Here is a 60,948-nt window from a genome sequence, read left to right on the forward strand (position 1 = left end):
GGCATTATTAGGTTAAAAAACTGAGTTTTACAAACTTATGGTTACCAAAGGGGAAAGGGTCTGGGGCATAAATTAGGAGTATGGGATTAACAGATCCACGCTACTATATACTAAAATAGAATAGATAAACAATGAAGATTTACTGTAGAGCACAGGGAACTATATTCAATAACTTGTAATAACTTATAATGGAAAAGAATCTGAAAAAATATATGTTTATATAACTGAATCACTTTGCGGTACACTTGAAATGAACACAAAATTGTAAATCAGCTATGCTTAAATTTTAAAAGAACTCAGAACAAAACTGAGTTTTAGCCAGAGTAAGTAAGCTGCCTGAGATCGTACCACAAGCAGAGCTGAGATCTGAGCCCAGATCTGTCCATCTCTAGGTTCTCTGCCTTTAACCCCACACGAAAATGCCCCACAAAACTTTCCCGTCTCTTGTCACCAAGGCAGATGGACTGTCCTCTCCTTGGGTGCCTCTGGGCCAAAAACTTCCTTAAAGGCACCTGTAAGGTTTTCATCGTGATGATCTGTTTATATGTCTGTCTTCTGTGGCTTTGAACTCTAGCCCTTGACTGGGGCTCCACAAAGCTTTGAGTGACTGCGTGGGTCTTGCCCCCCCTGACCCAACCCCTGGCTGGGCTACCCTCTGGAAACTCAGCCTGAGACTGGTTTTACCTTCTTGTTAGGTCAGCGGGCACCCCCTGGCTGCAGGAGCCCGGAGAGGAGGGCCGGGCGCACTGCATCCCGCCAGAGGTAACTGTGTCTCTCGGCCGAGAGCCGGACCTCTGCTCCTTGCCAACCATTCACGGGGGAGAAATGATGGAAAAGCTGGAGACACTGACTCGTGAGGAAATAAGAAAAACGCGCAACAGTCCCCAACTGTGTTTAGCTTGGCTCGCACACAAAGCGGGAATGTGATAAGGGCTCCAAGTCACAGGGCGGCTACATGGGAGAATCGGGAGAGTGTGGCTGGGAGGGACCCCATGTGGGGGGCGGGAAGAGGGACAGAGGGGACCAAGCTCGGGATCCGAGCTCCAGGGGACCAGAGCCTAAGGCTCCCACACGCCCCTCCATGCTTCCTGCACGGGGGTTCTGGCCAGGAGAGTAAGCATCTTCCCCCCAGCAAACTCTCCAGTGCCCACCCTGGACCCGGCACCCCCACCAGGCTGGAGGGGCAGCCGGTGAGGAAGCCAGGGCCCGCTCTCAGGCAGCTTCTAGTCCACCAGCAAGAAGTGGTTCCTGAGGCCTCTGTGCTGGCGGTTCCCTCTTTCTAGAATGTTCTTCCCCAGACATCCAGATGGTCAACTCACCACCGTCGTGTTGGGATGACACCGACTTTATAACCGACCCCCTTTTTAACGTGGTCAACCGCACAAAGTCCCCCCTGACCACGGCCCCCCAAATCCCACTCCTCCGTTCTGCCCATGGGCTCTGCGCTCCGGAGCGCTTGGCACTTTCTAACTCACGTGTAGTTACTTGTTTATTTTGTCTATTGTGTGTTTCCTGACTCGTCCCCCTGGGAAGGACCGGGACCCTCTCACTGTCCCCTGAGGCTGGGGGTCTGTGGAGCCCTCAAGCCGACAGAACCACACAGACCAAGGCTGGGTTCGTCCTCTGGCTCGGGGGCCCCTCTGGGGGTCCAAACACCCCTTCGCATCTCTTCCATCCTGAGTCATCTCCTCTGAGCCTCCTTTCCTCCAGCTGCCCGTCAGGCGGGCTGGGTTGCCCACAACTGTAAAGAAAGAATTAGAAATCATCCGGCTACTGGGGCTGAGATGACTGCGGGGACTCCCCGCCACGTGACCAGCCGCCCACACTGAGTTATCGTGGGAATGACACAAACACCAGTCTCTCCTCCGAGCAGGAATACGTGTCCGTCGTGTAATAGCTGCTGCAAATGCCCCGTCGGGGGTTTCACACTCTACCAAGAGCAGAGGGGGCCCAAGAGGCTCAGGCTTCACCCGGAGTGAGTGGTGTTTTAAAAAGGAGCAATAAGGGCTTCCCTGGTGGCGCAGTGGTTGAGAGTCCGCCTGCCGATGCAGGGGACACGGGTTCGTGCCCCGGTCCGGGAAGATCCCACATGCCGCGGAGCGGCTGGGCCCATGAGCCATGGCCACTGAGGCTGTGTGTCCGGAGCCTGTGCTCCACAGCGGGAGAGGCCACAGCAGCGAGAGGCCCGTGTACCGCAAAAAAAAAGAAAAAAAAAAAAATGGAGCAATGAAACCAATTAAATAAGCCCGAATCACCAGCAGGGGGTCAGTGTGAGTTCTAGGGGCAAAAACTCAGGAGGCCAAATCCCAACAGCCTCTCAGTTCTCTGTGACCTCAGCTGAGTTGTTTAAAGACGCTGAGGCTCCATTTTCTCATCTGAAAATGGGTTCATGACAGGACCGTCCTCACTGGCCAGCGTGAAGCTCAGAAACGAGTGTCAAGTGCTGAGCACAAAGCAGGAGTTGGGAGCGCGGTTGCACGGAGCGTCATGAAGAAGAGGAAGGTGGGAACGACAGGCCCGGCTGCCGGGGCTCAGTGAGTGGTTGGGAAGACGAGGCAGGGCCCAGGGGCTTCGGGGGATGCTGCCCCCCGCGCCAGGGTACCCACGTCCTGATTTGGTCTTTGAGTCAGCCAGGGCCTTCTCCAGCCCACTGAGAAGAGTCCCCCCACCTCCTCCCTGCTTCACCGCATCTAGACCGCCTTTCTCTTCCTCTGGGGCAGGGACCTCATCTTATTCACGTCCTCCAGATCCTGATCCAAAACCAGCGCTGTGCCCAACAAGCATCCAGTGCGTGTTTGTTAATGTAAAATGAGACCCGTGTAGAGAGCTCATACGTACCACCTAAGCTGAGTGCTTCGTTATAGCCGGAGGTCAGCTGAGGCCCCTGCAGGTTAAGGGCCCAGCCCAGGCCCACCCACCCATTCGTCAGCAGAGCCAGCCTTGGCATGAGCCCCCAGACGCCTGGCTGCCGCTTCACCCACCAGCGTTTGAGGTCCCCACTGGAAGGGTTCTGCTGGCCGTATGCCCCGGCACCCAGAAACCCAAGAATGGTGGGTTGTCAGGAGGATGGAAGGATGGGGTTTACTGTGAAGGAGACAAGGGCTCAGTGGGAAAAGATCTACTGTCCTCTGAGCAAGAGAAACAGAAGAGAGAATTCGAGAGAACCCAGAAGTTCAGAACAAGAATGAAACGTTCGAATCTTGGTAAATGCTACGTGTCGCCATCCGGGCCAGGACTTTTGAGGCCTCAGGGGTTTTCCAGGGGCAGGTTGGGGGGGAGGGGGGACAGGAGTGTGTGTGAAGGAGGGGGTCCCGGCAGGGAGGCCTCCAGGCTCCCTCCACCCCTGCGCTAGCTTTAATCTGAGGGCTCTGCCTTTATCGGTTTTATTTGTGTATATTTCTGGGTACAATTTCCTTTGAACAAAGGGATCTGTGACTCAAAGAATGTTTGAAAACCACTTACTATTTCCAGTACAAGATCAAGGCAAAGAGCAATCGGGAATGGCTGGGAAGGACGGGGCAGGCTTCCAGGAGGGAGAACTGGAATTCGGACAAGGAGAGGGGCCCTGGGTCAGGCTGATGACGATAGGATGGGGTGTGGGGACCAGCCAGGTGACCGTGGGATAGCCAGGGGTCTTCTCGGGTAAGAGCAAGAGTCGTGTTGATAAACGGTGAAGTGGGGAGAGTTAGAAGGGCTGGGGTGAGGGCTGCCCCGCTCTCTCTTTTCTTAGGTTCCCCGAGTAGCAGGCCCAAGTTTTAAGGTTTAGGACAGCAATTCCCGAAACCTGGTTCTAGAATGTTCTAGGCATCTCCCACCATCTTCATGAAGTCTACAGCACATGGTGTCATTCGAGATGTTCCAGCAGAGCCCAGTGCTCAGAAATACCCTCCCTCTCCTGCTGTGTCTGACCCCCTTGCTCCTGGGTTTCACAGCCTCTGGTTTCAAAGGTGTTGATCCATGTTCACATACAAACATCCAACCCAGCAGCGGTACCCTTGGGTATTCAACCCAGAGATGTCAGACTCATGTTCACCCAAAAACCTGCACCCAGAAGTCCCTAGCAGATGTGTTTGTAACAATGCAAAACTGGAAACCACCCAAATGTCCTTCAGTGGGTGAGCTGTGGTACATCCATCCCCTGGAATACAACTCGGTGATAAAAAGGAATGAATAATTGACGTGCAAACATCTTGGATGGATCTCTCGGGAATTATGCTGAATAGAAAACCTCCAGTTTTGGGCTTCCCTGGTGGCGCAGTGGTTGAGAGTCCGCTTGCCGATGCAGGGGACACGGGTTCGTGCCCCGGTCCGGGAAGATCCCACATGCCGCGGAGAGACTAGACTAGGCCCGTGAGCCATGGCCGCTGAGCCTGCGCGTCCGGAGCCTGTGCTCTGCAACGGGAGAAGCCACAACAGTGAGAGGCCCGCGTACCGCAAAAAAAAAAAAAAAGAAAAAAAAAGAAAACCCCCAGTTTTAATAGGTTACATACTGTGATTCCATTTACATGGCAATCTTGATATAACAAAGTTACAGAGATGGGGAACAGATCACTGGTTGACAGGAGTTAGGTATGGGGAAGAGGGTGAGCCTGGCTATAAAGGGGTCGGGGGAACACCAGAAAGCCTTGTGCTCCAACAGGAGCAGTCCTGTGTCTTGATGGAGCTGGTGGCTATACCAACCTACACATGTGATAAAAGTACATAGAACTACACATGCACAGAATGACTGCATGTAAAACTGGCAAAATCTGAATAAGCTTTATGAATTGTACCAACGTCACTTTTCTCATTTTGATATTGCACTATAGTTATCCAAGATGTGGTTATTGGGGAAAACTGGGTGAAGGGTACATAGGACCTCCTGTGGATTCCTTTCTTTCTTTCCCTTTCTTTCTTTCTTCTTTCTTTCTTTCTTTCTTTTTGCAAGTTCTTCTGGATCTGTAATTATTTCAAAGTAGAAAGTTAAATAAACAAAAACCCAAAATACCACTGGGAGGGGTAACTCTTGAGCTTCAGTTAAGCTGTTGGAAATCGGTCAAATCTTTGACAGCAGAGGAGGTGGCAGGGATGGGAGGGCCGCTGAACCTCAGCCAGCATCTCAACTGTTTGCCCTGGCTCCAAAGCAAGTGTCATGTTGCAAAATTAAAGCCAAACAGAACAACACCAACAGGATGTATTCTTGAAAAGGAAAGGTCCAGTGGTGTGCTGGGGCAGTCTGGTTGTACTTCTCCTCAATTTCATGTTCCTTGAGTCATGTTGTGGCTTAAAATCAGCCATGGTAGGAGTATTTACACCACAGAAATTGGCAAACACTGCAAATCAGGTTTGTTTTGCTTTCAATGAAGAAAGCCAGTTGTTAAATATTCACCAGCACCCCACTGAGAATACCTGGCCAGAACTGTCTTAGACATGAAAGGACACTTATCAGCATCTACAGAGAGGCCCTAAGGCAGGGTGTCCTGGACTGGTTAGTGTGGTAAGCTGAATAACGGCCCTCTGAATATACTTCCATGTGTGAATGTCGTAGTCATGTGAGCCATGTGAACTGGCACTGGACGCTTAATCCTCTGAGCCCCCGTTTCCCTTTCTGGAAATAGGTATATGGTGCTGATGCTGGCTGCCCTGCCTACTGGTGGCTTACGGGAATGAGATAAGAGGTGCAGGAATGAAAGGGTTTTGTGAACAGGCAGCCTCTGCTGCAAAATAGGCCATCCGTACCCGATGCTCTGCTGGTCCCACGCAGCTGGTGTGTTTACAAGCGTGTCCCTGGGGATTGAGCGCAGGGGCAGATACTTCCCTCTGATGTTAAAAGCCACCCTCTAGAGATCCTAGGTATAAACTCAACAAAGAGGCCATAATGCAGGTGTAATCTATTTGATCTACATGATGCTGGAAAATCGTTTCCTGTCTCCAGACTCAGTTTCCCCACGTGACAAATAAAGGCGCTCGTTGGCTGATGTACTTCTCGGCTCTGGCTTCTGTGAATACTGAGAGACACAAACCATGACGTCTACACTCACAACCCCGTCTGTCTGAGCACCACTGAATTGTCCTGGCGAGCACTGTGCTCTGCCCTTTACCTGCTTCAACTCCAGTGTCCTCACAACAACCCATTTCACAGGTGAGGAATGAGAGGCTCAGAGAAGTTAATGTTCCCAAGGCTGCGGGTCATAGACCACTGGGCCAGGACTTGAACTTGGGCCTACGTGCTCTGACACCTATGTGACTCCCACTTTCCAAACTTGCCATGAGATATTTTCATGTTGTTTTGTAGGGAAACCAGATATATTTTCAAAACACTTGAGAGGGTCAAGACTATGGTCATATAACAGGGTGAAGGGTGAATCCCCCCCGACAAACAACACCCTGTGCATAAACTGCATCTACAGTCCAGGCCTTTCCAGGTGGAGGAGGAGGGGCCTCGGGGGGGACGGACAGACACCCAGTGGCGCCTGCCAGGCCAGTGAAAGACAGAGAGGTGGAAGAAGGAAGAGTAGGAAAGAGGTTTCTTCCCCCCTCAAGTTAGAAATTGGGGAGACAGAGTCAGAGCTCGAAAACCACAGAAAGGTCCCTCCTGTCAACCTCTCCCCGTCTTAATTAAGCAGCCAGTGCACACACCCCACCCTCAAAACTGCTTTGCACTCAGCACGAGCCGCTGCCCAGCAGGCCCCAGCTAAGCCTTCAAAGTCCAACTGCCTCAGGAAATGCCAGCAGCCCACAAGTGTGGACAGGGGGGCCCTTCCCGCCCTCCTGCACCAGGCAGAACAGCCGCGAGGTGGCCCGAGAAGCTGCGAGAACATTCCCCAGACCTTCCGCCACGGGCTGGGACCCCCAACAGCATCCCACCGACTGTGACCACCCCCAGGGGGAAATGCATTGTCCAGGGAAGCCCAGCCTACACCTGCGAGCACCCACATGGGTAAAACTCAAACAAAACTTCCTATACTTAGCACCATGATGTGCAACGCACGCGTGTTTTCTACCCTCTTTTTTTTTTTTTTTTTTGGCGGTACGCGGGCCTCTCACTGTTGTGGCCTCTCCCGTTGTGGAGCACAGGGTCCGGACACGCAGGCTCAGCAGCCATGGCTCACGGGCCCAGCCGCTCCACAGCACGTGGGATCTTCCCAGACCGGGGCACGAACCCGTGTCCCCTGCATCGGCAGGCGGACTCCCAACCACTGCGCCACCAGGGAAGCCCTACCCTCTTTTTTTAATGCCGGTGGCAGCCTTCGACATTCATTTTACTGCTCATGGATGGCTTTTGAGTTTCTTTTTTTTTTTTTTTTTTTTTTTTGGCTGCATTGGGTCTTCCTTGCAGCACACGGGCTTTCTCTAGTTGAGGTGAGCGGGGGCTACTCTTCGATGTGGTGCGCAGGCTTCTCACTGCGGTGGCTTCTCTTGTTGCGGAGCATGGGCTCTAGGCACGTGGGCTTCAGTAGTTGTGTTGCACGGGCTTAGTTGCTCTGCGACATGTGGGATCTTCCCAGACCAGGGCTCGAACCCATGTCCCCTGCATTGGCAGGCGGATTCTTAACCACTGCACCACCAGGGAAGCCCCTTGAGTCTCATTTTTGAAAACCCAGCCCACTGGATGGAGGTACCAAGTCCTTTCTTTCTTCTCTTTTTTTTTTTTTTTTTTTTTTGGTTAAATATAATTTTTATTTTTATTTTTAAAAAATTCAACAGCTATATTTATTTTTAAATTGCACCTAAGTTTGAGTCTAAAAAAATGTTTCAGTTATGTGTACTTCCTTTTAACAAGTCAATCTGTAACTTTTTTTAAAAAACTTACGTATACATTCTTTTTTTTTTTGCGGTACGTGGGCGTCTCACTGTTGTGGCCTCTCCCGTTGCGGAGCACAGGCTCCAGACGCACAGGCTCAGCGGCCATGGCTCATGGGCCCAGCCGCTCCGCGGCATGTAGGATCTTCCCGGACCAGGGCACAAACCCGTGTCCCCTGCATCAGCAGGCGGACTCTCAACCACTGCGCCACCAGGGAAGCCTTACATTCTTTTTTATGCATCCTTTTCCGTTATGGTTCATCCCAGGATATTGAATATAGTTCCCTGTGCTCTACAGTAGGACTTGCTGTTTCTCCATCCTGTATCTTATAGTTTGCATCTGCTCATCCCACCCTCCCACTCCATCCCTCCCCCACCCCCTCCCCCTTGGCAACCACCAGTCTGTTCTCTGTGTCTATAAGTCTGTTTCTGCTTCATAGACAGGTTCACTTGTGCCATATTTAAGGTTCCACATATAGGAGGTGCCCAGTCCTTTCAAGGAGGCCTGGTCCGGTCCCCAGCCTCACCACTCCATTCCGGGGACCCCGTGTTCCTGCAAACCCTGGCGGTTCCTGAATGTCTCCAATCCTTCCACACGTCCGGGCCTTTGCCCATGCTCGTTGCTGAGCCTGGATGCCCGTCCTTCTGTCTGCTGATGTGTCCTACAGTTGCGACCACCTTGAAGAAGCCTTTCCTGAAGTCCTCATTTGTGCCACGGGCCGTGTGCAAGCGCCTCTGTTCTCCACTGACCACACAAGGTGTGGTCATCCTATGGGGACCAGGCGTGGGCCCTCTGGGACCTGTTCCTCCTGCCTGGCCAGAGTCCCACAGATCAGAGTTTCTCCATTAACATTTGTGAATGAGAGAGAGCAGCGGGCTGGAGAGGGAGGGCCGGAGGGGTAGGATTCGGACCTCCTCCAACGGCAGATCGAGCTCCTAAGGAAGGAGAGCAGCATTTATGGGTTTCATCTCTGTGTCACGGACGGCACCCACCTCTGCCTCCAGGTGGGGGCATGAGTCATCCTGCAGGTAAAATGTTTAAGAAAACCCTTAGAGATGCTCTGACAAACCTTCTTAGAAGAGAAAAGCACAACCCCTTGACTTAATCCAGAAAGGCAGGAATGAGGTAGAGATAGGGAGGTTTGGGGGCAGGGGGGAGTGGGAGAGAGGAGAGAGGGGGCCCCATTTCTAGAGCAGGGATGCCTGACCTTGAACTTAGAGCCCCTCCCCCATGCCCACCCCGCCGACAGCCCCAGCCCTTAGTGTCAGTGGTCCTTCAGGGGACAGAAGGGAGATGGAAGGGAGACCTTCCCCACTGGCACATGATGATAATAATAGGACCTGTCTCACAGGGTTTTGTGAGGACCCACGCGTTAATAGAAATAAAGCCCTCAGAAAATGGCCTAGCATGGAAAAAGTGTTCCGTTCATTGTATTTCGTCATCACATCAACCCTTCAAAGTGAATATTATTATCCCCAGTTTATAGAGAAGGAAACTAAGGCAGGGAAGGTCTCCAGGAGAATCAGCTCAAGGAGAAATACATCACAGAATCAGCTCAGTGAAGAGTATTTCGTGAGCATCTCTCACCTGAAGGGCCCTGGGAGAGATCCAGGAAGCTAAAGGTCCTCCCTGCCCTGAAGGGCAGAGAAAACCTTGCGGGAGGAAGGGGCTTGTGGCTGTCAGGGAGAGCTTGGCAGGAGAAACCACACCTGGAAAGTTCTAATCAGGGTGTGTGATTAGGTGGAGAGAAAAAACCATCAACAGCTCAGAGGCGGGGAGATGCTTTAGTTGGATTTACCTCCTCCACCCTCCAGCCCTGCAGGAGAAGGTGCTGATTACAGAAAATAAAATTGCTCTGGGTAAGAGCAGGTCAAAGGACCCATTTATCATGGGCCTCAAAGTAGGCTTCTGATCTCCAAGTGAGGATGCGTACCCCACCTCACTCCACCAGGGTGGAAAAAAGTATCCACCCTCCATCCTCACCATTAAAGGTAAAGCCCTTCAACCTTGGGGGCACATTAGAATCCCCTGGGGGAGTCCCACCTCCCACCTCAATTAAGTCTGAATCCCCGGGGGTGGTGCCCAGGTATCAGCAGGTTTTAAAGCTCCCCATGGCTGCTCCAAAAGCAAGTTTGCAGCTCTGTTTCTTCGGCTTATTATTATTATTAATTATTATTTTTAATGGAAGTGGCCAGAGCCTCTTTCCAGGCGAAGAACAGAAAGCAGGGAAGAACTGGCTTCTCCTTGTGACCTGGGTCCAAACCTCTTTTTCTCTTGCTGAGGGATTCTTCCCAGCAACCTCCAAGCAACCGGCCGAGAGATGCTGCCCTGTGTTTTCGGTCCTCAGCTATAGCACGAAGAACCCTTAGAGGTTTAATCAGAGGCTGCTCAGCACTCTGGCCCCTGGGCTAGTAAGATCTAGAGTGAGAATCCGGGTGGCCCCTTCTAGGACAGAGCAAGCCTCAGGACAGGGCTGGAGGACTGCGAAGGCGGCAGCATCTCTGCCACTACCTGCTGCCCACCTGTCCCAACCTGCAAGGGAAGCCTCAGCAAAACACGGAGCTGCAGGACACAACAGCCTGCAGCTCACGCCTGAGGGAGGGGTGCGCGGTGTTAGGCCCTCAGGCAGCGGGCCACACCCCGAACCCCATCCCTTCCTCCTCTTGAAGGAAACCCACTTGAATTCGACTGCTTGGTGGGAATCTCTGTCAACGGACTATCTCCCAAGCCCCCTGCTCCCCGAGCTTTGTTCCCTGGGGATGTGACTTCAAGCTCGTCTGAAGTGGTCCTGACCCCCCTCGTGCTGGGGGTGGGAGGATAGGCAGTGAGCACTGAAAAGGACTTGGGTCACGTGAAGGAGGCGAGGGGTGGAGGGGACCTTGCGCCCACCTTTTCACTCTCTCCAGGAGATGCTGCGTGGCAGTCAGGACAAAGTGGACCTCTCTGAGCCCCAGCATGGGACCTGCCACTCACGCCTTCTCACCCCTGCGGTTTCCACAGTTCACTCTTACCTGGGTCCTCTGCATTTACCTTTGTGCACGTTCGTGTCTCTCCAGGGTCATCCTGCCGGAACCCACGTCTCCTGCCACCTCCCTTGCTCTTTCGGGGTCTTCACCTCCGGCTCCTGCCCAGTCCTTCTGCTGGACTGTCCTGTCGGACGACTTCCCAGACCTAGTCCACTCCTTTTGCCCAATGTGTCATGGCCTTGGGTATTGCTGACCTCACAATGCAGCTGTGGTGGTAGGGTGAAAATGACGACCTTGAAAGATGGGTGGACAGATAGACAGATAGATAGATAATTGATAGATAAATAGATGGTAGATAGATAGGTAAATAGATAATAGATGGATAGACAGGTGATAAATAGGCAGATAGATAATTGATAGATGGATGGAGAGAGAGATGGTAGATAGATAATAGATGGATAGATAGATAATCGATAGATGGTAGATAGATGATAAATAAATGATAGATAATAGATGGATGGATAGATAGATATAGGTAGATAGAAAGATAGCTAGCTAGATAGATAGATAATAAACAGTAGATAGATGATAGATAGATGATAAATGATTGATAGATAATAGATGGATGGATGGATAGATAGATATAGGTAGATAGAAAGACAGCTAGCTAGCTAGCTAGCTAGATAATAGATAGATGGTAGATAGATGATAGATAGATGATAAATAAATGATAGATAGATAATAGATGGATAGATATAGGTAGATAGAAAGATAGATGGTAGATAGATGATAAATAAATGCTTGATTGATAGATAATAGATGGATGGATAGATAGATATAGGTAGATAGATAGACGATAAATGATAGATAGATGATAAATAAATGATTGGTAGAAAGATAGATAATGGATGGATAGATAGATATAGGTAGATAGAAAGATAGATGATAGATAGATATAGGTAGATAGATAATAGATGGATGGATAAATAGGTATAGGTAGATAGAAAGATAGATGATAGATATAGATAGATAGATAGATAGATATAGATGGATATAGATATCACCTAGTGCTTAAAGCATGTTTGCTCTTTTTCTGCTATTTCTGCCTCCCCTCTTGAGGGTTTATGGTGCTGAGTTTACCTAGGGGGCTGGTGCTGTGTGGGTCAGCAGTGGCTGGAGGGGGCTACAGGGAGGAAGGTGTCCAGAGACGACAAATCACTGGTCTGAGGCCCCATGGAAGTGACCATCCCCAGCCTTCTGGGGCCGCCATCCCTAAGGTGGAGAGAGTTAGCGAGATGGTCCCTGCCTCACCTTCCCATAGAAGCAGCACGACCAGGAGGTGGGACACTCTTGCGATGGAAGTGGCTACAGCCCCGGCTTCTCCCCTGGCTGTATAAATAAGGAGGCAATCTTTCTTTTCCTCTGTCCTTTGAAGATTTGGGTCTAATTTGCAAGGGAGCTGCTAGCCTGATTGTTCCATTTTAAGGACGTGTAGCCCTGGAGGAAAACACCAACTAAGAAAACTGATTATCTTAAAGAGGCAGACAAAGGAAAGAGAAGAAATAGCGAAATTTATAATTTTTTAAAATTTGGTAAGAGAAACAGGAAAAATATTAGTGAATAGTTATGAGGTCAGGTAGGAAAGCATTTCTAAGCACACACATATTAAGAACATATAGGACTTCCCTGGTGGCACAGTGGTTAAGAATCCGTCTGCCAATGCAGGGGCACAGGTTCGAGCTCTGGTCCAGGAAGATCCCACATGCCACGGAGCAGCTAAGCCCGTGTGCCCCAACTACTGAGCCTGCACTCTAGAGCCCATGAGCCACAACTACTGAGCCCGTGAGCCACAACTACTGAAGCCCGCATGCCTAGAGCCCGTGCTCCGCAACAAGAGAAGCCACCACAATGAGAAGCCCATGCACCACAACGAAGAGTAGCCCCCGCTCGCTGCAGCTAGAGAAAGCCTGTGTGCAGCAACGAAGACCCAACGCAGCCAAAAATAAAATAAATAAATAAATAAATAAATATACATATTAAAAAAAAGAACATATAATGGAAGGAGTGAAAGATTTGAATACTTTTTTTAAATGTACAATTTCTCTATGTGAAACAGAACAATTTCTATAAGTAAAAAGAAAAATGTGTACAATTATAAATTATATAGGTTAACAAACAAAATATTAGAACATATATGACAAAGTAAATGCCCTTCGTATATAAAGAGCTCTTAAAAGTGAATAAGAAAAAAAATGGAAAATTCCAGTTAAAGAAAAGTTCAATGAACATGTAATTTACAAATGAAGACATACAAGAATACAAAGTATATTCTGTCTAGTAATAAAATAAATACAAACTAAAATAACAGTGAAATTCTATTTTTTTCACTTAAATAAATACTCAGTATTGCTAAGAGTATGGGAAACAGGAATTCTGATTCAAAGTTACCAAAAATATAAATACATTTCTGGGGGCAGTTTGCTAATATGAATTAAACTCTTCACATCCCTTCGCTTAGTCACTCTCACTTTTAGGAGTGTTTCTTAAGAAAATAAATATGAAGATTTGCATATGAAGATGTTAATCACCGAGTTCTTCATGATGATTTTATTTATTTTTTAAAATTTTATATTGGAGTACAGTTGATTTACAATGTTGTGTTGGTTTCAGGTGTACAGCAAAGTCAATCAGTTATACTTATATGTCCACTCTTTTTTAGATTCTTTTCCCATATAGGCCATTACAGAGTATTGGGTAGAGTTCCCTGTGCTCTACAGTAGGTCCATGAAGATCTTAAAATTAAGAACAACCTAAATGTCTGAAAATAGGAAATTGATTTAATATAGTTTAGCATAAATATATTGGATAAAATACAATACAGCCAACAAAACCCTATTTTCAAAGAATATTTAGGGATACACAAAAATGCTCACAATATAATATTAAATTTTTAAAAAGGCAGGCTACATTGACTTCCCTGGTGTTCCAGTGGTTAAGACTTCACCTTCCAATGCAAGGCGTGAGGGTTTGATCCTTGGTCGGGGAGCTAAGATCCCACATGCCTCGCAGCCAAAAAACTAAAACATAAAACGAAGCAGTATTGTAACAAATTCAATAAAGGCTTTAAAAATGGTCCACATCAAAAAAATCTTTAAAAAAAACTCAGTTATTATCTATAGACTATCAAAGAACAATTGGAAAGTAACATTTTAAAATGCCATTTATAGGGCTTCCCTGGTGGTGCAGTGGTTGAGAGTCCGCCTGCCGATGCAGGGGACACGGGTTCGTGCACCGGTCCGGGAGGATCCCACGTGCCGTGGAGCAGCTGGGCCCATGAGCCATGGCCACTGAGCCTGTGCGTCCGGAACCTGTGCTCCGCAACGGGAGAGGCCACAACAGTGAGAGGCCCGCATACCGCAAAAAAAAAAAAAAAGAGCCATTTATAGTAGCATTTAAAAAAAACCCAAGAAATACCTAGGAGTATATTTAACAACATATATCCAAAATATGAAATATGAATGTTTTGAAAACAACAAAACATTACTGAGAAAAATTAAAGATGTAAACAAATAGTAAATTATGCTGTGTTCATGGGTTGGAAGACTCAGAGTTGTTAAGATGTTAGTTTTCCCCAAACTGATCTATGGATTCAACTCAGTCCCAATCAAAATCCCAGAGTCTGGTCAGAAATTGACAAGCTGATTATAAAATGTGTATAGAAATGTAAAGGACCTAAACTAGTCAAAAATATTTGAAAGAAGAATAAATTGGGAAGACATACCATCTGATTCCAAGACATTATAAAGCTACAGTAACCAAGACAGTGTGGGACTGGCATTAAAGAAAGACAAATTGGGCCTCCCTGGTGGCGCAGTGGTTAAGAGTCCGCCTGCCGATGCAGGGGATACGGGTTCGTGCCCCGGTCTGGGAGGATCCCATATGCCGCGGAGCGGCTGGGCCCGTGAGCCATGGCCGCTGGGCCTGCGCATCCGGAGCCTGTGCTCCGCAACGGGAGAGGCCACAACAGTGAGAGGCCCGCATACCGCAAAAAGAAAAAAAAAAAAAAAAAAAAAAAAAAAAAAAAGAGAAAAAAAAAAAAAGAAAGACAAATTTATCAATAGAACAGACTAGAGAATCCAAAAATACACCCACAAATCTATGGTCAGTTGATTTTTTTTTTTTTTTTTTTTGCGGTATGTGGGCCTCTCACTGCTGTGGCCTCTCCCGTTACGGAGCACAGGCTCCGGATGTGCAGGCTCAGCGGCCATGGCTCACGGGCCCAGCCGCTCCGCAGCATGTGGGATCTTCCCAGACCGGGGCACGAACCCGCGTCCCCTGCATCGGCAGGCGGACTCTCAACCACTGCGCCACCAGGGAAGCCCGGTCAGTTGATTTTTTAATGAGTATGCTGGAAAAAAGTCAATGGGAAAAGGATAGCTTTGGAAAAACTGGGTATCCACATGAGAAAAAAAAAGAAATGAAACGTAAATCTAAACTTACACCATAGACAAAAATTAACCCAACATCAATCAGAGAGCTAAACTTTATAAAAGCGAAACCATAAAAATTTTTGGAGGAAAAAGTCTTTTTGACTTTGGCGTAGGCAAAGATTTTTTTAGAAAGAACACAAAAAGCACTATCAAAAAAGAATAAATGGATGTTTGACTTCATCAAAGTAAATACCTGGTTTTCAAAGATATTTCTTATTTTTCATTAAAGAATTGAAAAAGAAAGCCACAGACTGGTAGAAAATATTTGAAATACAAACATCTGGCAAAGGACTTGTATCCAGAATATACGAAGAACTCTTTTAACTCAATAATAAGAAAACAAATGACCTAATTTTAAAAATAGATAAAAGATGCTATCAGATATTTCCCCAAAGAAGATGTATTAATAACCAATAAGCAGACTAAAAGGTAATTAATGTCACTAGTTGTCAGAGAAATACAAAGGGATCTACTATACAGGCACTAGAAGACTGAGAATTAAAAAGCTTAGTCATTCCAAATGGTAGAGAGGACATGGAACTCTCACATTTTCATACATTGTTAGTAGAAATATAAAATGACAAGACCACTTTGGAAAACAGTTTGGCCTTTTCTTATATGGTTAAAAACATACTTATATAAACTAACACAACATTTTAAATCAACTATACTCCAATATAAAATAAAATTTTTTAAAAAGGGAAATTTAAAAAAACATATACAACTCAATGATTTCACTCCTTACTTAAGTGAAAACATATGTTCACACAACTTATCAATGGATATTGAAAGGAGACTTATGCATAATGTCCTCACACTGAAAACAACTCAAATGTCCATCAACAAGTGAATGGACACACAAGTTATGGTACATCCATACAATAGACTAAGACTCAGCAATAAAAAGGAACGAACTAGACACATAACAGGGATAAATCCTCAAAACTACCATGAGCAAAATAAGCAGACACAAAAGAGTACTTACTGGGTGATTCATTTATCTGAAATTCTGGAATTGTCAACTGTGGATGACTTTGCGCTCCCAGGGGACATTTAGAAATATCTGGAAACATTTTTGGTCTGTCACAGGTTGGTGTATGCTACTGGCATCTGGTGAGTAGAGGCTAGGGTGTGCTAAACATCTTAAAATGCAAAGAATTATCTGACCCCAAGTGCCCAAAGAAACCCGGGCAATGGGCTTCCCTGGTGGCGCAGTGGTTGAGAGTCCGCCTGCCGATGCAGCGGACACGGGTTCGTGCCCCGGTCCGGGAGGATCCCACATGCCGCGGAGCGGCTGGGCCCCTGAGCCATGGCCGCTGAGCCTGCGCATCCGGAGCCTGTGCTCCGCAGCGGGAGAGGCCACAGCAGTGAGAGGCCCGCGTACCACAAAAAAAAAAAAAAAAAAAAAAAAAAAAAAAAAAAGATACCCGGGCAAAACCAACCTATAGTGACAGAAAGTGGATTGCTGATTGCTCCTGGCTGGGCAGTGGGAGAGTGAAGATTGACTACAAAGAGTAAAGAGAATGTTTTACATCTTGACTGCAGTAAACAGAAGCATTTCATTTTATGCAAATTATACCTCAATAAAACTGATTTAAAAAAACGACCCTGAACACTACCTTGAAATACTTTTCTGTTGTTCTCATGCACCAGGTCACTAAAAATGCATGGTTCTAAGTGTAAAGTACCCTGAGCAATCTCTTAGTTCTGAAGTTACCCCTCCCATCCTACAAAACCGAACCTATGTTTCCTAACTAGAATTTGAGGAGGGTGAAACCGGGAGGAGAGCAAGAACAAAGAAGTCTGCAGTCAATCGATAGTATTATAATATTCGAGTATTACACACACACTTATATAAATGTGGATATGGACACATACACACATCCATTTCCACAAGTGTCGTTTGCAGGGTGCCTGACATCAGGAAAACATATAATGTGTTAATAACCTTTGCTGCACCCCCACATTCTTGATGCTTTGATCTCTCCATCCATGGATGTTTTCATAAAGCCAAAAGACGCTTTAACCTTTTGGTGAGGGTGCAGGCTTTGGGAACGGAGGCAGGTGAGGAGAAAGCAGTTCTGTGATGATCATCTCAGAAACGATCATTTTGGAGCCCTTTTCCGTGGTGCCCTGGGACCAGCTCACACAGGCTTGTGAAAGCTGACCTCAGGTTTCAGTCTCAAAGCAACCGTGGTGGGAGCATTTACACCATGGAAACCGGTAGATGCTACAAATCAGGGTTTACTCCCCGGAGAGCTGGTTGTTATGCGTCTGCCAGCACGCTACTGCCTCTCACTCAGAGAGAAATGAAATTCATACCAAAAAGAGGATGCCCACGGGGTGTGAACGTGGACATTGCGGTTTGGGATTTTTTGCCTCTTAGGTCATAAAGACAGTTGCAACTGCGCTGAAGATACATCTTCCTGTAAGACAGAGGGTGGGAGTGGGAGGTAGGGAGGAGCCTGGACCACATTCCACGCAGAGGTTTAAGTGAAAATTGTACTTGGTAGCATGGGGGGCTTCGGGTTAAGCAGAACACCGTGTTCATTTTAAAAACCTGTTTTTTGTACTGCACTAAAGCTGGATGCAGCACAGAGTGGGGTGGGATCTTGGCCGTGACCTCAACGCGAGGGCAGAGAAGCCCTCATTTAGGGAGGGTCCCACCGCAGGCTCTGCTCACTGTGTTTTCCGATGTTTCACGATCCTGCAATGAGCCCGAGGAGACAGGACTGCTCGAGGGGCCGCACAGTGAGCCCCAGGCAGAGCTGAGGCATCCTGCGGGGCTTCTGGGGCCTGACTCACTGTCCGCTTTTCCACGCGAGTAAGGCCCGGAAGGAGAGGGCATCCATCCCCAGGGAGCAGCTTCTGGGGAGCTGTGGCTCTGCCCCGTGCTGCCTCTGGCTTTCTGGGTGCCAGCCTGGCCCACGCGGAGAAGTTCATTTCTTCCTGGTGCGGGGAGCAGCGAGATGACCAGACGAGATCCCAAGTCCGTGCAGTCAGTGGCAGCAGAATGGAGGCCTTGGGGGCGGGATCCATGCAGTCCTGTGGCTTGAGGGCCCTCCTAGCATGTATTTAAATCACCTCGAAAACGTGACCTCTATTTTTTTCTCATCAAGGAGCAGTTTGAGGTCCCGGCAAGATATTGGCCCATGTCCCTGGGCCCGGAAATCAGACCTGGAAAGCTGAAGACCTTCCTGCCCTTCTGAGGGCAGATGCCAGTGCCAGGTCCCCTCCGTCATGCTGCGACACAAGGAGGAGCGGAGGGGGGCGGAGACACCCACCACCAGCAGCCCCGCTGGGCCACCAGAGCTGGGCACAGAGTCTAGGCTGCTCCCCGGCCTCCTAAAGGACCCTCGGCTACTTGGGCTCCCGTGGGACCTGGGATGGGGGTGGGGAGTCTTCAGCTCCGTCCCCACCCTCCCAGCAGAACAGGACGGCAGGGCAACTTGCTCTCCTGGGTGAAACTGTGGGAGGAAACCCCCCAACCTCTCTGCCCCTGTCTGCCTCTGATACCGGGATCTTAAAAACTTGATAAAAAAAAGAAAAGAAAAGAAAAGAAAGCAAGAATAAAGGATTGCAGGGGGCCAGGGGAGGCAGTTTGAGGAGTGGGGAGACCCTAGGTAGAAATCAATGAAGCCCTGAAATCTTCTGCACTGAAAAAGCCTGCACTTCTCTGTTGTCTTTGGGAAGCCGCGGAATGGCTGGGAAACTGTTTTTAATAAACAAGAGTTCAAACGCTGAGGCTCCATCACCAACAGTCACGTCTTAAACTCTAAACTTTACATGAAAACTCTCGCAGTCCCTTTGAACTGGCCTCCCCTCTCCGGCAAGCATTCCAGTGTTTATGCATTTTTCGAGATTGCTGGCAGGATCTCGGGCGCTTTGAATACTTTCTCTCTCTTTAGCAATCGCCTGCTTTCAGAACCCATTAACGCTCCACTCAGCAACATCAAGGTATTGCTTTGAAGTCCCTTCTGGCTACAGGCCTCTCACACTCTTTGGTTACTGTGCAATCAAATAATTAAATGGATTCTCAGGGAAAAAAAAAAAATCATTCTTTTCCTTGGTAATTAAACACTCCGGGTTGGACAGGAGTGCCGGCTTGCCAAGGAAGTGAGGCTCTGTAAAGACTCGGAGCCCAGCAGTCTTTTCTCGTGGTCCCTGGGGAGAAAAATAATCACAAGCACTCAGCTCGGTTCTCACTTCCCTTCTGCACAAGCAGCTTCCCTGGGCTCCGGGCTCTCGGTCTCAGGACCTCCCTTCCAGGGTTGGGGGCGAGGGGATCCCCGCCGGGAGGGTCCCTTTGGGGGTGGGGGATGGCCGGGGTTGTGGGAGGGGCATCTAGAGGCCAAAATGGGCCTGTGAGAGATGGTAGGTGCAGGAGGGCAGGGACGGGGCTGCCCCAAACCCCCTGTGAGTACTGGGAGGGGGAGACAGAAAGAGGAAGGGGAGAGGGGATGGGGGAGGGGGAGGGGAGAGGGGAGGGAGAGGGGAGGCAGGAGAGGGGAGGGGTGGGGGAGGGGAGGGGAGAGAAGGGGGAGGGGAAGCAGGGCACAGGGGCAGAAGAAAGCTGCTGCCACTGGTTCTGTGTCTCCATCTTCCGTGTCTCCATCTTCTGTCTCCATCACCTGTCTTCCAGCCTCCACCAGGGTTAGCTTCTCTCATCGACCCCCCACCTTTGATGGGGGTAGAGCCCCAACCTGGAAGACCCCAAGGTCCCCTTCATCACCTGCTCCACCTCTAGACCCTCCATTCTCACTTCTGTCCCACCTGGCCTTGGCCAAAGTGGTCCCCTCTCCCATGACCACCCTTCCACTCTTTTTTTTTTTTTTTTTTTTTGCTGTATGTGGGCCTCTCACTGTTGTGGCCTCTCCCGTTGCGGAGCACAGGCTCCGGACGCGCAGGCTCAGCGGCCATGGCTCACGGGCCCAGCCACTCCACGGCATGTGGGATCTTCCCAGACCGGGGCACGAACCTGTGTCCCCTGCATCGGCAGGCGGACTCTCAACCACTGTGCCACCAGGGAAGCCCCACCCTCCCACTCTTTTCCTGATCAATTCCTAAGCCCCAGTAAGTCTCAGCCCCAAAGTGACCTTCCTCTGGGGAGGCCAAGCCAAGGTGCCCTCCACTGCGTCTCCAGACAAGCTTCGTTCAGGCGACACCTCACCCTGAATTACATCAGAACCAGGCCCTCCTCTAGGGCAGGGACCATGTCTTCACTGTCTGTGTTCCCCCACCCCAGTACATGCACAGAGTGGTTCTCATTAGGTGCTGGTGATGCTGGCGATGAGGAGATCCAGCAGAGAAGAGCCAGAGTGGGCTTAGGTCCCAAGAGTCACTTTATAAAAAGGCCATTACATACCCTAAGCCTCTGGTTGCAAGCATCTAAACGTGGCATCCTCTAGAACTTGAACTTGAGATATCTCTTCGTCACTCCATCCTGTTTCTCAAAGTGGCAAGTGTCCCCCCCTCCAACCTCTCTCTCCCCATTTCAGACCATGTGGTGTGTGTTCTCGGTCTTGAGAACACATCCGCCCACTCCAGGGACAGGAGCTGTACTATTAGTCAGGAGTCTTCTGGTTGAGTAAAACAAAACCCAAGTCAAATTGAGTTAAGACAGAAAAGGGATGACAGGATTTATTGGCTCACAAGGCCAAGTTTTGGGGCCGTTGAATCTGAGGATCCAAGTGATATCATGGAAGTTGGTCAGTCTTTCTCTCTGCCCCCCATCCCTTCCTCTGTGGCTCTGAGTTCTTCTTTGTTGGTTTCAACCCTGGGGTTGGGGTTGGGTCACTCTGCACACTGTGGTCTCCAGGAGCTCAAGGATTCTGTGCCCATTGCAGAAGCCCCAGCAGAAGGAGAGCATTCTCTGAATTCCTGGCACGAGCCCCGTGGCTGACTCTCACTGGATCCACATTAGTCACGTGTCCGTCCTCGAACCCGTCATGATAGCCAGAGGGACAGAATGTATTAATTGGCCAGATCCTGTGCCGTTTATATAGCTGAGGGGTGTTCCCCAGAGGAAAAACCGAGGTACTATTATCAGGAGACAAAAACATGGACGCAGAGCCAGCTAAAATAACAGCGGGGACAAATGCAAGAAAAACATCTCACCGGTGTCATTTATGGAGATTCTCGCAAGGAAGTGGGGCCCAGAGGGTGGAAATCAGCCGGCATCAGAAACAGACGTCATCAGATGTGGTACAAAGTGGGAGATGCAGAGCAGTGGAACCAGGCAAGCGGCCAACGAATCAAGCAGGTGTGATCCAGAAGAAGGACCTCCCAACAGGTAAGGGGTGAGGCGAGTCAGGCAGGAACCGCAAGCCATTCCTTCCCCATCCAAAAGTGAATTCCACAATTCCTGGGGAGTCAGGAGCCTCTGCTGGGCTTAGCCTGCCGCCTGCCTCCGAGCAGGAGAGGCTGTGCGATGGGCTCTCGTTGGAAGAGGAGGTACAGGAGGCTGGTCTTCAGAGTGACCAGGGCGGTCCGCAGAATGGCCACAAAGTTTGCTTGCAACAATACAAGACTTCACACATGTAGGCATTTATCCTCAAAAACTGGGAGATGCTCAGAATACTGAGTAAGAGAGTATGCCATATATTGGAAGGAAATGCACCAAAATATTATCAATTGGTATCTATGGGTAGTGGGATTATAGATGGATTTGGAGGGTCTTTTTTTGTCATTCTATGTATTTTTCAAAATTTCTACCTTGACTATTTATTTCTGTGGTTAGCAAAAAAAAAAAAAAAAAAAAAAAATTTAAAGGAAAAATCTCTAAGTAACTCATATCAAATATTCTATCAGACTTTTACTATCATAATCTACTCTCCCATTTAATGCATTTTCTCACCATCTCTCTGTCCCTTGCCCTGGGACCAGCTATCCCTCAGTCTGGATAATTAGCCTCTGGCTGACAGGGAAGCAGGTGGCCCAAGCAGCCTTGCTCCCTAAAGCAAGGCTGGGAGGCGTCTGTGCTTCTCCAGGTGGCCTGGCGCTGCCGAGGGGACAGGGCTCAGATGCACAGCAGCTGTGCCCCTCCCCCAGCTCACATCCCTCCCCATTCTCTCACCCCCTGGGCGTTTTCAGGCGGTAGGAATGGACAGCTAAGGCCTGCAGCCGTCTCATGTCTGCCAAGCAGTGGGTGTCATCTGGTGGCCCTTCCGCCCAAACCTTTTATGTTGACAAACCGTGTCCATCAGAGGACTAATTGCTCCTTGCTGTCTCCAGCCCGGCCAAGTGCTCCACGATGATTCACAAACCATCTACACAACTGATGATCGCAAAAGACTTCACCTCCGTGGAAACAGATGCCCGAGCACCCACTGCCTGGTTGAGGATGGGAGCTGAGGCTCGTTTTACCGATGCAGGTCCCTGCCAGGACAGAAACCTTCCCCTAAAAGTCAGTAAGACTCCCCTGCCAACAGCTCTACCTACCCCCATCCCTCCCAGCTGCCCCCCAGCAACCAGGGAGCCGACCGTTTCCCTTGGGAAAAATACAGTCACCCAGGCCTGTGCCAAACTCAGAATCCCAGGGAGGAAGAGACTTGGAAATTCCATCTAGTCTAGGGCGCAGCCTTCGGGCCTAAAGATGACCATTGACTTCGTCTTCTCAACCTGGCAATCTGTGGAGACAGAAATTCCGTAATTTCTCCCAAGGGTTTTATATCCTGGTAGCCAAGATGTTTTTTTGGAAAGATGGTGGCATCCTGCTTTTCATCCTGTTGTGCCTTCCAGGAGAACAGAGGGAAAACGCCCAGATCCTGGCTTCATTTTCAGACGGTCAAAGATTCAGACAACCTGGATTTTCCAGCTTGACCCAGGCTGAGTGGAGATGAAAATCAGAGGTGTGTGTAGTAGTTGGGATAGAGCGTGTGGAAGAAAAGCCGGCAGAGTCTACTGGGGTCTGTGAGAGCAGGCAGGCTGGGAAGATGCAGTTACCGAGTTGATGGGTGGGCGGGGCGAGTGTGGAGGTCTTTCACGCGGTCAGAGGAAGTTTCTCCTTAAGATGATGCTTCAAGTTTTTCTCTTTGAAAGATTTGTGCTTTTCTTTTTCTGTTAGGACAAAATGGTAGGTGTCCCCATTCTATTGGTCAGGAGACAGCCATCACTCTAGGTATTTGTTATGGGTTGAAGTGTGTCCCCCCTACAAAAGTTACAGGGAAGTCCTAATATGCGGTACCTCAGGCTGGCACCTCATTTGGAAATAGGGTCTTTGCAAATGCAGTCAGGTTAAGATTCAGTGATGAAGGTGGGCCCTAACCTAAAATGACTGGTGTCCTTATAAAAAGGGGACATTTGGGCTTAGTCACAGACAAATACAGAGGAAGGGCTGTGTGAAAAGACACAGGGAGATCGCCATGTGAAGACTGGGGTCATGCAACCACCGGTCAGGAGCACCTGGGGCCACCAGAAGCTGGGAGAGGCAATGAAGTCCACTTCCCTCCAGGTTTCAAGGGGAGTCTGGTGCTGCTGTGACCTTGATTTGGGGCTTCCAGCCTCCAGAACTGTGAGAGGATACATTCTGTTGTTCTCCACCACCCAGTTTGTGGTATTTTGTTACTGCACCCCAGACTAATGTAGCGTTTTAACATAAAGTAAACTGATACAGGGTAGGAGATACTTAGAAATTTGGTGAAGAAGTCAGCAACAGGCCAGGCTGAGCCTGTGGTCATGACTTCCAAAACTCCGCAGAGCTCACCTGCCCAGGCAGCGTTCCTGGGTCCACTGCTACGATCCTACACATCCTACACGTACCACACACCCGTGAGCTGGTGGCCGGGTGCCACCAAGGGGAGTCGGGCATCTCTCCCAGCTCCAAGCCCCTCAGGGACCAGGGAGCCGAGAACGGGCACCCACGAGGCTGCAACAAACCCTGTGTCTCCACCACTTGGAAGTCAGTCGACGAGCCAGAGGGAAGATACCTCTGCCTCCTACTGAGAGAAACGAAGTGGTGGAGCCCACTTCACATCCAGACACAGAGGGGTTGGGAGAATGCGGTGCTCAGCTTTCCAGCCTCTGCCGTACAAGAGAGCACGTTAGCAGCAAAATGGGAGGAAGGCCAGGTGAGAAATTCACAGCACCCATCACAACTGGACTTTCCAGGTTAAATGCCCGACGCCCTGTTACCTTTGAATTTCAGATAAGTTTTTAGTATAAGCATATCCCGACTGTTGTGTGAGATATACTTACACCAAAAAATTATTCATTATTTATCTGAGATTTAACTGGCGTCCTCTACTTTTATTTGCTAAATCTGGCAACCCCGAACACAACACCGTAGGGAGCTGGCCCCCGGCTTCCTCTTTTTGGTAGGATCGCTTGGAGAGGGTAGGAGAGAAAGCCAACCCTCAACCTCCAGACCATCGGACTGTCCTCTGATCCTCTCCGTGCACCACGTCTGACACGTCTGGGGCTCCCGATGACATAATTTGGGCCAAAGCCGAGTTTGGGAAAACGGAGCGAAGTCGGATATGGGGTTCAGGAGGGTGGTGTGGTCATGGGATGTCTGGATGAACTTGACCTCGCACTTTCTCTATCACTCCGGGTGACCTTCTATCTGTAAAGTTCTTGCACGTTGAGTTCTGAGCCACAGGCCTTGCTCTCCAAGTGGCTTATAGCTCAGGGGAGGAAAAAGGAAAAAATAGCCAATGTGAGCACAGGCTGAGCGAGTTCTGGGGTTCTGAGAGGGAAGGCTGGGGAAGCGGGGAGCAACGACAGGGGGACAGGGCTTCATTACAGGTAAAAGAGGAAGGAGGAAGAGGGCTGAGCAGAGTCAGGCCTGAACCCAGACGGCAGGGGACAATAGCGGCTGACGTGTACGAGACCCTTATCATGGGCCAGACTCTCTTCTGAAAACTGTGCACACCTTAGCAACTGTCATCAGCACCCTGAAGGATGTTCATGACGCTCGTTTTACAAAGAGGCAAACCCAAGTAGAGGGAAATTCATTGCTCAAGACTAGCCAGCTCGCAAGCGGAAATCACAGCAGAGAGACAGGCTGGGCTCAGATTAAGGTGAGCCTCGACTATCCAGGCTTGAGAGGGAAATTGAAGCCACAAACCCGGCTTGAGTGTTGCCCGTGAGCCAGTCACTGGGGGGTCACAGTCAAGGATTCACAGACAGGATGTGGCCAAAGTCCTAAAAAGGACCTTTCATCGAGTGATTCTCCACGAAAAACCTTCATCCTAATAATTAAAGACTGTTTAGCTCAGACTACCAATCCACTATGAAGATTTCATTACAATGTGGCTTCTAATTGCATCATTTGGAAACTAGATAAATGTCCAACCATAAGTGATGAGTTAAATAAGGTATAGTTCAGCCATACATTTATGTCATGTTGTAGAAGAATAGAGAAAAATATTTATTGATATGGACATATGCCAAAGATGTTATTGAGTGAAAAATGCAGATTACAAAATTGTATATACTATAATGTCCTATGCTTGTGTGTGTGTGTGTGTGTGTGTATTCTAACCTGGAAGGATACTGCAAAGTGTAATAGTGGTTATCTGAATCTTAGGTAGTCCTACTATAGATAATTTTTATTGTCTCCTTTTCCTTTGTTGCCTCAAATATTGAGGGCCCGCTAGGTGCTAAGCTCTATGCTGGGATGATTCTGGTAACAGCCAGCATTGACCTAAACGCATTTTTTGTTTGTTTTGGTTTTGGTGGTGGTGGTGGTGGTGTGTGTATATATGTTGTAAACCATATCACTACTACCCACTTCCTGGGACAAATACAGCAGAGGCTCACTCTCATATCAGAGTTTTAAAAATCTGGTTGATAAAGTGAGACAATTGCTAAGAAAGATGTAAACCACTCTTTTGAAGCTTCTATGTAATTTTGGCAGTTTCTGTACAACCAAATTATTTATTAAAGGTAAAAAAAGAGGAACTTTTTTTTTCACAAAAGAAAGAAACCACACAAACCAACAACCACAAAAAAACCCAGTTTTACTTGATTATTCAGATACATTGGACTACTTTCTTTGGGGTGATTTCCAATTTCCTTCCTTTTGACAATACGATTACAGTCCCTGAGGTTGGGGGAGAAGAAGACAGGATCCTTTTCCCCAAACCCCACATCTCCACATGAACTGTCCCCTAGGTGAGGGTCCGCACAGATTTTCCAGGTACCGTGTAAGGTCAGACTTGATAAAGAAAAATTTAAAGATGCGCTGGGGCCAAAGCAAGGCTCCGGCTGAAAAGTCTCAGTTTCCGACTCCAGCAGCCTACCAGTGCCTTGCCCCCCACTTCTAGGTTCTATGCCAGGGCAGGAGAAGCCGGACGCCCGCGCCCAGATGTTCCAGCAGGAAGAAGGGCAGGGCTGGAATTTCCACGCGAGGAGCTAATGATCACCCAGGGAGCGAGGATGGAGCTGTAAAAGCTCCAACAAGCGCAGCCCAGAGTGGACTCAGCCCCCTGGTCTGTGCTGCTCCTCTGACGAGCTGGTAAGCAATTAATCAAGAAAATGAGGCCGGAGCGCCTAGGAAATGAAGATGAGGTTGGTGAGCCCGACTTACAGCTGGGGCTTCTAGAGGGAAGGTGGAAGAGGACCGGAGCCGTGAGGCTCCATCGCAGCCAGGCCTCCCCCGGGGCGTGGACGGGGGCTGGGGGCGGATCTGGGTCGGGGGGAAGCTGTGTCTCACCAGCTCCCCGCTGAGACCCGAGGGCCTGGAAGAGGGAGGGCTTTCGTTTTAGCTTTTTCTTTCGAATATTCTAGTAAAGCCACAGACCCTCTCGTCAGAGGAAGGCACAGGTGATTCTGCAAACAATGTCAAGCGTTTGGGGATCCCAGAAGCCCATCCCCGCCAGGTGAGGAGCCCCAGACGGTGAAAACAAGAAGCAGAGATACGGGCCCCCTGCGAAGAGGTACAAGCACGAGTGGTCACCTCATCTGGTTTCTGTCCCACAGATGCTGCTGGGAAGGTGCCCACGGTCCCCCAGGAGGTGGTGGCACCAGGACTTGGGTTCAGGTTTGTCTGAAACCCAAGCCCGTGTTAGACTTCATTATTCTCATGGGATGAACCCAAAGGCCTGAACACGAAAAGCCCTAACCCCCCCACGCCCCCCAGGCACAAGAGCTTGAGCCTCTTCATCCTTCCGGATTGGAAAGAGCCTTACGATTCTGGGAGTGGGTCTGGGATACCCTGGTATGAGCCCCCATTCCAGCAGGAGGGGAAGGGTGCAGCCACCTGCATCCTGAGGACCAAGATCACCGAATCCTGCAGCCCGGACTCTTGCCAGCTACCCTGGCAGCCGCCTCATCACACGGCCACGCGAGGCTGCGCAGTGCAAGCCAGCCCCGCCCCCATCCCCGCACAGCCCCCATCCCCGCGCAGCCCCCATCCCCTGCCTTCCTCTGCCTCGTCGGCCCTGAACCAGCCTACAGAGGAGCAAAAAGTCAACCAGATCCGCCGCAGACCCCACTCCTGAGAAGTCAAGTCCAACTGCCATCACAGACACTTTTTCTTAAATTTTATTGTAGTTGATTTTCAATGTTGTGTTAATTTCTGCTGTACAGCAAAGTGATTCAGTTATACACATATATACATTCTTTTAATATATTCTTTTCCACTGTGGTTTATCAGAGGATACTGAATATAGTTCCCTGTGCTCTACGGTAGGACCTTGGTGTTCATCCATCTTGTATATGATAGTTTGCATCTGCTAACCCCAAACCTCCCACTCCATCCCTCCCCCACCCCCTCCCCCTTGGCAACCGCAAGTCTGTCCTCTGTGAGTCTGTTTCTGTTTCGTAGATGAGTTGTGTCGTATTTTAGATTCCATATATAAGTGATATCATATGGTATTTGCCCTTCTGAGTTACTTCACTTATGACAATCTCTAGGTCCATCCATGTTGCTGCAAATGGCATTATTTCATTCTTTTTTTTATGGCTGAGTAGTATTCCATTGTATAGATCTATACATCTTCTTTATCCATTCATCTGTTGACGGACACTTAGGTTGTTTCCATGTTTTGGCTATTGTGAGTCATGCTGCTCTGAACATAGGGGTGCATGTATCTTTTTGAATTATAGTTTTGTCCAGGTATATGCCCAGGAGTGGGATTGCTGGATCATATGGCAACTCTATTCTTAGTTTTCTGAGGAACCTCCATACTGTTCTCCATAATGGTTGCACCAATTTACATTCCCACCAACAGTGTAGGAGGGTTCCCTTTTCTCCACACCATCTCCAGCATTTATTATTTGTAGACTTTTTAAAATTAAAGATTAGAATTTTTTTTTTATTTTGAAGTATCATTGATTTACAATGTTGCATTTCAGATGTACAGCAGTGATTATCATATATACTTTTCCAGATTCTTTTACATTACAGGTTATTACAAGATAGTGAGCAGAGTTCCCTGTGCCATACAGTAGGTCCTTGTTGTTTATCTATCTTATATATAGTCGTGTGTATCTGCTAACCCCAAACTCCTAATTTATCCCTCCCTCCCCCACCTTTTCCTCTTTGGACATTTATTTCAAAACGGGCTCATCATAGGCCTCCTTTACATGGACTTGCTCTCTGGGATCTGAAATGCAGCCCAGCCCTGAGTGCTCTGAGCACGGGCACGGGACACATGTTTGTTGGATGAACAATGGTCACACAAAGCAAACTGTCGGTGAACAGTGCACTCTTCTCACTGAACCGTCTGGTCTACCCAGCCATTGGGAGGATGGCCGAGTAGCACCGAGATCAAGGTTCACTGACCCCACTGGGCATTCACGACCTGCACACCATTTTCAGTGGCTTTTCACCCCCGAGACACCTATTAAAACACAAGTACTCCTGGGAGGACCCCATCCCAGCTCATCACCTGTACCTACCTGGCCGGATGGCAGGCATCTGCCTGGGAGGAAGAGGCTGAATCCAGGTGGCAGATGGGCGGAGGACATCAGAGGAGATGCTGTCCACACCTGCTCCACGATGAGAAAATCCTCAGCCAGTCAGCAACCAGGTGATTTTGAAGAAATTGTTTTTCTAAATGCCAGTAGGGTAAGAAGAGCTCCAGGTCAGATAGAAATGGGCTCGAGCAAAGTGGGAAAAATCAAGCGAAGAATGTTCACCTACAAAAGGGTGCCTCTAACCCACTTCCACCCCAGGGGAGTCAAAGACGAGGCCAGTATTTTGAAAAATATAAAATTTTAATAAAGGCTACATCTCTTAATTACAATAATTATTGTACCAAGTAATTTTCCTTAAATGAACTCTTTATAATGCATAATTTACAGTATAAGTAGAACAAAATGCCATGGCAAAAGTCATTGAGTACAAGACTTGTAATAAAAAGGCATAAAATATATTTATACATAAACCCCTTTCAAAAAACAAGGGAAAGCTGGAGCCCTCAATATAGGGCGACACACGGCGTGGACACCGTGCAGGTACAGGTACTGTACTGATTCAAGGTCAAGCACTAGAGATAGTGGATTAATACTCTTCTCCGTACAATATATACAGACCTATGGTACAAGGAACGCTGGCAAACAGAACGCACAGATTAAGTTAATGTAAAAACCCGAACGTCACGATGCAGGTGTCTGGAGGAAAGGTGCTGCTAGGTCTTCCCACAACTGTTCGCTTCTTTGCCGGGTGGGGCACAAGGGGAGGGGGTAGTTTCCAGAATGGCTGGGGTCCAAAGACTAATTTTAAAAGACTCCCAAGGAGTTGTCATCTCAAGAAAAGCACAAGTCGAACCACATGGTTCCAGAAGGCCTCAGCCGTCGGGTGCTGGGCCCTGGTGGGGAGCTCCCGAAGTCACAGGGTGAACCTGGGGCCCTGGGGAGGCTCCCCCTCTCCTCCACAATGAACCATCCTGTCCGACAGGAGGGCCCCAAAATCAAACCTCAAGACCTTTATGACAAAATAGAGCAGCGCTGGGGGAAAAAGATGCACCAATTTCTGCGTGTGTCAACGGTAGGACACCATTTTTTTAAAAGTCTACGTTCACTTGGAGAAACGCATGGCACAGCTTAAATCCTCTTTCCGTGAAACAGAACCACGAAAACTTCCTCTCTCCCCGTTCCGTGTTTAAAGCAGCATATCCACAAACTGGGGGCGGGGGAGTCGACTGTCCTATAAATAGCAGGAAGGATTCCTGTCCAGATGAGCTACAGTTTCTCCTAGCTGATGGACGTGGAGCCCTAGGAAGTCATAGGTTATGCACGGCGGTCTCTCCAATACCGTCAGCGTCTACAAGAGCCAAGAGCCGTCCTGTCCGAGGCCGGTGGCCTGAGCCAGACGCCGAGGCTCAGTCGATCCTCTCCACTTTCCCCAGGATCCGGCCCTCGTACGTGGGCAGCACCACCTCGTCGTCCCAGACCTCCTCAAACACGGCTCCACACGCGAACTCGTTGCTCGCTTTTTTGAAGTAATACCTTAAAAGGAAAACCCAACACGTGGCTTGGTAAAGCTGCATTTTCTACTCAGTTTGAGAGGAGAGACTGTTGGCGCTGGGGGCGAAGGGGTCTGAGAATGCCGCTACCGCGGGTGGCAGGGAAGTCTCCGCCCGGGTCTGCTTCGTGCGGCTGGTCGGAGGGCAAAGCCAGGCAGGGACCCCGGAGGCGGCGGTGGCTGGTCACCCCCAGCTGCCGGCAATGCTGAGGCCCAGCACTGTCACCCAATACACACTGTGAGAGGTACCCTTTGCAGAGACGGCTGCTTCTTTCGCCCCACTTTATTTTTGGGGGGAGAGGGGCGGGGGAGCGCAAGGCATGCCTGGAGGGGTGGGTTCCTCAAAGAGACCCCCGACTCAGTAGGAGTCTGCGGAAGGTTGGCACCTCTCAGGCTCCCTGCCCTCCAGCACCCAAGGGCCAGCCCTCCCGGCTGGTGTCAGCCACAGCTTGGGTTGGGGGGGCCAGGACAGGCTGCTTCCCCTGTGGTCACCGCAGGAGGTGGGCAGCCCACTGCCTCCTGGGGTTGCAGCCACTGAGACCCCTGCTACTCTCCCCTCTGCCCGGCTCCTTCCCTCCCCTCCTCCAGGGCAAACGCTAAAGGCCCCTATTCTGCCCGCTGATTAAAAAAGCTCCTTTGATCCCACCCCGGCTTCTTGCCTGAAGCCTGTTTAGCTGTAAGGACACAAATGACCAGCCTGTCCCAGGAGAGTCATGTCTGAAAACTGCTGTACCGCTTGGCCAGGCCCACCCGAGCCCCTTCCCAGGACATGAAGCCAAGGCCTATCCCTCCCCGTCCCAGGCCAGGGAGACCCCTCAGCCGCTTTAAACTCGCCCCTGCAAGCTGTCATCTTCAGCCAATAAAGGCCACTCGTGGAGGGAGGGTCATGGTCCCCTGGGGGGAGGGTAATAGCGTCTCAAAAAAAAAAAAAAGTAATTGCGTCTCAGGGTTACAGTGGTTTTCTGTTTTTGTCTTTTCTCCTTAAAAAGTTTTTTAAAATTCCCCTTGGTTAGAGCTAAATTTCTTTCCTCTTTAATGAAGGCCAGCCAAGTACTTTCATAGGAGATAAGGCTAAACCCAGTGAAACAGCTGCATTTAGTCAAGGGTCTGGGTTTCTGGCGTTCCCGGCTGGGCTAAGGCATCGGGGTGACCGCCCAGCTCGAGGGGGTCAGCGGCGAAGACACTCTGGCTCGAGGGGGGCAGAGTCCCAGGGGGCCCGATGAAAGCTGGGGGAGGGGCGCTGGGCACAGGAGACCCTGGGCAGGGGGGGCAGTTCTTTCTAAATGAGAGGCTCTAATGCCTACGCCACCCCGGGCAGGCCTCGGGGCCCTCTGAGCAGAGACACGCAGCGAGTGACCTTGTCCCTGACTGTGACCTCCTCCCCGGCCCACCCCCGCCCCCCGAGACTTCAAAGGCACTGCGCTGCCCTCAGCTTCTCTTCCACTGCGACCTGCTTTGTGTGGCAAACTCTGCTTCCTTCTGCCATCTGGCACGTCTGCAGGGGCTGCTCTGAAGCTCTGCCACGTTGAGATTGCTCAGCGCAGCCCAGGTCCCCGCTCCCCGCCCCATCCTCACTGGGCTTCGGATGGCGGGCGGCAGTGAGGGGTGCGAGGTGAGGGTTGCTGTGCCACCCCGCCGGGAGGACAAGGCGTGGCGCCCGGGCAAAGGGTCCAGCTCCGGCCCGGGGAGCCGGTGGAGCCGCCTAAGGCGGCTGGGAAGGGCCGCAGCCTGATCCAATCAGCAAAGAATCTGCCAGTCACCCATTTGTGTCAGTCTGTGTGCATTAAAGGGGAGGCCAGGGCTTCAAAGCCAGGCTTGCTGAGTGCGCCTTAGAAAAGACTCCGAGCCAGATGGGGCTCGAGTGGCTGCGTGTGGGGCCGTCCCTGCAGCCCCTGCTCAGCGCCCCTCGGCCCTGCTCCCCTCAAGGTCACCTGCGGTTCCACTCAAAGTTCAGCCGAGCCAAAGCTGAGATCAAAATGAATCCCTGGAGGGGCACACTTGTGTAATTAGTTTCACCTTGTGTCTGTTCAAGATAAAAAAAGAAGAAGAAGAAGGAGCCAGGCCCGTTCCCCAGTCCTCTGGTTCATTTCCAGAACTGTCTCTGCCCGGGTGTAAAAGGGAAAGATCTCAGCCCAGCTCCAGGCCCCACTGTCGGGCACCTGCAGGGTCCCAGCCCTGAGCCACGTCCCTTCCCTGCAAACAGAGTCACTCTGGGCCGCTGCCCAAATCAGCCCCTCTCCCCCCGACCCCCCACCGGCCCCGGTGGAAGTGGCTGCTCTGGAAGGGCTGGGGTCACGGGCCCCGGGGGTGGGCTTGCCAGGGGTCCAGAGCCGGCGCACGCCCAGCAGGTGCTGAAGTGTGTTAGAGCTCTCCGTGCCATCCCTGCTCGGGGAAGCAGCAGGGGGGCACCTGCCGGGCCCGGGCTGTCTCCTCTCTAATCTCCCGCCTCTCCTGTCCCAACCCTGCACAAAGCACCCGGGACACAGTGGGATGGAACCCATGGGTTCCCTTGGGATGAAGGCCGCCGAGAAGGGGCAGGTAGGACTCTGGTCATCACCTGCCCCATGTCGAGGGGAAAGTGACCGAGAGACGCCCAGGACCAGCCCCCGGCTCTTGAATCCCATCCAGGGTCCGGCAGGCCAGGGTGGGCTTCTGGACTGTGTTGAGGGGAGAGGAAGCCCGGAGGGAGGGTGGGTTCCCGTCCCGAGGCCCCAGCAGGAGGAGTGGCCAGCCCTGACCCCGCCTCCCGTGCCCACCCACAGGTCCTGCCCTTCCTCGGTTACAGGCAACCCTGTCCCACATGACTTGGAACACGGAGGCTGAGGGAAGAGGACGCTGCCACAGTGCAGGTAGTGGTCTCTGCCTGTCCCTGAGCCTTCGGTGAGGACGGCCTCTCCCAGACGTGCCAGGAGGGCAGCCTTTCAGCCTCCTCCTCAGGCAGTCTCTCCGTCCGTCTGTTCTCTCCCTAGCTTCCCCCCGCACCCCTCGCCCCTTTCAGGCAGAGCATCCACGAGGCAGCCCCAGCCCAGCTCTCCTTCTGGCAAAGCCAGCCGACCCCTTGCTCCAACCCTAACCCTCAGTCTCGTCCACCTGGTAAAAAAGAAACAAGCCCACCCAGGTGCCCACAGAGCCCTCCCTGCCACCGCTGCTGCCGTGGCCTCTCGGGAGGGGGGAGGGGACAGCGTCAGTGAGTCAGAGCAACGCACTGTGCAGCCCCTCCAGCGGCCACTCCAGGCCTGGCCCGGCCAGGGAGCGACCCTGGCTCTTGGCTCTGAGCGGACCAAGTCCGAAGCAGAAAGAAGCCGTGGGACGCTTACCTATAATTTCCCTTTTTGCTGAGCTGCTCTTTAAAGTGGCCCAGGGTCAGGCTCTGAGCCTTCAGCATCCTCCGGTACGGGATTTCCTCCCCGCAGAAAAAGTAGGTGACCACCAGCTCGCTGGCCTGGAGAGCGTGCACCCCTGCCAGCTTCTTTGCCTCTCTGTGACTGAAAATAAGATGGAAAAGCAACAAGTCCCGCATTTGAAGGCAACAAGCACGTGTGCACATACACATCCAGGGGTGCTGTCTTCAGAGATAAAGTCCAGCTGCAACTGTACACCACGAGGGTGCGGGTCCCGTATCACAGAGGCAGCCATCTCTGGTGGACACACGGTCCTCCCTCGGGTCATCTGTGTGGGGCAACCAGGAAGGGACCATCTCCTTCCACCCAATGGGAGGACAGAGTAGTGGCCATCAGGGGGGCACCAATGGGGTGCTTGCCAAGGAAGGTGAGAAAGAAGAAACCCACCCAGAGCCACAGGGACACTCGCTGCGACCAGCGTCTGCTGTAGGGACAAACCCAGGAGTGGCATGAGCCCGGAAAGCCAGAGCCCACTGGCGGGGGATGGGGTCAGCCCTCAGTCATCTCAACTTCTGAGTTTTTGTGGAGTGGCTTAAAAAAAAAAAGATGCATGCCCGGACAGCTGGTCAACTTAAGGTCCACCAATTGTTAACAGGGTGGAGGTCTTCTCAGTTCGAACACTGTTCATTGCTCACAATGAAGCAGCTAACAAAAAAAAACTTTAATGATTTACGCCACTTTAGATCTCTGCAACCTAACGCTTTTTCAATGCACCACCCTGGAGTGAAACGAAGCCTGGCTTCCCTGCCCAGTTTACAAGAGTGTATGTTTAGGACAGGAATCGTGGGACCAGTGGGGAAGATGTGCTGCTCCCCCTGCAAAACAGCAAAGATGGTCCCCTCTCTGTCCCTGCAACGGTGGAGAAGCACCCTCCCGCTCAGTGTGGCACAAAGATGGTTTTCCAACTCGCTAACTTTCTGGGCTAATGGGGACAACTTTTCCATCTGGGTTTGGGGTCCTTCTACCCATCAGCTAAAGGCTTCCCGTCTGAGCTTGAGTCCAGGAACCCTGAGCCATCCACCACTTCAGGAGGGAACACTTGTGTACAAGTCACGATGCGTTTCTTGGTGCAGGTGGGGTTTTTTGAGATCCTAATTTACGGCAACATCTGGGTTTACTGTTCCTTGTTGCTAATATAAAAACGAAGGTGACTTTACAGACGAAAAAAAAGTTTTCAAAAACCACAGCCCCCGATAGAGAATACCCTGAAAACCAAAGCCTCTGGGCAGATCTCAGCAACACCAGGTAAAGACACTCACTCTTCCGAAGCCAGGCTTGGGCTGGAGAAGGGTGTGGCTCCTGGCTGACCAGTGGCCGAGTGGTGCCTGTCCCTCTGCTGACTGGCCGTGCAGCACCTGAGGACACCAAGGACTTAGACGGAAGCCTGCCGTCCCCGGGGCCAATGGGAAGCAGTCAGAGAAGCGCTCTCCCCGGCCTCCGACTTCCATCCCCGTGGAGACCCAACCAAGGCCTTGTGTTGACAGCAGCCCCTGGAGACCTGGCAGCACTGTGCTAAGCCCCCCAGGAGCCCAGCACTGGACGCTGCAGCCCATGCAGAGGGCTGAAGGCTCTAGAAGCCCCATCGGTCACGGCTCCTCGTAAGCTCACCTCACCGTCAGGGCCTTCCTAAGGGAACGGGAGCTGTGAGGGCTTCCTCCTCCCATGCCTCGCCAGGTCCCAGTTAGCCCTTCGGCTAGCTCAGGGAGACCCGCCATCGGCCGCCCCAGCCACTCACCGCTGCTTCGGGGGCTTTGACACTTCCGCCAGCCGGCGGCAGGCCTCCTCCAGCTGCGCCAGGGTGTTGGGTGGGGTCAGGGCAGGCACCGCAGGGTCCTGGGTGAACGGGTGGGCGCGGGGGGCGGCGCGGGGGTGCCCGCTGCTGCCCGCCCACAGGTGGTGACGGCCGGCTGGGGATGCTCGGGCGCCCTCCACGGGGTAGGCCCGCTTGGTGCTTTGGGCACTGAACGGGCAAGGGCGAGAGAGAGTCGAGGGGAGACACGGGATTAGGGGGCCGGAAAGCGCGACTTCAAGAGAAATCAGAGGCAACGGGAGAAAAGAAAACGCGACGGTAACGCGGCTGGGCGCGTGGCCCCGGCGCGGCACTCCTGCGGGCCGCCCAGTCGGACGCTCACGACTAGCGGGGCAGGAGCCGCCGGCCGAGGTCGTGCTCGGCGCAGAGGCCCCCCCACCCCCACCCCGCCCCTCCCGGGGCGGCAAGCCGGCCGTGTTCACCTGTGCGGCTTGGGCTTTCCCGGCCGCTCGCTCTCCAGCACCCACTGCCATACGTCCTGCGCCCGGTCTCCCTCCTCCCCGGGAGGCTGCAGCGGCCCAGCTCCGCCGGGGGCCCCTCCTTCCCGGGCTGGCCCAGCCGGGCCCGGCTCCGAGCCTCTCCCGCTCCGTCGGGGTGGGACGGCGCCTCGGCCGCGGCCGCTGCCGCTGCGGGGAACGAGGAGCGCATCCATCCCGAGGACCCCGGCCGCCTCTGCCTCCCACTCCGGGGCCCCTCCAAGCCGGTGGGCGAGGGGCACCTGCTGCCCAGCCCCACGCCCCCGCCCGTCCCGCCGCCCTCCCTGCGGCCCAGCGCCCGCGACCCTGACCCTACTACCACAGGACACCTACCCAGCCTGCGCGGCCGCCGCGGGCTCCGGCGCCCCAGGGTGGCTCTTGCACTTGGCGCAGCAGGGGTAGTCGGCGCCCCCGGGGATGGGGACGGGGCAGGGACAGCGCGCGCGCTGGGCGGCCTCAGCCTCCACCTCCTCCCGGGTCCGGGGGCCGGCGTGGTGGTGGATGTAGTGGTGGTGGACGTGCTTCGTCGTCTGCCTGCTCACGAAGCCCCGGGCCCCGAGGAGGGGGCAGCCGGCCGGGGCGGCGGCGGGGGGAAGCAGCGGGCCCCCGGGGGGCGGGGGCGCACGGTGCTGCAGGAGGTGGTGGCGGCGATGTTGGTCCGGGGAGCGTGCGCGGGGGCTGTAGCGGCCCACGCCCGGGGACTGGCAGCCGGGGGTCTTGAGGACCCTGGACAGGTGGTCGTCCAGGATGGTCTGCGGGTCCTCCTCGTAGCTGCCCGATGGCAGGAGGGAGAGGGGGTGCTGGGCGGGCCCCGCCTCCCGGGCGCTCAGCGCCAGCTCGGAGGCCTCCTTCTCCTCGTCCTGGAAGGCAAGGCAGCAGTCGCGGGGCGCCGGGGTCAGCAGGAGGGCCCCCACCCCCACCCCGGGCCGGGGGCGGGGCGGCGCCCACCTCTCGGATCTGCTGCAGGCGCTCCTCCAGGCTGTGTCGCGTCTCCAGCTCCAGCTTCAGCTTCTCCAGCCGGGAGATGAGCTCGGCCGCGAAGGCGGCGGGCTCCACGGGGGTCATCTCCTTGGGCAGGCGGTGGGTTCTCTGCGGGGCGCGGGGAGGACACGGGGCGGACGCAGTCAGGGGGCTGCCAGGGCCTGGGGACGGGCACCGCGGTGCGTCCACGGCCGCGCGGAGAGCGGGCGGCGCGGGGCCCGGGCTGCTCGGGCGCTTTATGCGCCGGGGCCGCAGCCTCACGGAGAGCCATGGTCCTGGCAGCGGAGAGCCATGGTCCCGGCAGCGCGCGCCGCGGGCAGGAGCAGTTGGTCGCACTGCGAGGGGCCCCGCTTGCTCTCCCTCTGGAGTACAACCAGCCCATCAGACGCTACTCTGAACTAGAAAATCTTCAAAGACTGTTGTCAAACATCAAAAAAAAAAAAAAAAAAAAAAAAGGCAGCTCTCTGCGATGGGGAGGGGAGAAAACCCACCTCAAGGAATAAAAAGTAGAGCCTAAACAGAAAGGGAGCTGGAAATGTAAAAAATAAGATTGGAATGGAGGTGGGCGGGGGGAGGAAAAAAGGAAAAAAGGGGGAGGGAGGGAAAAAAGAGGAGTCACAGGGCCCAGATCAGAAGCAGCGGTAATGTCTCTCCTGGCCGCACACTGCGCACCTTTGAGGCGGCGTTGTCTACCGCTGCCCCGGACCCCCTCGTGTTCCCCGCCCCTCCTCCCGTCTCTTTGTACAAAAAATGAAGCAAGCTGCTGCTGGCTAATAGCAGAACACTGCTGCGCTCAGCTGCCTGAAGCAGATCTACCGAGGGAAAAGGGCACATCTCCAAACCGGGTATGGAATATAAACAGGCACGAGCACACTGGCCAACAGCGCCAACAGAGAGGACCCCCGCGGCCGGCTTTCTGTCCCCCTCCCGTCGTCTGGTACCCGTAGCCCCCGCCCCTCTGCCCCCTACTCCTCGTTTGCCTCCTGCTTTGGCCCTTTTCTTTGGGAGGGGGCGGGATGGGGGCAGCAGAGAGCCAACCTGCAGAGGCCAGCATCTCCCCACCCGAGCCGCAGATGAGAAAACGATCGCACACCCCAGGACAGAATCACCTAATTCACAATCCTGGGGGGCCGTACAGCTTTGCTTAAACACACATACCTCTCCCCAGTGCCCCCACCAAGTCAAAAAAAAATATATATATATATATACACACACATATATGTATACATCAGCGATACTGCTGTACGGGTGGGGGGGATGTTACTGAGGAGGGGATGCTGGAGGTCCCCAGAAAAGCAAACTTAGTAGGCTAATTTTACAAATTTAAGTCTGCCCTGGACTGTCCGAGGGGCTTCAGAGAGAAGTCCAACAGTCCGCACACTAATGCAACGTGGGATTAGCAACTCGATGTGTCCACTTCCGACATGTGACATCACTGACGGACAAATCAGATTCTCTGAAGCTGGCAGGAAGGACTCTAAGCAGAGATGCTGCTCTAAGCTGGGCACTCTCTCCCCCTCCCTAAGGAGCAGCTGGACCTCCGGGTACCGCAAGAAGCACAGCTCCTGAGACGCAGATGGGGCAGCTCTCTATGTGCTGCGGCCACGGGCTGGCTGCCCCCCGGGACCTGGAAATCGTAGGGGAGAACCCGGAAAAGCCCTCCACACCACACTGGCCTCTCATCTCAATCGCAGGAAGGAGCTGCTCATGGGATGCTCAGACACTTATTGGGGGTAGATTCAACAAGCAGGCACTAAGCCACGTGCTGGGGTTGGAAACAGACAAGAGGAGGGACAGCCGACCTCCAGGGTTTCGGAGGAGACATGGCCGAGCACAGAGATGAACGGTGACTGAAACGACGCAGCCACGTGGGCAACACAAAGAGAACGTCCCAGGACGCGACCCTCACTCAAGAGGCAGACCCCTCCAGCCTCATCCTCTCTCTCTTTCCTTCATTCAGTTGACCAGAAAGTGTTCAGTGAGCACCCACGACGTGCCAGGCACTGTTCTCACCTCCGTGGTGGGATGGACTTAACGGGATAGCCCAACGCAAAGCGCCGGTCCCCTCCCACCCTCCCACCCTTCGCTGCTTTGCTTCTTTCTCATGGAGTTTTCTTTTTTGAATTGAGGAAACGGAAAAGGCTGACTAGGGCATCGTGGGCGCCCCTGCTCCGGGTTACACCCCAGTGAACTGCAGATCGCCCCTTGCGTGGCCCTCCCCTGCCCTCCCTCCCCCCCAGGTCCCAGGCGCACAGACCCCCAACCCCCCACTCTTCCTCCCAGAAAAGAGCTGCCGACCGACCGTACTCACCGGGAAATGAGGTAGGCACACCTGGCCGTTGGCCTTCACGCTGCGATGCATTTCTCTCTGGAGCTGTTTCTTACTCCCCCCGAGGTAAGGAGGAATTCCATCTCTAGGGGAAAGGAAAGGGCAGAACCCACCGGCTCACGAGGAGGCCTTAGCGCACGGGCCGACTCACGCGCGCCCGCCCGAGACCCCGCGACAGATGGGACCGCGCACCTCCTGGAGCTGGGAGCGCCCCCAGTCCCCAGGCGCCGTGGCCGTCCTTGCAGGGAAAGTCAGCCCAAGGCCCAACCGCCACATGTCCTGCCCCTCAAGCCTCTCTGGAAATGGCTCCCGCTCGGTTGCAGGAGTATCAACCTGGGAAGAGCTCGTGTCTCAGCTCTTGTCTTAGAACTGGGCCCACTGCAGAGTGAAGGTCCCCCTATGTTACAGGTGCCCCAAGCAGGAGACTAAGACCCCTTCGGTCCCTCCGACGGGCTGTTACCACGGCAATCAGGGACCAGACGCACAGAAGACTTAAGCCAGGCGCTGGTGGAGGCGTGCGTTACCCTCCAACAGTCAACCTCCCAGCCGTTCCCAAATGTCTCCTTTTTATCAGTCACCGGCGGGCATCTTTGGGCTCCTTCCTTCCCTCAGCTCCAAACCCTACTACCCCAACCAATGGATTCTCAGATCCGTGACCAATGTGGGCATAAAGAGAAAACCCCTACTCCGCGGTATTCTGTGCAATTCATCCAAATATTTGAGTACCTACTATGTGCCAGACCTTGCGCTAGGCTCCGGGCAAGAGAGCAGCGAAGGAAGGGGATAAAAATGCAGACGACTGCCCTGAGGAAGCTTGTGTTCTAACGGAGTGGAACAGGTGATAGGCAAAAATTAAAAAGCAAGATCTATGGTAAGTTAGAAGGCGGTAAGCGCTATGATGAAACACACGGCAGGAAACGGGGAGTGAGGACGGCTGGGGCGTGGAGCTGCGTTTTAAACAGGAGGCGGTGGTCACTGAAATCCTCTCCATGAAGGTGATTTCTGAGCAAAGACCAGAGGGCAGAAGGGCCCCGTACGTTCTTCTTCATCACTGTATTTTTAAAAAGCAAATGGAAGAAGTTTAAAAACAACTCTACCACCACCACCTCCACTCCAGCTAGTTTGCACTAAAAACAGGACCTGGAGTTGCTATGATTTTTTTTTTAAACTTTTGTTCTTGAAAGCAGTCGGACGGTCAAGGTGTGATTATTTTCCCATTGCTGTTCCTTCCAGAAGCCACTTATTTACAAAAGCCTCAGGGTTCAAACATTTCCATACTGAATCATCCTTCGGGGCTATAAATGTTGAAATCAGCTGTTTGGCTATTTCCCTTTCCCTGGTGTTTTGTTCATCAACGGGTGGCTGGCTCATCAGCAGTGGGTGACAATCAGCTGTGCCTAAAAATGACAGGAGCAGCCTGGGCCAACTGGTCGACCTCCAGCTCCTCCGGAAGGCTGCTGACCTGGGCGGGAGAAAAGGGCTGCCGCCTCAGGGATGCAATACAGATACAGATGAACTGACCTGTGAACCAAACCTTGGAAAAGAAGCACTTTATAAAGTCCGATCGTACTGAGGGTACAGGCAGAGAAGACAGATCAACATAAATCAAGGGCTTACTCACGCGTGTGAGTCCTGTCCCAGGGAAAAGCTGAGGGGGGTCAGACAGCAAGCACTGTGGAAATGGTCAGCCTGTTGACCAGTGAGGTCAAGTCTCCTAGGCAGCCTCCTACTCACTAAGGCCTGGGACGGGATTGGGCCCATGAAGGTCAAGTAGGAGAAAAGGTTCTGAGTCCAGAAACTTCCTGAACCACGTGGAGCTTCGTTACAACTTTTCACCCCAGGATCACTCACAAGACGTGGGCCAGTCGCAAGCAGGACTGGCTTGACCAGCAACTAAGGGCCATGCCCGCCGACTCCAACCCAAGGCTGCTGGCCCCACCCATGGACTGAGTGATGTATAATCCAACTGCACCCTCACAAAACCCCTAAATCACCACATTTTATAGATGACCAGAGATACTCCAAAGCTCTCCTGGAATCAGTCAGTAGGTCAGATCCAAGCTTCTAATCCAAGCCACTGATGGACTCCAGAACAGGCATCCTTAACTCAAACACGTACAGTCCAGGCCCAGCTGGAGAAGCCAAGCTTCACAATGGTCTGAATGCCGGGGGGGGCACCATTTCCTACGCCCCACGGGGTCACCTGGCATTCTGAAGGGGTGAATGGGGGGTTTGGGGAACATCCTGGAAAGTCCTCCTGACCACTCAGTGCTCGCTGGCTATGGGGCATGCTGGCCCCCCATCTCTCACCTAAAATCCCTTGTGGGGTGTGGGTAACGGCAGGGGACCAACAGACTGGGTCTCACGATGGTCTGAGCAACAACTTCTGCTGCCCCAGGGCTGCAAGACAAGGTCCATGTCCCAACCAACGACTCTTCCGGGGCCGTAATGAGAGGACGGCTCTGCTCCAAGCCTCTTCCAGGCAATCCTGGGGGTGGGAGGCAAGCACCCCGTGGATGCCACCGTGACACACCCGGGGCTGCTCGAGTCCCAGGAGGCCCCCGCCCGTCCCCTCCAAGACTCTGACCTTGAGTGTCCCCCAGAAGCCTTTGCTCCTGCCCCTCGCCTCCCAAGCTGAAACGAGCGGTAAGGCTTTCATTTCACACCTCTCTCTCTTTCTCTGTATAAAGCAGGAGAAAGAAAAGTGAACTGGGGGAGGCAGAGGGAGCAGGTCCCTGGCCACTTGAAGCAAGAGGAACAAATGCGTTTTTAAGCCATTCCTCCAACCAAGACATGCCCAACACAGCCAGGGCAGGTGAAGGGTCCAGCTATAGACAAGGAAACGCGAGACCAGCGCAGAAAAGGGAGACCAACTCGCAAAGGCTCAGAGGCTCAACAGGCACCTTCAAGGAAATGTGCCTTTAATCCCACCCCCACCCCGACCCCCCAGCCAATAATCTTCTTCCAAAACAGCCCCTCATTCCAGAAAGGGGCCTCTCTTCTTTTTATCCAGGCTCTGAAAGCCTGTGATCAGTTTCCTGGCTTCTCAGGACCATGAGCTGACCCGTGCCTGCGTCTCGGTCCCTGGACGGCCTCCTTTAATTATAAACATTTTAGCTAACGCGCCCGCTGCCGGGCCCAGCTGTTCCTGGGGAGCGCTGGTTTCGAAGTGTGGACTCCACTTAGTTGCCATTTAAGCCGAGCCAATTAGTTTAGCCTTTGGACTCGGCCGTGCCCGGCCTAACCTGAATGTTGCTTTCCGGTGGCTTTGAAATAGCGGGCTCACGTACACACACGTCCACTCGAATTTTCGTTTGGCCACCACTCCGAAGGCGGCCTCTGATCACAGCCAACACCAAAAGGCCAGTTTGTAAGATAAGGCACTATTTGAAGTTCACTCAGATGCTTTCCCTGGGGTCCAAAGTAAACTCATAAATAAGATATAAGGAAATAAAAATAAATATTATAAAATAACCTGGGCCACCCTCTGTGTGAAAGGCGACAAGAAGGTCTCAGGCTGATTTTGGGACACCCTGAGCAGAAGCACCCTCCGATCGCGCGGATGCTGACTTCAGAAGCAGCTCTGCGCAGAGAGAGATGTCAGGGAGCCACCTCCACGCTGTCCTCCTAGCTTTCACTTCCTAACAGAGGCCACACTTGGGCGCCAGGAACCTGCTGCTTCTAGCGTGCCCCCCCGCTCCTGCCACTGCAATCCTCCTACAGCCCCCCGCAGTCCTTCTGCCCAAGGGCTGGGGTTGAGGACTTGGCTGGGAGTCTAACTTTCCAAAAACAAAAAACAAAAAAACCCCTAAAAAAGCCATTTCTTCTGAGAATGTAGGTTTTAGAGCAACGGGCTCATAAGAGGGCCTGCTCAGAGGCCTTGTACGAAGACTCAACTCCCCAGCCATCTGAGACGGGGCTTCCTGCGTAGCGGGGAACCAGAAGTCGGCAGCGAGCCCTGGACTCGCCAAGGGCAAGGCCCCCCGACCCAGCTTCTCCCGGGCCTCGGGCAAAGGCCCTGGGACTTAACTGCTTCCCTGGCAAGTGAGACGACTGCTTGTGTCCGATGAACTCCACCTTCTGGAGTCTACTGAAGGCGGCCTGTGACCCCTGCGCCTCCTGCCCCCCGCCCAGCTGTGCCCCTTCCCCAGCCCCCAGCAGGGCAGCCAGCCCCGCCCCCCGGCCTCCGTGCCCATGAGAAATGGCCAGGGCTCCTTTCATGCCTCACGGAGCGCTCCTACTCACTAGCGTGAGGAGGTTTCAAAGGGGCCGCTGCCCCCTCATCCCGCTAAGCTTCCCCAACGGACACGACTCGGTTCCGCTTCGCGTCCCCCTCCCACTCTGTCGCTCGCTCGGGCTCTGCTCTGTGCCAGGCCCCAAACTGGCCGAGCCGAAGAGGGCTCTAATCCCGGCCCAGGACCCCGGGGGGCCTGCCTGACGGGCCAGCCGGCCAGAAAGCACCTCGCCCGGCCTGGGCTTTCAGTGCCTGCCAAGCCCGCGGGCCCGCCTGCGCCCCGTCGGAGTGGCTCTTGTGCCGAGACCCCTTTCCACGCTGATGGTAAATGTGGGCCCGGTGGCACCAACATGCCCACGTGGGGTCTGGCTATGCTGCCTGCATCCAATAAGCTGCCCTAGAGGTTGGGAGGAGGACCAGAGGCCCCCCAGCGCTGACGTCAGAAGACGGGCTCCAGCACACGAGCCCCAGGTCCCCAGGGACCCTCCCCCGCCCCTTGGGGTCCTGGTTTCCTCATCCCCAGCCCGAGGCAGCTGCGCCCAGGGAAGGGCTGGGCACGCCCTGAGGTTCTGCCACGTGGGACCCAGGTGCCCCGGAGGAAAAGCTGCCAAATGAGGGATTTGCCCTCTGTCTCGATTACCAATACGGACCTTCCTGGCCCACACGCTGACCCTTGCCGCCCAGGACAGCTGACTTCTCTGATCCCGGAACGCAGCCTCCCCGGGCAGTGAGGGCCTTAAGCCCACGAACGCTGTAGCTAAAGGCGGGAAGGGTGGGCAAGGGCTCTAAAGTCATCGCTCAATAGAACTGGGGGTTTTTCTTCTGGGCATAAAAGGGGGTAAAAAAAAAAGAGGGGAGAAGGCAGAACTTACTCCTCCCTTCCCCTCCCCCTTAAAAAAGAAAGCTGTGTGGTCACTAATAAATAAAAATAAAAGAGACTCAAGGTAGCTCAAAGGTCTCATTATCAACTATGGGGCCTCACATTCACGCGGGGCTGGTGGGAGCAGGCCAAGGGCAGGGGCCTGTCTGGCCCGGATCTGAGTTCTGTCTGTGACAGGAGTAGTTATGGGAGCACTGGGCATTCCTCCCTCATCTGAAAAGTCACAAGCGTCGGCCAACCTTTCTGACTGGGTCCTGTGAGGCTCAACCGGGTATGGGGACTACACCCAAGTTATCTCATCCTGAACCCAGAATCACACGTCCGTGACGGGGAGTCGGAGGCCAGCCAAAAACAACCTCGCAGAAAACTAAACAGAAGCCTCCTAGTCTAAAGGAAACTACATTGGGCTAAGGAGAGTCGCTCGGTGCCCTCATTCAAGTCCAGCTCACTCTTATTTTACGCATAACGCTGACCACCACATCATCCAAACACTAGTTAAAAGCTAGAGGAATGCTGCTCCTGGAAACAAGTGCACACGAGCAAAAACACGACAGTAGGCAGAAGGAGAGAGAGAAGAAAGAAACACTATCTTAACAAGGGGGGTGAGGCAGCAGCATCTCTCGGGGCAGAGAGCCGTACACAGTCGTGAACTCTGTGAAATGACAGTACAGTGTAGAAGGAAAACAGACCCTGGGATTAACTATGTGAATCAAGAAGCAAATCATGCCTTGCCTGATACTACTGAATAAACACAGAGCAAAAACACATTGTTGTAAGGAATACGTCCACCAAAGGATAATATTTTTCAAGTACAGTAACTTAAAGAGTTCAGTCGATATGGAAAACTTACCTCTGTGGAAGCCCTCGTTTCTTCACTTTGGATGAATGATGTGTTCCCTCCCTCCATTTTCACTCATGCCAAAGTGCTATTCTTTTATTAAACTGGAACTTTTCACCTTAAACATCTCCCTCCTTTTACTAACAGGGGAATCTGAGGTAACACAATAAAAGCCACCAGGAAAATCAACAGTCGAGTCCCAAACCAACCCGTCAACTTTCCTTTCAACTGGTTCCACACCGCAGGCCAAGCAACAGATCACTGGCCAATGGAAACCAGATCATTTCAAACAAACTGCAAGAAGAGCCGGTCCCGTTTTGGGAAGCAAGCTAGAAGGAACAAACTCGACACAAGTGTGCCAGAACTTACAATGGCTCGACGGGCCTGCCTTGCAAAACGGTTCCCTTAGCAGAAGATCCTCCTCCAAAATGTTTGTAGAAAAGCCTCCAAAGACCACTTTTAGAACGGTGGTTCTCAACTGGGTGCTGGGAGACGTGCCCTGGGGAGTCGCGCCCAAGCCCAGGCACCACCTCCTCCGAGCCTCCTGAATCAGAATCTCCAAAGTTGGCAGGAGACAGGGACGCCTGGCCCACCTCCCCACTCCACTCCCACCCACCTGAGACTCACAGAGGATCACTGTTCTCCATCTACAGAGGTCACCACTGCATGACCTCAAATGACCTCCAACTCAAAGCATGACCCTGCCCCACGGCCTGCTGACCGCATCAGACCACCCTGATGGCTTGGACTGCATCCAGAAATGCCAGCCGTCCATCTGCAAAAGAGCTGAGGTCAGAAACTGCTTTGGAGAAAACCCCCAGTTAGGGGCAGAGCCCCGGCTGCAGATGGAAGACGCCCGCCGACACCTGATGAGCTGAGTGACGGCTGCTTGAGCACATCCGTGAGCGAGCCTGGCACGCGGTGTCCTGGACGGAACCCTGGCTTTCTGACCCCACCTTCACTGAGCCCCCAGACACATACCCTTCCCAGGTCACCCCACCTCCCCACCTGCTGGCTCTGCAGAGGGACACCTGGATTCAAGACCCTCTTCTGCCCACCAGGAAGGCAGGCGAAATGATAACCGGAAGAGGGGATTTTAAACTCAGGGAATCTGTGGATATTCACCTTAACCTCCTACCTTAGTTTGGCTTTCTTCTGTGAAGGTACCATTCAACCCCCTTCCAAGGCTCTAAGCTTCACTCCACCCAGGCGACCACGGGAGCCTCCTGAGCCAGACCAGGCCCACCCCTGGGGCCTACTCCCCTCCCATCCAACAAACATCCACGCGGACACAGCTGGGACTGGCAGAGCCGGATGAGGACCCTGCCCCACGGCCTGGCGGGTCACACCACCAGCCACGTACGTGGTGGGGAAACCAGAATATACTTACACGCTACTGTCTGTCATGGACATGGAATCGTCGGTCAGCGCATCACTGGATATCTCGCTGTCGTTGGCGCTGGTGGCTGGAGCGAAGACGCAGCCGGACCCCACGTGGTACGGATTCACCGGATCGCTCCTCCTGGAGGACCACAGCACTGCGTCACCGACTCCCACCCCAAACCCAGGGAACCGGGGGACCCCAGGACAATCCCACAATGTGCTCCAGGCCAGCCTGCTGCCCAGGGCTGGGTGCTCCTCTGGGCAGAAAGCAGGGGCCACAAAGGGGCCTGCTGAGCCGCAGCTCTGCCAGGGGACGGGGACCCCAGGAGATCTTACAGAGTTCTCGAGAGACACCTGGAGGGAGGACCCTGCTCTTGGAGGGGAGGCTAGGGAAGGACTGACGGGATGGAGTGTCCTCCCCCCCGCACCCACCCCCAGGCCTGTATGGGGAAGAAGACAAGAGGACATCGAAACGTCCACACTCCCATCCCGGGCTCTGGGAGCGGAGATCTGAGAGGCAAACAACTAGCAGCTGGGCCTGGCGAGTGGACAGACGGACAGACAGGAAAGTTCAGAACGAGGTCCGGGGCTTCCGTCCTGCCCCGAGCTGGGCCTCGGCCCACAGCCAGGCTGCCCCCCAGCAGGGCCGCCGAGGGCCTCCGGAGGGAGAGGAGCAGCACAGCTGTTTCCAAGGAAGGTCCAGGCCCTGCTCCGGTGCCTCTGCCCCGTCCTGCCCCCCGACCTCCTCCCAGAAACGCCAGTGTGCCGGCCCAGCTGGGCTGTGTTCCTCTTGTGTCACCTGCTGTGTCACCGCGAGGGCCTCAGTGCGGGAGAGAAGGGAGAGGGAGCACCCGCCATGGTCGGTGGGCTGCAGGAAGGGCCCTCGTCTGCAAAGACGAGGCCCCGCAGCCGCCCGATGGTCTGTAAAGATGGCCTTGGGGTTGGCAGAGGAAAGGGGCCCCTGAAAGGTGCCGGCACCTCCTGCCCGCGCTCACCGAGCCCCAACCCTCTCGTGAGGTGCCCAGCCCCGGTCTCCGGTCTCCTGGCACCCGTGGCTTGGCAGGCAGGTCCCCGTAACAGGGGCTGGGCAGGGGTACCAGGCAGACGTGGAGCACAGGCCCGCGAAGAGGCGCCCCTTACACACGTCATCTCATCCAGTGCTCGCAGCCCCCTGGGGAAGAGCGCATGTGCCCATTTGACAGATGTGCCCCGGGTGGCCCCGCAAGCACAGCATCCCTGGATGTGAGAGCTGGAAGCGGCGGGCGTGGGATGGATTCGTGCGGTTCCCATTCAGCCTCTCTCTCTGCCCCTGTTCAGAGACCAGCCTCGACGTTTCAAAACGCTCTCGCGTAAGAGGCAGCATGAGTGACGTGGAAGAGGAAGTCCTGGCCCTGCAGTGTTGGAGGGGGCGGGCCGGGTGGCCGCGTGGCTCCCCGGGACAGGTGGGAGCAGATGTGAGGACCAGGGATGGGAGAAGCGGTGAACAGTCCTCTCCAGCCTGGGGCAGGAGGGCGTCAAGCTGGCTGGGTGAGGGGGGGCCTGAGGCTTCCCCAGCAGCACGAGGGGTCCAGGGGGGACACCAGGCTGCACTGAAGTGGCCGTGAGGTGGGCAGGGAGCCGCTGCACAGTTTGGCAGGAGGGAGGGCAGCGGGGCTGGAAAAGGCGGGAGAACGGCTCGGTTGCTGTCCTCAGGGGGCCTGCCCTCTAGCTGCAGTGACAAAACAAACAAGAGTGACACTCAGAGGTGGAGCTGCAGCCGCAGCCCGAGGCCCACCAGCGACTTAGGGCTCGCTGTGGGCGGGGCCTGGTTTGCTCCCTGCTGCACCCTCGCCCGGCCCACAGCAGGGGCTCGAGGACTGTCTGCTGCCCGATCGTCTTCACGACCCCCCAGGGAGGTAACGGGCCCCAGGAAGGGGCCAAAAGCCTTGTCGGAGGCCACTCGCTGGAGGCCCGGCGCGTGGAACCCACCTCCGGTCACCTGGAGGAGGTGACGGCAGCGGGGACCCCGAGTCTGTTGGTCTGACTAGGCTGGAACGTCAAGCCAGATCCCAGGAATGTGGCGTGGTGGAGAAGTGACCAGAAAGTGCAAACGAGGAACATGGCGCTTGAACCCATTGACCACCACGGCCCAGCGACCTTGACCTTGTCACCTGGACACTCTGGCCATTGAATAACATGGCCCAGCGACCTTGACCCTTGTCACCTGGACACTCTGACAATTGACCACGATGGCCCAGCGACCTTGACCTGTCACCTGGACACTGTGGCAACTGACCACCACGGCCCAGCGACCTTGACCTGTCACCCAGACACTCTGGCCATTGAATACCATGGGCCAGCGACCTTGACCTGTCACCTGGACACTCTGGCCATTGACCACCACAGCCCAGCGACCTTGACCTTGTCACCTGGACACTCTGGCCATTGAATACCATGGCCCAGCGACCTTGACCTGTCACCTGGACACTCTGGCCATTGACCACCACGGCCCAGCGACCTTGACCTGTCACCTGGACATTCTGGCAACTGATCACCACGGCCCAGCGACCTTGACCTGTCACCTGGACACTCTGGCCATTGAATACCACGGGCCAGAGAACTCGACCTGTCACCTGGACACTCTGGCCATTGACCACCACGGCCCAGCGACCTTGACCTTGTCACCTGGACACTCTAGCCATTGAATACCACAGCCCAGCGACCTTGATCTGTCACCTGGACACACTGGCCATTGACCACCACGGCCCAGTGACCTTGACCTGTCACCTGGACACTCTGGCCATTGAATACCATGGCCCAGCGACGTTGATCTGTCGCCTGGACACTCTGGCCATTGAATACGGCCCAGCGACCTTGACCTGTCACCTGGACACTCTGGCCATTGAGTACCACGGCCCAGCGACCTTGACCTGTCACCTGGACACTCTGGCCCCCCTGCTCCACCCCCAGGATTTTCTACGATGATGCAATGAGGCTGGTGAGATCTTCCATGACGTAGAACTGGTCCCCACGTCCTCAGTGTGGCATTTCCAGACACCAGGGCAAGAGAGAGAGGACGGTGGTGAGAACCAAGGAGAGGCAGTTGGTCTTTCTGGAGAAGAGACGCGATGAGGGACGATTCAGTGAAAACGGTCTCCTAGCTGATAAGGAGGGGTGTGGCTCTGGGTGGTAGTGCCACGGAAGGTGGAACAAGAGGAAACGGCGTACAAGCCAGAAAGAAGACATCACTTCTCCATGGCCAGGGCAGACCCAAGGAGCAGGCGAGGGCAGGTCACGGGGTCGCCCAAGGCTTTAAAATGGCCCAAAGCCCACAGCTGCCTAAATGGGCAGCTGCCTCAAAGGAGGACGGAGAAGCTGATGGACTTCAGGAATCAAGTAACACGGAAATCAAGAGGCCGAGGGCTGGTGCCGGCTTGGCTCCTGGCCAGCTGGGTGACCACAGGTGTCACGGACTCCGTGGACACAGGGCTCCACTAAAACAATGTGCAGTTCAAACACGGCCACCTGCACGGGGTCCGTATGTTCTCCGAGAGGCCCAACAAGGGCACTGTTTATGGGGGTGCATAGGAACGCTCCAAAAAACCACCTGCCAACAAAAACAAGACTTCTTGGGCGGCATTGATCATGACAATTACATATCGTCAGTGCGTTTCCATGGTGAAGGCCTGTCCCGAGTACGAGACGACAAGCTCCACGAGGGCAGGGACAGGTCTGTCTTCCCCACCTGGGTCTCCCCAGCTGCAGGTAGCGTGGAGCTCGTGGCAGAAGCTCAAAGCTTTGTCCACTCTCCTTCTTTAAGGACCTAGGACCAAGCGGGTTGCTGAGGGGTGTTTTCGCCTAAGAGGCGTGGCATGGAGATCAAAAGAGCCAAAATGGCCTTAAACAGCCTTCACACACTCTTTCCATCCCTTCAGTGTTGCTATCTTCGTGGTATTAACACATTAACAGTGCCCCAAGTGTGAGGGTTGTAACTCAGCCTCTACAGGGAGAAAATGACTCAACAGAAACCCCTCCCTCCCCAACAGAAAAAGGCACCTCGCTCAAATCCCGAGTGTGGACAGAGTTCTGTGCTCCCAGTCAGACACACGGGTCCCAAAATAAACTCGTCTCCCTCCCTTCCAAAATAGAGGGCTACTGTGTGACCAGTAATTAAAAATGGAATATATTGCTCTTAGCTCAGTTGCCTGCAATAAAGTATTGGGATTTTCCTACCATCATAACAAGACAAGGCAGAGGAAGGTGGCAGGCCTGTGGGGAGAGATAGAGACTCAATTTTTTAAGAACTCAGAACTTTGTCAAAATCATCACGTAATTTCAAGAAAATGAATTAGGGCTGCTTTCTTGTGATCGCTTAAAAAAAAAAAAAAAAAAAAAGAAGGGAAGAAACTCAACCACACTACAGTAATTGTACCCAGATGCTTTGAGTATTTCTTCAGGACTGTTGTGCTCCCAGTTGCTGCAAGGGTTTTAAATTCCTCTGGAGAGTAAAGGCCTATGTACAGATTTTGCACCGGGCATCCATCCACAGACCTGGTTTGCAATTTCAACATGCAAAGGGCTTTCAGCTGTCAGGTAGCAGAGGCTCCTGGGACCTTAAGGGAAGGGAAATGTGGGCTCCTCCTCTGCCCCCCACCACCATTCTTATCTCTTATCTCAGTGAGATGCTGCAGACTCCTGCCTGCTCCCCAGACACCAGGGCAAAGCCCATACAGAGAGCACAACAGACGTGACCTTTGGGACCCCTTTCTGGGTCCCCTCTCACAACAATGCAACTTAAAAAGTATTGGCTTCTAAGGCTGTGTGCTCTTCTTTTCAAAAGCCCTCTGACAGGGGCTTCCCTGGTGGCGCAGTGGTTGAGAGTCCGCCTGCCGATGCAGGGGACACGGGTTCGTGCCCCGGTCCGGGAAGATCCCACGTGCCGCAGAGCGGCTGGGCCCGTGAGCCATGGCTGCTGAGCCTGCGCGTCCGGAGCCTGCGCTCCGCAACGGGAGAGGCCACAGCAGTGAGAGGCCCATGTACCACAAAAAAAAAAAAAAAAAAAAAAAAAGCCCTCTGCCTGGAGCGAGAGAGGCCAGGCACGCAGATGGCATCAGGTAACACCCTTCTGAGAGCAGGCAAACTTCGACAAGCGACAAGCGTGTCCTAGCAAAGCGCCCTCCTCAGAGCCTGCATCCGCTCGCTGTGGCCCGCTGCTTCCAGCACAGCTTTCCTCTTGCGTCATTTTCTTTGATGATGGAGGCCAAGCTCGATTCCAGTGGCTTCGCATAAACCAGCCCCATCAGCGAGCGCTCTGGGGGGACAGGAAGCACTGGAGCCGGCAGAGGGCCACCTGCTGGGCCCCCTGACTTTACGTGAGGCCAGAGCAGAGGGTCCAGTGAGAGCCAGGTGAGACCGCCCAGGGCAGGACAAGGAGAGCATCCGGACCCCGGCTCCGAACTCCACAGCCCCTCTGCACACGCCTCCACGCTCCAGGTGTTGTGTGTGTCTGTGTGTAGTCTGTGTATGTGTGTGCAGTCTGTGTCTGTAGTCTCTGTGTGTGTGTGTAGTTTGTATGTACGTGTGTGTGTGTAGTCTGTGTATGTGTGTCTATGCCTGTGTGTGTGTGTGCCTGTGTGTCTTGTGTAGTCTGTGTGTGTGTAGCCTGTGTCTGTGTATAGTCTCTGTGTATGTGTAGCCTGTGTCTGTGTGTCTGTGTGTGTAATCTGTCTGTGTCGTCTGTATATGTGTGTGTAGTCTGTGTGTGTGAGGTCTGCGTCTATAGTCTCTCTGTGTGTATTTTGTATGTACGTGTGTAGTCTGTGTGTCTATGCCTGTATGTGTGCCTGTGTGTAGTCTGTGTGTGTGTCTGTGTGTATAGTCTGTGTGTGTGTCTGTGTAGTCTGTGTCTGTGTGTAATTTGTCTGTAGTCTGTGTGTGTGTGTGTGTGTAGCCTGTGTGTAGTCTGTGTCTGTGTAGTCTGTGTATGTGTCTGTGTGTAGTCTGTGTGTGTGTCTGTAGTCTCTGTGTGTGTGTAGCCTGTGTGTCTGTGTGTAGTCTGTGTGTGTGTCCGTGTGTAGCCTGTGTGTCTCTATGTGTGTTGTCTTGTGTGTCTGTGTGTAGTCTGTGTGTGTAGTCTGTGTGTATAGTCTACATGTAGTCTCTGTGTGTGTGTGTGGCCTGTGCGTGTGTGTGGCCTGTGTGTATAGTCTACATGTAGTCTCTGTGTGTGTGTGTGGCCTGTGCGTGTGTGTGGCCTGTGTGTATCCATGTGTAGCCTGTATGTGGTCTGTGTGTGTGTCCGTGTGTAGCCTGTGTGTGTAGTCTGTGTGTGTGTGTGTGTGTGTGTGTGTGTGTGTAGTCTGTGTGTCTTGCCCTGGCTGTGGGTTATTTACAGGGACCATCAAAAGCCCAGGCCTCCTACTGGACCACTCACCAACCAGAGCCCCTCCCTCTGAGGACCATGCCTGCTCTTAGGCTCCAACTCTTTACATGAAACCTGACACCACGTCAGTAAGGACACAAACAAGTCATTAAAAACGAGGCTGCTCTAAGCACTCAAGGAAATCAAAGGGCTTAAAGACCAGCCATGCCCTTGGCATCCAGCTGCCCAGACTGCTGCTCAACAGCTGGTGAAAGGGACCGACCCCTGGGCAGGACTCCGGGTTCCTGGTTCATCCACTGGACTGACTTATCAGGCCGTCCACAGGCCGGGCACCTGGCCTGACAAGTGGCGGGGAGGCAGGCTTGCCTTAGGGACGATCCCACATCCCAGAACCAGCTGCGAACGCAGGCTCAAGATCAGCAAGCAGAGGAAGCTGAGGCGTGGGGAGGGGACATGCTGAAACTTCACAGTGAACACGTGCTCGAACCCGAGGCTCACTCTCTGAAAGTGGGACCCGAACCCGGCTGGCCCTTCTCACACAGCCGGTGATGAGCACTGTTAAGTCAAGCCAATTATAATGCTTTACATCTGTTCAGACATTTCCCTTCACAACGGGCTTTCCTGTTGATTATTTTGGTCCTAACATTATAGCAACCTGTGACATAAACTGAAGGGAGGGTTGTCCACTCACTTTACAGAGAGCACACGGGCTTCAGAAAGACTTCAACCCGGGCGGTAAGAGGCCGTCCAGGCTGCAACTCAGGCCTCCGAGTAACTCGGGGCAGCTCCTAATAACACACCTCAGGCACCCATGAATACCTTGCATGTTAAAAAAAATATCGGGGTGTGTCTTAATTTCTGATGATGCCCAGGTAAGATACATCATCTCATCCCAGCAGTGGGAGAAAACACACACACGAATCTGGTACGGAAACCCCAGAGGCCAGCGAAAGGTGTCATTTGTATATGAACACCCACGGGTCCCAACCAAAAGGCAAGCGCTGACACACAAGGAACCCCAGGCCCTGCGCCCAGGGTCTCCGACGCTCCCGAGGGCCCTCCCCATAAAGCTGGACCCTAGTCACAGCCCGGCTGGGGGCTGTGGAAGGGGGAGGGGCTCGCCAAGGCGGGGGAGGGGTCACAGCAGGGTCCCACCTGGGGAGCCTGTCTCGCTCCAAAACCACACAGGGCGCTGTTTACAAAGGTGGTGCTCTGGGCCCTGACACTGGGGGACACAGAAGCCCCGCTGTCTGAAGGCTCCCGGAGAAGCTGCCTGACCACAGGCCTTAAGTAGCCTTGGCGACCGCTGCCAACCTGGAGGACACGGAGGCCAGCGGGGTTTACCCAAACGTGCACCCAACAGAACAGGGCAGGGGTGGCAGGTGGCCCGTGACTGCCAGCCACAGAAGCCAGAGCCAGTATCTTCCTCCAAAACAGCCTGAAGCCATAAGCTTAAAGATGCTGAAACGACTCCGATCACGTGATCCTTGGCTCCCTCGCAAAAACCAATCCGTTCCCACTTAAGGTGTAGACCAGATGTCTGCGCGCAGACGACCGGCTGCAGGCGCGCCCCCTGGTGGACCCAACACAATCCTTCCCTCCCTGCAGGGCCACCCCGACATCACAGGCTTCCAGGCTCAGACCCCGCTCCTCTGCCTCTCCTCCTGCCTCGGACCCTACAGAGGGAGGGGAACCTCCAGAGAGACAGCCGCCAGATCGCGTCTGCCTTTCCGAACCCACGGAGCCGGACACAACGGCCAGCGAGATAAGCTGCTCCTGGCCAGCCCCTCCCCTGCACGCTGTCCGCAACAACCTGCGATTGAGAGGCTCATTCTCCTTTTGGATATTTGGAAGGGGAGAGCGAGAAAGAGACAGAAAAACTCATTCTAACAGGAGGTCTGAAGTTGCCTCCAAAGGTCAAGAATCTTGAGACTTGGCCGTTCTATAAAGAACTATTTGTCTTTGAAGCCTCGAAAGAGAAGGTACTCTTCCCTTCTCCAGTCTTCTCCGGCCAAGACCTCTTCTCCTTCAGCACCAAGCAACGCAATAATCAACTGGGGTCTGATCCTCGGGCCGCAAGCATTGAAAACCTAGAATAATGTATCAGCAGACTCTAAAGCTAAGGGTCCTGCATTCGGGAAAGTCACCGGGCCTCCCCTCCTTAGGAGGGTTTCTTGCAGGGTTAACATCTCATTCCACAAAGAGAACCCGCAAGCTCAGCTGTTAAGCCCATTGCTGGCTCTTATCTGAACTTAAAGCTCAACAGATCCCACTTATCCCCACGGTCAGTGGGCACGCACGTTATTTCCTGGGGCTCTGCCACAACCCAGGTGCCTCCCTGGCCACGTTCATCCCACTCCCTATTGCTTAGCTGTGAACAACCCCTTCCCAAACCGGTGCCTGGTAGCTGGTGAGTCATCGGCATGAAAAGCTGCCGTCCTCTCTCCAACCCCCCCCCAACCAAGACTGGCCCAGGACAGTAAGTAACCCCCATTAACGCACACTGCCTGCCACTGTGTGAATTCAGCACTGGAAGACTACAGGTATTTAGCTGTGTGTGCATCGCTTTCCCACCCCTTTCAACAGCAAAACGCAAGATCGAAGGGTTCATGGCGAGCGGTCCGAGCTCAAGACAGGCCTTTGTCAGCCTCAGCAGCACATACATCCGTCCATGCACCCTACTTAACTCAAAACATCTGCAAAGGCCATCTCATCCTCCAAGCTCCCCCAGCCCCTCACCCTCCACCAAAGGCTCACCTGTATCCATTCTCGACAGTTTCTGTGGACCTCACACTGACTGTAGCCCTCAGAGTTTTGCTGGACAAGCCAACCACGGTGGGGGAGAGTTTGCACTTGAAGTCGGCGCAAGTCCACTCCTCTTCCTCATTCAGCGTGGGGAGGTAGCCACACACGAGCTTCAGGCTCCCCAGCCCCCCGCTGCTCACGCAGGCTGGGTTTTCACCCCCACTCCTCACGTATTCGAGGTATATATCAGAAGTCAGAAACATCTGGTAGGCATTGTCCTCCATCACCGCCTGGATCTCAGTCTGCGCCTGGTCAAACATGACAGAATCGATCTGCTGCTTCTTGATGCCATCTCTGATGTAGGTCTTGGTGGCAGGTTTCAGCTGCTTGGAGACAATGCTGTTGTTCTCGATGTACCTCTTGTAGATCGCTTTGGCTACTCGTAAAGTTTTGGCATCCTTCAGGTTCATCTGCCTGAATCCATTGCAGGCAAACCAGAAGTCTAAGGTATCCACGCATTTCTCCCTCTCCAGGAAAGTCCGGAAGAGATAAGCACCGTCTTGGTCACCCAGCAAGGAGTGCAGGGACTTGGTCCACCTGGTCAGAGGGGAATCCGGAGACGCCCGCCCCTCCGGCTCCCCCAGCCCGTCCTCATTCCGCCTGGCATTTGAGGAGACAGGCAGGGGTTTGGCGACCGGGCCCTTTCCCACCCCGGGCTGGCACGGTGGGGTCTCCCCTTCTTCGCCCGGCACTGGGGGCCGCGGGGCATCCTCGCGGAAGCTGCTGCTGGGGTCTGGGAGGCGAGGCACCAACACAGCGCTGCTCATGGCCAGTGAGTTCTTCTCGCTGAGTTGAGGAATTTTTTTTTCTCCTTGCAGTTCCTCTCAGCAATCAGCGTGGTCTCTCTTTCTCTCTCAAGTCAGCAGGGACTCATCTGAGCCTCCTTTCTGGGAAGAAAAGGAAGGGGGGGGGAGGTAGAGGGAGAGAAAAGGGTATTGATATAATCAAAACCAGATCTACCCAACATCAAAGCAAGAAAGTAAACAGGCTTTTCAACTCCTCAAATTCAAATCAAGCAACCCAGCTATCTGCGAGGTGCTCATCTAAAGTATCAGACGCAGCTTTTTCAAAGGCGAAATCTGAGCTCCCTGCACGCTTGGGGGGGAGGGGGAGGGGGAGGGGGAAGGGGCGGGGAAGGGGCGCGGGGAGGGGGGGAGGTGGGGCGGAGGGCTCGGGAGGTGGAAGACACCAGCTTCCAAAAACCCACCGGCCCGGGCGCACGCAGGACGGCCCTCCCCTCCCCTGCCCTCCCCTCGCCCCGACAGCATCCACTCCAAAGACGCGCACCCCGCGCCGCTGGGCTGTGTGCAGGTGAAACCAATTTCGGTAAATTTCCCCACTCGGCTCTCCGCACAGATAACTCGAGCTCCAAACGCGCCCGTCCCCGGCATCTGGTTCCCATTCCCCCCACCCACCCCTTCCCCCTGCGCCCCCCCCCTTCCCACTCCTTAAAAATTCAGAAGAGCCTCGACCGAGGAGGAAAGCCCGCCCAGCACAGGGCGGAACGGGCGCCCGGACTCCCGGCTGCAGCCCCCGCCCCGCAACCCAGATGGAAGCGTTCGCTGCGCCCCCGCCTCCCGCTAAGAATCCGGCTCAGTCTACACCTCGGTCTTCCGGGCTCCCCCAAACCAGAAAACCACTCACTCAGACAAGGCTTTGATCTTCCAACTTTGCCAGGGAGCAGAGAAGCCTCACGACCCGTCGCCCCCGCGCCCCCCGCCTCCTGGAGCCGCAAACCCTACAAAACCGGATCAGAAACCGTCTCACGCTAACACTGCCTGTGCCAGGAATCCCAGACTCGGCTGACCTCAAGCCTCTTTTTCCCCAAAGCAAAAAGTCTTATCTAACCAGTAAACCAGCCGCTTTCCCCAGCAAGGGGAGGATCAAACTCGGGAGAGGGCAGGGGCGGGGGGCGCGACCCCGAACCGGGGGCGGGAACCCTGGGCTCCGGGTGGGCGCGCGTGGCCCCCGTGCGGGGCCTCAGGCCGCCGGTAGCGCCGCGTTCCCCGGGCGGAGGGGAGGTGGGGCGGCCCCGTTACCTGGAAGACCAAGGCGGCCCGAGGCCCGGCTCTCATCTCCGCCGAGCCCCCCCTGCCCGCTCCCCGGCCCCAATCCACCCCGACGCGTCCAGAGCCCCGGTGGGCGCTCGCAGCCCCCGAGCCCGGGTCGGAGGCGCCCGCAGGAGAAGCGCGGAAAGCGGCAGCCGGTCCAGCAATGGCGACGCGCGGAGGCTCGGCCTCTCCGCACGAGGGGCCGGGGCGGCCGGGGGCGCGGGGCCGGGCGGCAGGAGAGACGCGGGGGACGCGGGCGCCCCAGGCTCGGGCCGCTCGGGCGCGCAGACTGAGCCTCGGCCGGCGCTCGGGGCCCCTCTGCGCGGACCGGGGCTGGGAGGGGAGGACGGGAGGGGAGGAGAGAGAGGCGGGAGGGGGCGGGGGGAGGGGGCGGGGGGCACCGCCACCCTTTCATCCCACCTCCCAAAGGCACTCCGGCGCACACTCGCACCCAGACTCCCGTCCAGCACCGCCCCGGCGCGGCGCCCCCGGGGGAGGGGATCTGCCCCCGCTCCGCCCCCGCCGCGGCCGCCACTCGCACAAGTCTCTCCGCCGGGCCCCCGCCACCCCGGCCGAGCCCCCCGGAGCGCCGGGCGCCGCGCCCGCCGCCCCTCTCCGCGCCCGCCCGGAGCGCGCCCCGAAATAGCCGGCCTGCCCACTTCAAAGGGCCGCCCGGCACATCAAAGCGCGCGGGCCGCCCGCCGCCTCGGCCTCGCACTCACCAGGGGTCCGCGCGCGCGCTCCGCGCCCAGACCTCGCGGGCGCCCCGGGCAGGGCCTCGGCCTCGGCCCCGGCCCCCGGATCGGCTCGCCGCCGCGGCCCCGGGCCCCCCCGGGCCGGTCCCGGCGTCGGGGAACATGGGGGAGTCGCGCGGCCGGGGAGGGAGTGCGGGGAACCCGGCGGCAAGGGAGGGGGCAGAGGCGCGCCCCGCCGCCCCTCTTTCTGCGCAAGATCCGAGTGGGCCTCGCCCCAGCCGCGGCCGCCCTCGGCCCCTCCGGCCCCCGCCCGGTCCGGCTTTCGACACGGGCCCCGCTTCCAGCAGCCACTCCGGGCACCCAACGTCCTCCGGGCGCTTCCAACAAAAACTGCGCCGTGGATTTCACTGTGCACTTCAAAGGCGCGTGCCGGCGCACGGTCCTGAAAGGGAGGTACGCGCCCGCCGCGCTCCAGGCCGCCCCCGGCGCCCCCGCCGCCCCTCTCCGGGGCCGTCCGGCTCACGGACGCCCTCCCGGCCGCCTCTCGGCCGGGCCGGACCCCCTCCCGCGCCCTGCGCCCTCGACGCGGCTGGGCGCGACCTCGCCCCCGGCCCTGGGGGTGCCCGGCTCAGAAGCGGCTCGGCCGGGGCCGCGCCTCCGCCCCCACCTTTTACAGCACAGCTTTCGCCGGGGGAGACGGGCGCCTCGGACGCCCGGCGGCCCGGCGATCCATGACTGCGAGGGGTTATTTTTATTTCCCGGCGCTCGGCTGGTTACCGAGTTGCCAGGACCTTATCAAAGCGTAGCCGGCTCCAGCCGACTCCCCCGGGCCGGGCCCGGGCCGCCAGTGATCCCGCCGCGCCAATCACCGCCGCGCTCGGCCGGCCCGCGCCTCCCGCCTTAAAGGGACAGCGCCCCGCGCCCGCCCCGGCCCGGCCCAGCCCGCCCCCGCCCCCCGCCAGGCCCCCGAGGCCACCCGGGCGCTCCCGGCCTGAGTTCTGATTCCGCCTTTCAAGTGCTCTGGCCTTTTTGCTCTGGCTTCCTCCCCCGGCCTGCTCCGTCCTCCCCAGCTCGGGAAAGCAACAGTTTATTGTGGCATCCTGGCCATGGCAAGAACTGCAAGCAGGCGGGTTTTTTTGTTTGTTTTTTTGTTTTGTTTTTTTCTATCATCGAACACTTTTCTACCTCTGTTCAAGTTTCCCTGGGAATTTGGGCTTGGAGGAGCTTGTCAGAGGAGTGGCGAGTCCCGGGATGGGATGGCCAAGTGTCACAGGAGGGACGCGGACCTGGACGCAGAAGGCGCCGGCGTGCTTGTGCGCTCCTGCCTCCCAGTGTGAGTTAGTGTGAGTTAGGGTCAAGGTGCGTAGTTTGTGGATGTGTGAAGATGGGGGTGTGACTCTGCCAGCAGAGGCCTGAGTGCTGGAGAGGGGCCATGTCACCTCGCTGGGAAGCAAGCCTCAATGTCCTTGAAGATTTAACCCCAAATTCCCAACCTGGCCATCAGGACTCTCCCAGCATGTACATCGACCGTCTTTCTGTATCAACTGCGTAGGCAACACTGTCTTGGAAGCATCCCCCCCATCCTCCCATATGTTACATATTAAACAGACATGGGATGTCTTTTTTCTCCGTCGACTCTCAGTTTTCATGTATTGAAAACTCACCCCATTGTCATCTTTGAATCCTTCCCAGCATCCATCCAATAACGTTTAGGAGGTACAATCTTCTCACTTAAAGTAATAAGAAAACATACCACAAATCCAGAACATTATTTGCTTGTCTGTTGCTATAGAATGATCTCTCATATGATGAGCTAATAATTGATTTTTCCTCCTCTTAAAAAACATAAAGGCGGGCTTCCCTGGTGGCGCAGTGGTTGGGAGTCCGCCTGCCGATGCAGGGGACACGGGTTCGTGCCCTGGTCTGGGAAGATCCCACATGCCGCGGAGCGGCTGGGCCCGTGAGCCATGGCCGCTGAGCCTGTGCGTCTGGAGCCTGTGCTCCGCAACGGGAGAGGCCACAACAGTGAGAGGCCCGCGTACCGCAAAAAAAA

At 54.2% G+C, this 60,948-nt stretch overlaps 2 protein-coding genes across 2 annotated transcripts; one reads left to right on the forward strand and one right to left on the reverse strand.

The window, feature by feature from the left end:
• Positions 1-29,383: 29,383 nt before the first annotated feature.
• On the reverse strand, positions 29,384-59,651 carry AXIN2 (axin 2). Its single transcript, XM_060082110.1, has 11 exons — positions 59,563-59,651; positions 56,102-57,036; positions 46,991-47,122; positions 39,631-39,733; positions 37,287-37,427; positions 36,672-37,198; positions 36,285-36,482; positions 35,788-36,012; positions 35,312-35,407; positions 33,969-34,136; positions 29,384-30,635 (listed from the first exon to the last, which is right to left on the reverse strand). Exons 2-11 carry the CDS (start codon positions 56,914-56,916, stop codon positions 30,509-30,511), a joined length of 2,532 nt encoding a protein of 843 aa, XP_059938093.1. The 5' UTR covers positions 56,917-57,036; positions 59,563-59,651; the 3' UTR covers positions 29,384-30,508.
• On the forward strand, positions 56,915-59,630 carry LOC132479131 (basic proline-rich protein-like). The gene is made up of 4 exons (XM_060082718.1): positions 56,915-56,921; positions 57,506-57,916; positions 58,022-58,465; positions 58,630-59,630. Exons 1-4 carry the CDS (start codon positions 56,915-56,917, stop codon positions 59,628-59,630), a joined length of 1,863 nt encoding a protein of 620 aa, XP_059938701.1.
• Positions 59,652-60,948: the final 1,297 nt, after the last annotated feature.

This window comes from Mesoplodon densirostris, chromosome 18, assembly GCF_025265405.1.
Source record: "Mesoplodon densirostris isolate mMesDen1 chromosome 18, mMesDen1 primary haplotype, whole genome shotgun sequence".
Lineage (NCBI taxonomy): Eukaryota > Metazoa > Chordata > Mammalia > Artiodactyla > Ziphiidae > Mesoplodon > Mesoplodon densirostris.

Bases quoted from the DNA above. Each gene is read 5' to 3' on its own strand.
- LOC132479131 (XM_060082718.1), top strand. The intron at 57,917-58,021 runs GCTAACACTGCC...CGCTTTCCCCAG, and splicing joins CGGATCAGAAACCGTCTCAC to CAAGGGGAGGATCAAACTCG. The intron at 58,466-58,629 runs GCTCGGGCCGCT...CACCTCCCAAAG, and splicing joins GGGGGACGCGGGCGCCCCAG to GCACTCCGGCGCACACTCGC.
- AXIN2 (XM_060082110.1), bottom strand. From the start codon at position 56,916: ATGAGCAGCGCTGTGTTGGTGCCTCGCCTCCCAGACCCCAGCAGCAGC. The intron at 47,123-56,101 runs GTGAGCCTTTGG...GTGGTCCTCCAG, and splicing joins ACTGTCGAGAATGGATACAG to GAGGAGCGATCCGGTGAATC. The intron at 35,408-35,787 runs GTGAGTGGCTGG...TGGTGTCCTCAG, and splicing joins TCAAAGCCCCCGAAGCAGCG to GTGCTGCACGGCCAGTCAGC.